Source organism: Mustela lutreola, chromosome 17 (genome assembly GCF_030435805.1).
Source record: "Mustela lutreola isolate mMusLut2 chromosome 17, mMusLut2.pri, whole genome shotgun sequence".
NCBI lineage: Eukaryota > Metazoa > Chordata > Mammalia > Carnivora > Mustelidae > Mustela > Mustela lutreola.
In genome coordinates this window covers 16,241,688-16,302,635 of record NC_081306.1, presented here as the reverse complement: position 1 = coordinate 16,302,635, position 60,948 = coordinate 16,241,688, and the positions used below count along the sequence as shown (strand labels likewise).

The 60,948-nt window shown below is 50.2% G+C and overlaps 2 long non-coding RNA genes across 8 annotated transcripts; one reads left to right on the top strand and one right to left on the bottom strand.

The window, feature by feature from the left end:
• Nucleotides 1–2,689: 2,689 nt before the first annotated feature.
• On the top strand, nucleotides 2,690–14,107 carry LOC131819327 (uncharacterized). Of its 7 annotated transcripts, XR_009349143.1 has the most exons (10): nucleotides 2,690–2,775; nucleotides 3,356–3,445; nucleotides 4,261–4,440; nucleotides 4,512–4,665; nucleotides 5,143–5,537; nucleotides 8,652–10,436; nucleotides 11,120–12,408; nucleotides 12,500–12,694; nucleotides 13,204–13,369; nucleotides 13,651–14,107. It is a non-coding gene; the product is annotated as an uncharacterized LOC131819327 (long non-coding RNA). The 7 variants fall into 7 exon arrangements; XR_009349147.1 differs by lacking the exons at nucleotides 2,690–2,775; nucleotides 3,356–3,445; nucleotides 4,261–4,440; nucleotides 4,512–4,665 and having other exon boundaries at nucleotides 4,987–5,537; nucleotides 8,652–9,500; nucleotides 9,605–9,658; nucleotides 10,281–10,436; XR_009349148.1 differs by lacking the exons at nucleotides 2,690–2,775; nucleotides 3,356–3,445; nucleotides 4,261–4,440; nucleotides 4,512–4,665 and having other exon boundaries at nucleotides 4,987–5,537; nucleotides 8,652–8,772; nucleotides 9,605–10,436.
• On the bottom strand, nucleotides 5,800–35,295 carry LOC131819329 (uncharacterized). Its single transcript, XR_009349149.1, has 7 exons — nucleotides 34,701–35,295; nucleotides 34,353–34,531; nucleotides 31,663–32,678; nucleotides 18,744–18,834; nucleotides 16,273–16,371; nucleotides 14,101–14,231; nucleotides 5,800–6,465 (listed from the first exon to the last, which is right to left on the bottom strand). It is a non-coding gene; the product is annotated as an uncharacterized LOC131819329 (long non-coding RNA).
• Nucleotides 35,296–60,948: the final 25,653 nt, after the last annotated feature.

Below are 60,948 nucleotides of genomic sequence, written 5' to 3'. Positions count from 1 at the left end.
AGATTCATCCTGTGCCCCTTAATTCTGGTGGCTCAGGCGGGGGCAGACCTGGGTTCCAGGTAAAGAGGTGCAGCCTGGGCCTGTCGAAGCGGCATATTTTGACCCCCAGCTCTGGTATTTTAATTAACACTCACTTGTATAGCCTGTGGACTGTGTGTTGGTAACTGTTCTAAGCATATTACAGATGTAAAGCAACCCGTTAATTATTAATCACCGCAAGTCTTTGAAGGAAGTATATTATTATTCCCATTTTAGAGGTGGAAAAATGGAGGAACAGAGGTTAAGACTGTTGTCCAAGGGACACAGTGAGCGGGTCAGTGACAGAGCAGGGATTTGAACCCAGGCAGTGTGGCTCCTGACCACTCCATTAGTTCAGGTGAGAGGGCAGAGAACTGGGGTCTCCCCCCGCCCCCAAGCCTTCGGACTACAGCAGAGGATTTCTCTTTTTCTCAGGAACTCCTGGCTTCACGTGGAAGCTGCAAGTGTCCGGGGTCATGGTGGAGAGCCTGAGGGGGTCGTGCTGGGTTGGGAGGAACGCGGGCACCCTCTAGGGGAGACGCTGTTGCCGCCCATTCTCAGCCCATGAGAGAAGATCTACCACTGGGCTTCCCACACGCGTGCACCAAGATGTTCCCTTTATTGCTGAAGGGAGTTCTGAGGTGGGTTTTCCATTTTGTGCCACTAAAAACGGTGCCTCTTGGTTTCTGACCTCAGTGACCTTCCATAGAAGGATTTGAGGGGTGTTCCCCGTGGAACCCTGGAAGGGAATGATGCCTCTTACCTTCTGGGTGCCATCTTCCTGCTGGCTGCATGGTGTTCGGAGGGTATGGGTGGTGGTGGCAGGTGGCATGGGTTTGATTTGCAGCTGTGTGACGCTGGGCAGGTCACTCAAGCTCTCTGAACCCCGAGTAAAGGGCAAAACCTGGCTCTGTGGGTTGTGGGTGAGGCTTTACCAAGGTAACACAGGCAGGAGCTCCTGGTGGTGGTTCATTCACATGATTCCTCTTGTCCTCTCCACCCTCTGTCTTGACTTGCTCCATTGATCTTCCAGAGAAATATATGTAATATCATATATATATATAGCATTCATAAATATAAATGAAATCCAGTATATTTAAAATCCTTTTTTTTTTTTTTTTTAATTTTAAGGACTTGGTTCCTATGATGGTGGAGGCTGGCAAATCCTAGATCTGAAGGACAGGCCAGCGGGCTGGAAGCTCAGGCCGAATTTTTATGTTGCAGACTCGGGGCAGAATTTCTTTGCTAGGAAACCTCAGCTTTTGCTTGGAGGATCTTCCGCTGATTAGATGAGGCCCACCCACAGGCTGGACAGTAATCTTTACCTAATGTCAACATTAATCACAACTACATGATACCTTCCCAGCAACATCTAGACTAGTGTTTGATCAAAAGAAACAGGCACCACAGCTTAGTCAAGTCGACACACAAAATTAACCATCACATTTGCCAGTACACTTCCTGTGGACCTCCGTTTCCCCATCTGTTAACTGGAGAACAGACCCTCCTGGATCTTCAAGCTTGTTCCCTGCAGTGTGGGACTGACGGACTGGGAGAGCCTTGGAGGGATGAGTTACGGAGAGCCTGGGAGCAGGACGGAGGTGATTTCTGGACAGCCTGTCTTCACTGTTACGGGGTGGGGGGGATCAAAAGTGCAGCCCTTTTGTTCCCCAAATCCCTGAGTTATTTCAGGGGAGGACAGTGTCACTTCAGAGCTTGAAGGTGGCTGTTGGCGTGTACCCGAGCTATTTATATGACTTTCCAGATCTTCCACGAAGACAGTTTCAGCTCCAGAAGGGAGAAAGCACAGCCCTCTTCATAGCGGCAGCTCTGAGCATGTAGACATGCACAGCTGATCTGTCATAATCCTATGAGAGGCCTCCTTTCTTGCCTGGATGCCCACGCTGGAGGGAGAGCAGGAGGAGGAGGAGGAGGAGGGAAACACAGATGATTACCTATTTTGTGGTAAAGGACACACACGGATGCAGTCACACACACTTGTAAAGTGGAGACAGCAGGGTTTGCACTGGCTTCTGACATCGCCTCACTCTTCTGCCTTGGGCAGGCAAGTCAGGGGAACTCTCTGACCCTCAGTCTCTTTATCTGTGAATGGGAAGTCACGGTAAAAACACCTAGTTTGCAGAATGGTGGTGAGGATGATGCCAGATAAAACACATGCAGGGTTTTTAGTTTCTGCTGTCTTTGCACGGCCTCATAGATAATCAGCGGATCAGAGGGTTAGGGCTGGGTTGGATCTGGTCGTGCCCACTGTCTGCCGACTCTCGTGTTCTACCCAGTGCTGCTGCTGGCCAGCTCAGGGTCAGCTTCGGCTCTCAGCCACCCTGGGTTTTGGTGTTTGTGTTTACGTTTAGCAGGGAATGTTCTGGTAAAGGAGCAGAGAGCCATTAATGAACGTATCATTTAATCATGGGAGACCATGAGCAGGTGCATGAATTGTATTATGATCCGGTCACTTGAAGTTCGTACTGTGATTCAAGCTCAATGTTTGAAGTATTTTTAAGTGGGAGACCAGATTTTCAAGTACAAGGGAGGGGAAAAAAAAAGAACAATTACCTAAAAGTGGTAAAATTAGCCTCCCTTCATTCCTGGCCTACAGAAGAGCGTTCTGCCTCTGTCACTTCTATACCTTCATGGTTCATCCAGGCCACGAGGCTCGGGGGTATGGGAGAGTTCGGGAATGGCCATGTGATCAGAAGCTGCCACAGAATAATTCTTGAGACCCGGAAAGGCCAAGTGGTGAGTGTGAACGCTTCCTGAACGGTTTGAAAGCCACAAGGCATGTTTATCTCTGTCCCATCTGGTCCTTGCCGGGTGATGAAAATCACAAGAGGTAGATGCTCATGTGCCCATTTTTCCAAGGGTGTTCACCGAGGTTCAGAAAGGTGACGTGACTTGTCTAAGGGGAAGGGGTGGTGCGGGGAGTGTCCCAACCATTCCCTTAGGCTGCCTGCGGGAGGCCCAAATACGGTGAGAACGGAGGCATTTCATCTCAGGCTGGGGAGAGTCGGGGGCAGGGGCAGGGGCAGAGGGAGAGGCAAAGACAGACTCTCAAGCAGACTCCTGGCTGCGCACAGGGACTGACATGGGGCTCGATATCATGACCCTGGGTCATGACCTGAGCTGAAATCAAGAGTCAGATTCTCAACCTTCAGAGCCATGCAGGCCTCTGTCCTATTGGCTCTTCCTTAGTGGCCCTATGTGGGGGCGGGCGGCGGGGGTGCTTGGTGTGCTTAGATCTGGCCTGGAGTTCACAGGCCAGCCATAAATCAGTTCTGAGCCCTGATTCTACCTCATCTTGTCCTTCACTGTCTCCTAGACCCTTTCCACCTGTCCAGAATGGCTGGATTTCCCTAGGGTGTCTGCATCCTGTAAGTGGGGCCTCAGCTTTCTCCAACTCAAAAAACAGGTATGCATTTATGCATTTATGTTTATAGATCCCTTCTATTTGTGGCTGTAAGCCCTGGCTCTGCAGTTAGGGTAGTGATATGCAATTTCATTTTGCAGTAAATGTGTTTATGCTTTTTAAGAATGTATAGATATAAAAATATTTAAACAGCCAGCAGGCATGGTGGCAGATACGCTAGTAACAATACGCAGAGGTTTACTGAGTGCTTGCTCTGGGCCAGGCACGACTCTCAGTGCTTTCAACGTACTGGCTCACTTAGTCTTCACGCCCATCGAGCTTGGTTTGATAATCTGTCCCACTCTGCCACGGAGCATTCTGGAGGCGCTGCGACTTGCCATCTTGCCAAGGCTGCATGACGAGGGAGGGATGGAGCGGGATTTGAACCCAGATCCTGGCTCCAGAGTTCCACTCCTGAGTGGTTATGTATGTGGGGTATGAAGTGACGTCTGGGGAACGCTCACCGGGGCTGTGGCTCGGGTGACTGGCTTCCCTGGTTTGCCTGAGACTCCCTGTATTTTAAACCTTGAAAGGCCATGTCCAGGAGATTCCTCAGCCTCTTCCTCCCGTCTCAAGTCTGCTGCAGATTCTAGGGAGGTGGCATCGCTGCAGTGCCGGCACCGTGAGCCGAGCACGTGCAACCGACCCGACACGCCAGGTCTGCACGGGTCTCGAGGCGTACACATACGTATCCAACCACATGCAGAACATCCTGAAGCCCTTGACTAAAAATAACAGAGTACAGTGCCCGATTGCTGTGACACTTGCCTTATTGGTATAAATAAGAGAGTGGAAACATCCCGTATCTCTATCTACAGCAGGGGAAGAAGTGCCACATCTGCATGTGCGGAAACACGAAGCCGGGGCCTGTGGGCATGTACCATGCAGGAGAGAGAGACCTCACGGGCAGGTCGGAAGTGAGAGCGATGTTGCTAACGACAGAGCTGGAGAGAGCTGTCCTCTATTTAGCTCTGTTCCCACCGCGAGTCGAGCAGTTTGTAAGTGTTCTCTTAATTCATCCATACAGTCCCTGTGGTGGGCCACTAGGACGACCGTGTCTGTTTTACAGATGAGGAAACTGAGGTGCAGGAATTTTCTGACGGTCACCACGCTCACACAGCCGGGAAGCTAAGAAGCAGAGACTCAGATTCAGGGAGCCTCTCTCCCGGGCTGGTGCTCCAAGCCCCGGGAGAAGGGCGGGGCCTGCTATGTAGAATCAGCAGGTAAAAATGGGCTCTTGGGCTCTGATTCCTTTTTTTCTCTTTTTAAAGATATTTTATTGATTTGACAGAGACATAGGGAGAGAGGGAACACAAGGGGGGGGGGTCAGAAAAGCAGAAGCAGGCATCCTGCTGGGCAGGGAGCCTCATGGGGGGCTTGATCCCAGGACCCTGGGATCATGACCTGAGCCGAAGGCAGACGCCTAATGACTGAGCCACCCAGGCACCCCTCCTTGTTTTCTTCCCACGCTTGTGGAATGTCCCGTTTACTGCTGACGGACAGGCAGTGGCGAGAGTGGGGGTGTCCTATGTTTTTCTAACTAGTTCTGCAGCCAGCACACTCGTCTCTGTCTCCTCGTGCCCATTGCGGGCTGTTTGCCTAGGATGGTGGAGGGGGCGGAGTCATAAAGATGTTCCTGGATTCCCTTTGTCCGGCTCTTCGGACACGGATCTAGGTATTGCTGGGACGGGGTATTACAGGTGCGCGTGAGTCCCAAGTCCGCTAACTTCAGACGTGCAGGTGACCCAGGCGGCCCGAGTGCACGCGCCCTTCAAGAGCCGAGCCTGTTCCCCGGCTGGGCGCAGAAGAGGAAGCGGGAAGGTGCGAATCAGGAAGCCTGAAGGGGTAGAGAATGCCACACTGGAATGAAGATGGAGGGTCCTCGTGCGGCTCTAGAAGCTGAGAGCGCCCTGCAGCGGACACCCAGCGAGGACATCAGGGACCGCTTTCTGCCAGTAACAGGAATGTGCCTGGAAGAAGGTCCTGCGCTCCGGAAAAGAGCACAGCGGCCCTGAGACCCCTCGCCTTCAGTCTGAGCGGGGACTCTGGCCGCACCAGGCTGAAAGCTCCGATCCAGGGAGCCGGGACCTGATAGGTGGGTGCTATTTTAAGTTGTTCATTTGTTAGGCAACCACAGAAAACAAGTGCAGAGCATTTCTTAAAAAGTGAAATCAAAGGTTCTTTGCATTTGAAATCTTGATTCTTTCAACAAAGAGGCATTGCCCATCCGGGGAAGAACTGCTCCAAACTTTGGGGGCCCAGCAGGGAACAAGTAAGCCACAAAGTCCCTGCCCTCTTGGTGCTGACATACTGTGGAGGTGTGTGTTGGGGGAGGCAGGTGAGAAACAAAGGGATAGGTAAAACGCATGTGTTTCTGGTGGTCTGTGGATGCTATGGAAGAAGGGCAGAGAAGAGAGCAGACAGAGGAGGAAAGTGTGTGTGTGTGTATGTTTGTGTGTGTGTATATATGTGTGTGTGTATGAAAATATGGCTCAGGATATATGTGACCTGGGACTAAACACTTAAAGGGAATGAGTCACGCGGGGAACTAGGAAAAGAGCATTCCAGGCAGAGGCACTAGCGAGTGCAAAGGCCCTGAGGCAGGGACATTCCTGGTGATTATGAGGAGATTTTAGGGCTGAGTGAACAAGTGGGAAAGCCATAGGAACTGAGGTCAGGAAGATAACTGCATCCAGATGGACAGTGCTCCATTCTGCCATGTTGGAGGGAAGTCCTCTCTCCACCCTCCCACGCTTGCCAAGACCTGTTGAGATCAGATGTAACATGTTTTATCAGCTGGCTGGACGATAACTGGGAATCCTTCCTGACCTCCATTGGTCATGTGCACCTCCTTTCCTCCTGGGGCAGGTCTAGCCCCAGTACATGCATCTGAGTCTAGTACAGACAAGAAAGCTTGACATTTCCGTCCGTATCTCCCAGGGCGTGGGGCACAGAGAGGCTGTCTCTAGGCTTCTCGTTCCAGTGCTTTGCTCTGGCCGTACGTGCTTGTTTTCCCGCTCCTGCTGGAGATACGTAATCAGAACGCAGTGAGTGAGGCTGATGTTCCACGGGAATAACCTTGAATCTACTTGTACATATATTTGCAACATTTGGGACTAAATTTATTCTTAGCAACAGATTACTTGATGACACACCTCACAACTGCTCGCAACACCATACCTTGGTTGAGACTTGCTGGCAGAGCGTGGGCACTGTGTGGTGTGTGTGTGTGTGTGTGTGTGTGTGTGTGTAGCGCGTGCATGCGCGCACGTGTGAATGGGTGAGAGAGAGAGCAGACCGGCATGATTTTTTCCCTCAGAACCACAAGGTTGCTTCTTAGATACTGGCTATTTCAAACTGCCTCAATAAACAGGACCGAAATGCTCTGTAACATTAGAAGTGGAATCTCTAAGAACCCACTTTAGGTGTCCTCGGGGGTGGGGGGGCTTCCCTTCGCAGCTGGCCGGGACCCTTTCTGTGAGGTCTTCCCGAAGAAGCCTCTTGGGTGGGGGCCCCAAGATGTCCCTTGCCAGCGGCGGAGTGAGTACCTTGGGACCCTGGTCCTAGCTGTGTGAGGACAGAGGCGGAGATCAGTGTGAAGCCCCTACCAGCCAAGGAACACCAGAAGCCAGGAGAGAAGTCTGGAAGGGTTCATCCCCCCAGCCCTCAGAAGGACCTGACTCTGCCTCTGGCTTGATCTTAGACTCTGGTCTCCAGATCTGTAAGACAATACAGTTGTTGAAATCACCCGGTTTGTGGCAGTCCTAGGAGATGAACACACAGAGAAATACAAGTAGTGGGGAAGAGGGAAAGGCAGAGTTGGGGGTTGGGTGGGGCGTGGGGTCAAGGACATAAAGAAGGAGACGGGTCTGGCATGGGATCTAGAACATCAGCTCCCCATTCACAGGAAGGGGAGTTACAGAATGGGAGCAACTTGCAGGACAAAGTCCAGGCTTGGGGATCAGACTTGGATTCACATCCCGAGTCCCCTGTGTGATCTAGGGCTGCTTACTTCACTTCGGTGCGCCTCGGAGCACCCATCATTCCTAAAAGCCTCATGTTACAAATCAAGAATTTATTCTGAAGGCCCATTGGATAACATGAAATGCTATCAACGAACCTAATAAAAAAGAGAACTCCATTATATGTTTTTACAGACATTTGGTGAGAATGAAACTGCAGGCCCTTATTATAAAGCTACAAGGTGATTGTTTCCTTTGGGGCATCTTTTCTTCTTCGATGGGCAGGGCTGCCTGCAGCATTCAAGACCGGAAATCTCCAGCCCTGTGGACTGACAATGTTGCCTTTTCTTGGTGACTCACCCTTCTGCCTTCCAGGAGTCCTTGGAACCGTGTTCAAAACTAGGGTCACCTATCTGGAACGGATCAATGTCATTCTGACATACGTGAATGTTTTTGAATGCCACAAAAGTTTTTGAATGGCAAGTGCCAGGTGGCACAGTTTCCATGGTGATGTGGGAAGCCCACGCCAGCACGGAAGGTGCTAGGAGGCGATTATTAAACACTTGTGTGTGTGTGTTTTTTTTTTTTTTAAACTTGGGAGACTTCTTTGTAGGGAGACTAGTCCAAAAAATGTGTAGGGTCATCATTCGAGGTAGTGTGAGTTTGGGGTTCTCTTGTCCTCAGCAGCTTAGGTAGCAAGCCTCGTGTGTGTCTGTGTGCCTGTTTCCTTGTATGTATCTGTGGGTGTATGTGTACATCCCTGTGTCTCTGAGTGTGTGGGGTTGTGTATTTGGACAAGTGTGTGCATATGCCCATTTCTGCGCGTGTTCATGTGTGTGTCTCCGTGTGTGTCTGTGTTCAGCTGCGTGTGTGCATGCTGTTACTCCTTTTTCCCAGAACCCAAGCAGACGTCACCGATCAATTTCATCAAGCCCCACACTCCTCTGTGGCGCGTCTCCCTATGCTAGCCAGGAACTGGGCTTGACCACTAGAGGAAACCGAGGTGCTTTTCCAGGTCTCCAGTGTCTAGGTCAAGGTGCTCAGACTGACATCTCATGCTTTCAGAGCCTGTCTTTATTCCCTGCCAGAAACTTTCTGCCTCAAGCAATTCCCTGAGCTCTAAAAATGCCCATTCCTCCCTGAGCTTTTGAAGTTTTCCTCTCAACTGACAGGGGACTTGTTAAGCATCTGCCTTCTGGAATCAGCCTCCATGGGTTTAATTCCTGCTCTGCTATCTCTTGAGTCAGGCAGCTCCAAGCCTGACTTGGACATTCAACGACAGAGCCTCACCTTCCTCTTCTGGAATTTGCAGAGGCTCATCCTAACACTACTTCACAGGGGTGACAAGAGCAAAACAAGATGACCCAGGTAAGGTCCCCAGCCCAGAGTCCGCCCCAAGTGAGCTCCGTGTGTGGAAGTGGCAATGACTGTTCGCTGTGTTCTGACACTGCATGTGGCTGAGGCGGTCAGTCTCAGTGTGTGTGGGGGTCACCTTTACCTGCTTTGCACAAGGTGGGAGGTGCCACTGGTGACACTGCCCGCATCTCCAGACATGAGGGGACCAAGGTTTGCCTGAGCTGGGAGCCTGGGTGCTCCTGAGGGCAGAGGCTCTCAGCCAGCGTGTGCAGGATGAATGGGGAGCGGGAAGGGGCTGAGACGCCACTGGATCTTTCTCTTGCAGGCCTGGGGTCAGCACTGAGGGTCGGGGACCAGGAAAAATACTGGTCTAGGAGGTCAGGGAACAGCTTAACACCTGCCTGGTGGCTACCTGTAGGGCCCTCAGTGGTCAGTTACGGAGGGCAGGTATTCCAGCATTGGCTGTACTGATGTTTTGGACCGAATGATTCTCTACTGTGGGGCTGTTCTGTGCTCTGCAGATGCTTAGCAGCCCCCTGAGCCTCTGCCCATCACATGACAGGAGCAGCCCCCATTGCCAGTCAGGGTAACCAGAAAGGTCTCCAGGCATTGCCAGATATTCTCCGGAAGACGCTACGCGGCCAGTTGAGAACCACTGGGTCATGACTCCAGTGATCAGCTGTGCTCCCAGATCTTGGCTGGGGGATAGCCCCCCGTCAATAAGGCAAAGGCTGGGAAAGGTGGGCCTGTCCTTCCACCTGCAGAATAAACCAATGATCTGGAATTTTCGAGGCTTGGCATGGGGGTTGCTGAGATGCATCCCACGCCCTATCCAAAATCTTAGGCACTCACTTGGACCTATGGGGACAAGGACAAAGCCTAGGAGCTCGCGACTAAGGTAATGTCCTCTTTGTGTTACCAGGTGAGTAGGGACTGGGTCGTGTTGGGAGGGGGAGGAGGAGACTTGGGATATTTCTGGGATTTGGGAGACTGTGCAGTCTGGTCTGGGGTCAGGCTGACACCTAGGGCACAGGCTTGTGTGGCCAACAAAACCTGGGTCTTCCCTTTTTCCCTTCCTTACCTGCGTAATTCAGCTCTGTGGGCCCAACTTGGTTCAGATCCTCCCGAAGGCCTCTCTGACACCTGTCCTTTCCAGCTGCCTTAGGGTCCTTCTCTGGTTTTCCCCCATCCCCGTCCCTAAGCATAGCAGGTTCTGCCTGACCAAAGAGCCACAGCCTCTGCTATCTGGTCCACTTTTGTGCACCCAGTACCTAGCAAGAGGACCTGACACAGAGGCCTCTTTATTCCCAGCAGTTGGCTGATGGCCCACTAGGGCCTAAGCCCCCCAGCCAAGCACAAATCATTTCCAGCCCCGGAAAGGGTTGCCAGGGGTGTCGGTGCATCACAAAATGGGGACATCTAGTCTGCTGGTCATGGTTGAGGTTTCGTGTCCCTCTCGTGTCCCCATAGAGGGACCAGTTGTCCCGGTTCACCCAGAACTAAGGGGTTTCTTGGGACAGGGAATGTCAACATTGAAACAGGCAAAGTGCTGGACAAATCAGGATGAGATGGATATTCTAGTTCGTGCACCTGCCTGGAAGATTGACTCTAGCACACAGTTTACATCCTGGAACAAGGTGCCAACGTAGTGTCAGAGTTAAAAGCCCGTTTGACAGGTGAGAACCAGGCCCCCAAAGGAGACGGGGACCAGGGGCAGGGTGGGAATTGGAATCCTAGAAACTGGGAGCTGGACCCAGGGACTAAACAAAGGCAGTGACCATTTAAGGGGTTCTTTCCCCTGTGGGGGTCCTGAGTTTATCTCCATTGAGCTCCTGGAATCTTTAGAAGAATCTGAGGGTCTGGGTGGCCCCCAAGCCGGGGAATGAACTGCTAGCTCAAAGGATGTAGCTCAAGGATTTCCTTTGGATCCCCACTCAGCCTTGAGAAGCAGAAGCCATGAATACCATACCTGTTTTATCATAGAGGAAACAGACCCAGAGAGAGTCCTCGATCTGCTCGGAATCACACAGTGAATTGGCAGCACTGTGTGGATGAACTCACGATTTTCCACTCTTAATCCATTGCTTTGTTTGAGTTCTGTGTTAACACAAAGGCTCTAGAGTTCAAATCATGGCTCTCTGCTGGTAACCAGTTTTGTGACCTTGGCTAAGTCATTGGACTTTCCCAAGCCTTGATTTTCTCACCTGTAAAATGGGTGTAACTTGTACACTACTTCTTAGGGTTGAAGCCCCAGTGAAATGGTCCACGTAAAGAGAGATCTTAATCATACAGGAGAAAGCTCCCAAGGACACAGTAGCTGCCACCTCTAAACGCTGCACAAATACATTTTCCTTTGCAGGGCCAGGTACGGGGGCTGGAACCCAAGGGATCCATCATCTCACACCCTCATGGCCAGAACCAACCGCCAGGTTCTAGGTTCTCAGAAGCTGCCCAACTTCCTGGGAACCACGCATCCCTCCTCCCTCCCGGGAGCCCAAATTCCAAGAAATGCAGCTAAAATTGGCCCTCGAACAGCTTTTGCAGAGCACGTCGCGGCTTTTTTTGGGTCTAGAGAGCCGGTTTCCATGATGAAAGTGGCACAGAAGGAGAGACCCAGCTAAAAACAGCCACCGCCCAGACTGGTTGTTCGCAGGATGCCGCCTCCCCAGCCTCTTGCGGGGTTTGGACGCCTCACTTCCGCAGCCGCCGCCGCCGCCTGTCGCCACTAGGTGGCAGCATCGCAGCGCGCGGCGGGGACGGCGCCCCGGGCCAGCGGCCGAGAGCCGCTCCTGAAAACACTGCCCATAAAATACGCACCAGCCACAAAATTCTCCACTAAATTATTTCCCTTTCATTTGGGGTCATTTGTGTGCTTTGCAGGAGCTCTGCGGAAGGGTCTCTTCGACGGGCCGACCTAGTGCCGCCCCAGCACCGCTCGAGTCTGCTCCCCGCGCCCCGGGGTGTCCCTGATGCGGGCCGATCCCCCCACCAGCCCCCCGGACTTAGCAGGGTTATCTTGCCTCGGGTCCCACGTCGCAGCAGAAGTTTGGAATTTTCCAGAAGAAGTGGCCTAGCCCTGGGGGAGGGGAACGCCCCCATTTGGGGCCTGTGGTCCTGCCCTGCAGAGCCCCTGGCTTCCCTGTGTGGGCCTCAGGGATGGAGTTTTGGCTCAGGAGTGTGGCTGCCTTGCTCTTAGGTCCCCAAATCGTGGGGAAACAGGGCCCTGGGGGCACCCACCTCTGAGGCCACGGTGAGGAGTAAATGAGTCCCCATGTGAACGGGACGGTGCCCGCCGCCTCTCAAGGGCTCCCAGTCCGAACTACTTGTCATGGTTCCTCAGTGTCCCCAGGGGCTGGTATGATGGTGCCCCACAAGGAGTAACTCAGTGGGTCTGCCCTTGTTTCAGAGGCAAGAGGGGGAGGTGGAGATCATCTCCAAGGTCTTGCTTCTCAAAGCCTAGTTCGAGGCTGGCAGCAGGCGACATAGGTACCCTCCTTCGAAACGGAGTCTTGGCCCCATCAAGCCCACGGAGCCAGACCCTCCCTTCACAGCACCCACAGGGGCTTCGTGACACCCTGAGGTTGGAGGGACACGGCTCCAAGGCACCTTCCGGCCTCGGTGGGCTGGGATTCCGCACCCACATCCCAGGTGAGTTCTGTCTCCCAGATTCACAGCCATCAGAACAGCGACCGTCAGGCAAGCCCTGCGTTTGAACACTTTCTCCTGCTTTTCTGGAAAGCTTTCTGCAGCTGCCTGGGTGCTCTGGTGTGACGGGAGGTGACAGGCTGCGGTGGGCCTGGCTGTGCTCCATGCACTCCCGCAAGCGCCCAGATCTGGCTCACCACGTGCCTGCAGATCCTGCTGGCTCCCTCCGGCCTGGCCACAGCAGTCTCCATCCTCCCAGTGACTCTGGGACCAGGAACTGACACTGTCTGTGAGTCCCCCGCTCCCCACCCCGCTCCTGACCCTCAGCCCTGCAGATCCCTTGGCCAGAGCGTTTCCTCACTCGCGCTCCCTGTCCTCCACAGCTCTCTGGGGAACCTGGCCCCCTGCCTGTCTCCCCTCCCCAGCTCCCCAGATCCCCTGACTCGCTTCTTCCCACTTCGCTCCCCGCAAGCTGGCCTCCGAGCCGAGCCGTTCACTGCACGCTCCGAAGTCCCGCACCCGCTTGCCACTCCTGTTTCAAGGTCTGCTCCCCCTCGGCCTGCTAGCGACCTCCGATTTACCCTGTGTGCCCCACCTCCGCCTGCCTGCCCCTCTTGCTCTAGACCAGCGGCCGGCTTGCCACATGGCCCACGGCAGGCCCGTTTACAGATCAACCACCACATGGCGGGAGAGAGCTGAGCGACCACACGGTCTGCAAAGCCTCAAATATCTATTCTCTGGCCTTCTGCACGCTCCAGCCTCTGACCTCCCCGAGTCCTCTCCCATTTCCGCCCGCAGTGACCCTGTCCACCCTGGAAGGTCCGGCTCCAAAGCAGCGGCACTGGGCATTGCTCGTCAGCACTGATAGAACCTGCCGTGCGCCGGGATGGTGTCCTTGTTCCCGGGCCATCACGAGTGACTAACCCAGCCTCCTGGGATCCGAAGCACCTCGAGAGCTTTTAAGGTGACAGCTCGAGGCCCCTTGTTTTATTATTGTAGCGTTTGGATGGGCTGAGGTCAGCTGCCTGCCCCGATTCCCTAGCACTCCGCCCAGCAGTTGTCTGTCCCACACGGAGGGTCACGGTCACGGTCACATCGTGAGGGTCACACACTGTGGGTCCTTACAGTCCACTTGGATGAACAAAGGAATCTCTCTCTTCCCTGGGCCTGTTTCTGAGTTCTCCCCCATGCTTCTGGCATCTGCCGGCCAGATGATACTTGACAGCACGCCTCAAACTTTCACAGGCGCCACAAGAATCACCCGAGAGCTTGTCGGGATGCAGATGCGGATTCTCCGGGTCTGGGATGGAGCCCAACCAAGACTCTGCATTACTAACGTGCTCCAGAGGCTGCCGAGCCGCAGGCCAACACTCGGAGCCACAGAGATTGGTTCTCACCTGAGGATCCCATGGGGGCTTTTGCATGCCCGTGTCTGGGTCCCACCCCAGACCATCTGAATCAGGCCATGTCTCCGGGTGATTTCGGTGGGTAGCCACAGCCACCAGCCCAGGAGCGAGTAGAAAGGTGCTTAGGCTCTTCTCCAGAGCCACAGAAGCAGAAACACTAGGAGTAAGGCACGAGAACCACAAGAACCACCAAAGCCATGAGAGCCATGAAAACCACAAGAAACCACAAGATCCACGAGAACCACGGTCCTAGGTGTGCCTGACCTTGGCTCCACCCATCAGCTCCTACCTGGTCTGCCTCTGGCCACGCCCATTCAGCTCATTCTTTATTTGGCCTGGATAGTATGGATCCGGAAATGACGATATGTCTAGAGGCCTCTTCTGCTTAAAACATTCCTAGGCTCGCTGTCGCCCTCAAACCTGCGGAAGAAGAAAGGCTCTCTGAGGTCTGAACCTTCCCAGCTCTCCTCCTACAGCATCCTGGGCCCTGTTCCTCCCTCCATGCACCCCCTGCCCAGCCCAGCCCAGCCCAGCCCAGCCCAGCGAGACGTAACCATGCATAGTCCCCAAAGTCCGAACACTTTTTCTCTTTCATATTGGTGTTAAAAGTGCCTGGTCTCAGGGGCACCTGGGTGGCCCATTTGGTTAAACAGCTGCCTTCAGCTCAGGTCATGATCTCGGGGTTCTGGGATTGAACCCCACATCAGGCTCCCTTCTCAGCAGAGAGCTTAGCTTCTCTCTCTCTGCTGCTCCTCCTTCTTGTGCTGTCTCTCTCCCTCTCTGTCAAATGAATAAATAAAATCTTAAAAAAAAAAAAAGTGCCTGCTCTTGAAGGACAAAAGTCAACAAAGGGGTTTCTTATGGGACGGGGGCTCGGATCTGCTGACCAAGGCAGAGACTGAAATCAGGCCTTTTTGGCGATCTGAAAAGAGCTGGTTGCCTGACCTTGCCTGTGCTAACTAGAAAGCCCACTTGGGCAGAACACCTATTGCCTTGCTTCCGGCAAGTGTTTTTTGGGGGGAAATCTCTGGTTCCTTTACTTCTTGTTCACATTAGCCTTCAAGCCGGTAGCAGACGTTTTGGGGGACACATGTAGGGAAAGGCCATCCACCCAATTCTGCAACCTCCAGCTTTGTTTCTCTACCACCCGTTAGCTCCAGATGTTCGAAACCTGGTCTGTCCATTGGAATCCCCAGGGAGCTTATAAAAAAATGTTGACATCTGGCACCCATGCCCAGAGAGTCTGTTTTAATTGGTTTTGGGGATAGCCCAGGCATTTTTTTTTTTTTTTAAAGAACCTCACCCCCTACTTCTGATGATCCCAATGAACTGCCCCAGTTGAGATCTGAATTTGGCTAGAGACCTGTTCTTTGAGTCCAGAAAGCCCATTTGATATGCGATAGAACAAGCCAATTTGATACGCTGTGCCTGAGAAATGAGGGGCCTGGGTCCCACTACCTGAACCCCAGTGCAGTTGCCAATTCAACACAAAGCTGGGGCTCCCGATCTTGGAGGCATTTGTGCAAGCCCACCCCCAGGGGCGGTGGCTGGATCTAGCAGTAACTGCATCCCACATATATTTACTCTTGATCTTTAAGGACACTTGGCCAGGTAGAGACTATCTTGGTATCTCAGGCTGGTGAACCAGGGTTTGGAGAGCTTTCTGAAAGCTCCCTTTCATCAGCAACTCCAACCTGTGCTAAGTGCTCTACGTTCAATTCCTTATTAAATTACCCCAGGAAATAGACATATTCTCACTGAATAGGAGCTCAGAGAAGCAAAGTTACATGACTAAGGTCACACGACTAGTTCACACAGCTCTTAGAGACCAATGAACCTAGACTTTGGATCCCTTTTAAAAATAACCCCCAACTCTACTTCTCTAGACCGCTCTAACCTTCATCTCCAATATGGAGCAAACATTAGGGAAAAAAAAAAAACCAACACTTAATGTGAACCCAAGAGATCTGCAACTTAGCGTCAGGCTATCTGCATACAAATTTCCCCTTTGCAGTTTCAGCTATCAGGAGAGAGTCTAATCCTCGCCGAAGCACGCCTTCGAGGTTGTGTTGGTAAAAATTACTTTATGTAATGAACTCTTAGATCAATTCTTATTGAAATGAGCTGGAATTAGATTTTTGCTCTTCCCATATGTAATGCTTTCAATTCGGTGATGAATTACCTGAGTCGGCAGCAAGCTGACATTTCAATGCGGAGCACACCGTGTGAAACCTGCTTGTTTGCTGGCCCTTTGCGCAGCGAAAGCAGACCTACTGGAGTGCATTTTTTAATTTAGCGGGGTTGTTTGATAGAGGTGTTCCCCCCCCCCCTTTCTTTATTCAGGGGATATTTGCCATTTTACCATTTGGATTCATTTCTTTTCAGAATCTCTCCTGGGTCACTATGTGAATATGACCGATCATATAGGTACACGGATACCTCATCTGTGTGTGTGACTTACCGCATCCCTGCAATCGCCTCCCTGCACGCTTTCTTCATCTTTGAAATCGAAGGACCGCATCAGGTCACCGTTTGCCCAAATCCTCCAGATCCTAAGGTGCTGAGAACAAAATGCAAGAAATGTTGGACTTAGCAAAGTCAGGACCTCTGCCTTCTGAAGGCGACCTGCCCCTTCTTTCTTCTCCGTGTTCCCGTCCCCAGCCTGTAAAGGGAGGACTCATCCCAACACGCCGGGCCTCTCCCCCCGAGTGTGGGAAGCAGCTCTGACTCCAGCTCCTGGTTCCTTAGGTGCCCAGAGAGCTGAGGAGAGCCTGCCCATCCACGGATCCTCTTCTCTGGCCGTGGACGCCGCAGCCAGAGGCTGAGCTGGGTGTCCACAGGCAGGACCCTCCGCGGGGAAAGTGGAGAAGCACCTGCAGCACTTGGTGCCAAGTTGTTTGCTTGGGCGCCCGCTGTCTTCCAACCGTCTCTTCCCGGTGAAGTGACCCTCTCTATCCCGAGTCATTTCTTTTTTTGACTTCGAGACTGTTTTATCAGGCACGAATATGGCTACTCTATCTTTATTCTGTGAGTGTTTGCCTGATGTGACTTTCTCCATCCCTCTTCTCACGTTCTAATGGATTAGCTTTTTGGCAGGGGGGGTTTTGTTTGGTTTTGTTATTTGTAAATAGCATGTAGCTGGGTTTCTCCTTCTGCAGTCTGACCATCTCTTTAATTGGGATGGTTATCCCATTTACATTCCTTGTGAACTCTTTCTTTCCTTCATCTATCATCTATTCATCCTATCTATTCATCCTATCTATCTACTCTGTCCATCTATCATCTATCTATCTATTCTGTCTACCTACCTGCCTTATCATTTATCCATCCATCCATCCACCCATCTACCTACCTACCTACCTACCTATATATCTGATCTATTCTATCTACATCCATCCATCCATCCATCCATCCATCCATCCATCCAACCATCCATCCATCCAACCAACCATCCAACCAACCATCCATCCAACCATGCATCCATCCAACCAACCATCCATCCATACACCCATCCACCCACCCACCCATCCATCCATCCATCCATCCATCCATCCAACCATCCATCCATCCATCCATCCAACCAATCTACCTATCAATTGGTTAATCTATATATAATTGTTTTTCCTGGTCTGTAAAAATTTGAAAAATTTTTTATTACTTCTCTCTCTCTCTCATAGCCCCTATGTTTACTCTTTACACGATTACCTTGGGAATTGTACTCTGCACCTGCAACTCGATGCTCTTGCATGACGACCTTAACCGTTACCACCTCCCTGAGCTGCCCGAATGTGCAGACACCATGGACTATTTTAACCCGGGTCACCTTCTTGCTAATTCACATGTTCTTCGGGTGTGGGTGTTAGTTCTGTTCCCATGGAGGCTGCGTATGAGGCGGATACGCACAGTGCCCAGCGACCATCCAGATTCAACGGCGCCTGCTTTTCTGCCCCACCTCGCAGGCCTTCCTGCATCTCGGACCTTCCTATGCGGGGGTCACTCTCATTCCTCCTGAACTGTTTCCTTTAGAAGGTCTTTCATTTGGGCTACTGGCAGCTAAAGGTTTCAGTTTTTTTTTTTTTTAAAGATCTTATTTATTTATTTGGCAGACAGACATCACAAGTAGGCAGAGAGGCAGGCGGGGCGGGGCGGGGGAAGCAGGCTCCCCACCGAGCAGAGAGCCCGATGTGGGGCTCGATCCCAGGACCCTGAGATTATGACCTGAGCTCAAGGCAGAGGCTTTAACCCACTGAGCCACCCAGGCGCCCCTAAAGCTTTCAGTTTTTGTTCTTCTGAAAATGCCCTTATTTAACCTTAGTTCTCGAGATAGAATTCTGTTAAATGTGCCGCCATACATTGAATGTCTGTGTCCCCCCAAAAGTTCTTATTTCCAAGCCTAATCCCTAATGCGCTGGTGTTAGAGGTGGTCCTTTGGGAGGTGATTAGGTTGCAAGGGTGGAACCCCCATGATGGGCTCCGTGCCCCTCTGCCCCACGGGGCTCCCTACCCACTCTGCCACATGAGGACACAAGGAGAAGGTGGCCGTCCATGAACAAGAGAGCGGTATTTATATTTCTAGGATATTCTTCTATTTACACTAGAGATTAGCCGAAAAACTCCCTGCTAGCTCTTGAGAGACAATGATTTGGACTTAAACACTGACTACAACAATGCACCAGGGAGGAAAATACAATATGGCTGAGGCCCTGGACCCTGCAGCTAGACGTGCGGAAGTTGCGGGTGGAGGGGTAAGGGGGGGAGGCTGTGGAGCCAGGGGCACCCTTTGCTCCTTTCACGGAACATTCTCAAGTGGGTGATGCTGAAGTGGGCTGGGGAATCCTGTTTCTAAGCAGCCTCAGAGCTCCATGCGGCATCCGGGGACACAGAGAGTTTAGTTTTTGTTTTGTTTTTTTTCTTTCTGAGCTTACCGCGTACCTGGCCATGGTTCTACGTGCGGTGCGGGAAGGATGAACAGCACAAAGTTCTTCCTCTCTTGGCACGGATGTTCTCGCAGAGGAGATGGACACTGTCAAGGAAGGAAATAAGCCACGGGGTGATTTTAGATGGCGGTCGTGTGGGGCGGGAGGGAAGGGCGTTTCTCGTGGCGCTGGGGGCTGGAGGCTGAAGGCGGGGAGGGAGAAGAAGACCACAGTGAAGGCAGGGGAAGAGGAAAAAAGTGGGGACCCCGAGATGGGAAGGCCTCCGGTGGTCCCCCCTCCTCTGTGATCTCTCTTCCTGTGGTTTCAGTGGCCTGCAGTCGACCGCGGTCTGGAAGCAGACGATTCTGGTCACGATCCCCATAAGAAGGTCCGTGGGAGCCTGATCCTGCGTCAGAGGCCTACGTCACCCCCCTCGCTTCCTCCTGTCCTCTGGGCATTGTGGCATGTCATGTGCTCACAAGAAGCAGGGTGAGTAGGGGACAGGCAGATATTTTGAGAGCAAGAGAGAGAGAGAGAGAGAGCACATTCACGACAGGGCACTACAGTGTTAATAATGGTCCCATGTTATTGTTATTGCTGGTCATCTCTTACTGGGCTTATTTATAAATTAAACTTTATTATACAAAGGTATGTCTAGGAAAAAACCTGGTATGTACAGGGTTTGGTGCTGGGCGTGGTTTCAGGCACCCACTGGGGGTCTCAGAACGCACCCCTGTGGATGGGGGAAGGGGTTCCTCTGTATTTGCAACCAAGTGACAGACGGAAGACCCATGTCAGAGGCTGCTGGGAAGATGGCGGAGTAGGAGGACCCTGTGCTCACCTCTTACTGCGGGGCCACCTCGAGAGCACCCGCACTGGCATAAATAACCCAGAAAGCAACCTGATAACTGGCAGAACAGACTGCGAAGCAGATCCGCCCCCTCTAGTCGCTCTCGGCTAGATCCCATCAAAGCAGGGCCCCAAGACTGGCCGTGTGCCAACAGCCCGGACAAGGGTCAGCATCGCTCCCAAGTGAGTCGTGCTCCGGGGAGAGGGGACGAGAACTACACGCACCAGTCTGACTGTGACCCCAGCAGCAGGTTGAGGGTAGGCAGCTGGTCAGACTGCAGGCCCCGCCCACGGACAGAAGCTTCTCGAGGGACGGTGCCTGCGGTTTGCTGCTACTTCATCTCTGGTAAACATCTGCTCTGACTCAACTTAAACCTGGGGCAGCTCTGGACTGGCCACTAGCACCACAGGTGCCAGACTCTGCCCACAACAGGCAAGGAGCCATTGCAGCCTGGACTGAGGGCACACACAGTCTGCCACGGTGGTAGGACACCCGTGTAAAATGCAGGAGACACCCTTGAAGCCCCATTTTCTGGTGGAAAGGGGACACTGAGCTGTAGGACTTCTTCATAAAGCTGCTGCTTTCAAGTACGGGAGACGCCGCTGACCTTTCGGACACAGAAACAGACGCCACAATAGACAAAATGGGGAGACAGAGGAATATATCCCGAATGAAAAGCAGAACAAAATCAGAGCAAGAGACCTGAGCAAGATGGAGATATGCAGTATGTCCGAAACTGAATTCAAAGTAATGCTCATAAAGATACTTGCTAGCATTCAGAAAACAGTTCAGGGCCTCTACAAGACCTGCCACCAAGAGACAGGCAATGTGAAAAGAACCAATGAGTGCATTTTTGGGAGGAGCAAGATAGGGGAGGAGCAGGCTGCCTAAATTTCGTCGGATCCCAGGAACTCAGCTAGAGAGTGATAAAATCATTTCGCGCACCTAAAAACTCAACAGGAGATTGGAGAAGAGCAGCAGCTCCATGAACAGAAAAGCCATCACTTTCTAGAAGTCATATTCTATCCCTTCATTGTATTTAACCTTATTTTTTGTATGTATGTGTTTTTCTTTCTTTAAAATTTCGGTATACAGTTCCTTCTAACAGACCAAAATACATCTAAAATCTAGTGTGTGGCTCTGTTCTATTCACCAGCCCAATCATACTTTTTCTTTTTCTTTCCTTTCTTTTCCCCAGTTTTGGGTCTCTTCTGATTTGTTTAGTGTATTTTTTTCTGGGGTCTTTGTTACCCTGTTAGCATTTTGTTCGCTCATTCATCTATTCTTCTCTGGACAAGATGACAAAACAGAAAAACTCACCTCAAAAATAAAAAGAACAAGGGGCACTTGGGTGGCTCAGTGGGTTAAGCCTCTGCCTTCGGCTCAGGTTATGATCCCAGGGTTCTGGGATCGAGCCCCGAATCGGGCTCTCTTCTCAGTAGGAAGCCTGCTCCCCACCCCCACCTGCCTCTCTGCCTACTTGTGATCTCTATCAAATAAATGAATAAAATCTTAAAAAAAAAAAAAAAAAGAACAAGAGGCAGGACTGACTGCCAGGGGCACAATCAGTATAGACGTTAGTAAGCTTAAGTTGTTGGACCTGGAGTCAGAAGGACGATTACAAAGATACTAGCTGGGCTTGAAGAAAGCAGAGAAGATACTAGAGAATCCCCTTCTGGAGAAATAAAAGAACTAAAATATAACCAAGTTGAAATCTGAAAGGCTATTCATGAGGTGCAATAAAAAATGGAGGCTCTTACTGCTAGGATAAATGAGGCAGAAGAGAGAGTTAGTGACATAGAAGACCAAATGACAGAGAATAAAGAAGCTGAGCAAAAGAGACACAAACAACTACTGGACCACGAGGGGAGAATTCGAGAGATAAGTGATACCACAAGATGAAACAGTGTTATAATACTTGGGATCCCAGAAGAAGAGGAGAGGGGCAGAAGGTATACTGGGGGAGAACTTTTCCAATCTGGGGAAGGAAACAAGCATCAAAATCCAGGAGGCACAGAGAACCCCCCCTCAGAATCAATAAAAATAGGTCCACACCCTGTCATCTAATAGTAAACCTTACAAGTCTCAAAGACAAAAAATATTGAAAGCAGCTCGGGACAAGAGGACTGTATCATTTAACAGTAGAAACATTAGATTGACAGGAGACCTATCCACAGAGACCTGGCAGGCCAGAAAGAACTGGCATGATATATTCAGAGCACTAATGAGAAAAATGTGCAGCCAAGAATATATACAGCTAGGCTGTCACTGGAAATAGGAGAGATAAAAAGCTTCCAGGACAAACAAAAACTAAAAGAATTTGCAAATACCAAACCAGCCCTATAAGAAATATTGAAAGGGGTTCTCTAAGCAAAGAGAGAGTCTAAAAGTAACAGACCAGAAACGAAGAGAGATAATATACAGTAATAGTCACCTTACAGGCAATACAATGTCACTAAATTCCTATTTCTCAATAGTTACCCTGGATGTAAATGGGTTAAGTGCCCCAATCAAAAGACACAGGGTATCAAAATGGATAAAAAGCCAAAACACATTGATATGCTATCTGCAACAGACTCATTTTAGACCCAAAGACACCTCCAGATTTAAGATAAGGGGGTCGAAAACAATCTACCATGCTAATGGACATCAAAAGAAAGCTGGCAATCCTTATATCAGAGAAATTAGGTTTTAAGCCAAAGACTATAATAAGAGATGAGGAAGGACACTGTATCATACTTAAAGGATCTATCCAACAGGAAGATCTAACAATTTTAAATATCTCTGCCCCTAACATGGGAGCAGCCAATCATATAAGCCAATTAATAACAAAATGAAAGAAACATTGAAAATAATACAATAATAGTAGGGGACTTTAACACTCCTCTCACTGAAATGGACAGATCATCTAAGCAAAAGATCAACAAGGAAATAAATATTTTAAATGACACACTGGACCAGATGGACTTCACAGATATCTTCAGAACATTCTATCCCAAAGTAACAGAATACACATTCTTTTAGAGTGCATGGAACATGTGCATGGAACATTCTCCAGAAGAGATCACATCCTGGGTCACAAATCAGGTCTCAACTGGTACTAAAAGATTAGGATCACTCCTTGCATATTTTTAGACCACAATGCTCTGAAGCTAGAACTCAAGCACAAGAGGAAAGTTGGAAAGAATCCAGATACATGGAGACTAAAGAGCATCCTACTAAAAAATTAATGGGTCAACCAGGAAATTAAGGGAGAATTTTAAAAATTCATGGAAACAAATTAAAAATGAAAATAGAACTGTTTAAAATCTTTGGGACGCAGCAAAGGCGGTCCTAAAACTAAAGTATAGAGTAATATATACAAGCCTTTCTCAAGAAACAAGAAAGGTCTCAAATATACAACCTAAAGGAGCTGTAGAAAGAACAGCAAATAAAGCCTAAACCCGGCAGAAGAAGAGAAATAATAAAGATCAGAGCAAAAATCAATGAAATAGAAGCCAAAAGAACAGTAGAACAGATCAACGAAACTACGAGCTGGTTCTTTGAAAGAATTAAAAAGATCGATACCCACCCCCACCCCTGGCCAGACTTATCAAAAAGAAAAGAGAAAGGACCCAAATTAATAAAATCATGAATGAAAGTGGAGAGATTACAATCAACACCAAAGAAATACAAACGATTATAAGAACATATTATGAGCAACTATATGCCAGCAAATTTGACAATCTGGAAGAAATAGATGCATTCCTAGAGACATAAAAACTACCAAAACTGAATCAGGAAGAAATAGAAAACCTGAAAAGACCCATAGCCAGTAAGGAGATTGAAACAGTCATCAAAAATGTCCCAACAAACAAGAGCCCAGGGCCAGATGGCTTCCCAGGGGAATTCTACCAAATATTTAGGGAAGAATTAATACCTATTCTTCTGAAACTGTTCTAAAAATAGAAATGGAAGGAAAACTTCCAAACTCATTTTATGAGGCCAGCATTACCTTGATCCCAAAATCAGACAAAGACCCCATCAAAAAGGAGATTTACAGATTAATATCCCTGATGAACATGGATGCAAAAATTCTTACCAAAATACTAGCCAATAGGATCCAATAGTACATTTCAAAAGGATTATTCACCACGACCAAGTGGGATTTATTCCAGGGCTGCCAGGTTGGTTCAACATCCGCAAATCAATCAATGTGATACAATACATTAATAAAAGAAAGAACAAGAACCATATGATACTCTCAATAGATGCAGAAAAAGCATTTGACAAAGTACAGCATCCTTTCTTGATCAAAACTCTTCACAGTGTAGGGATAGAGGGCACACACTTCAATATCATAAAAGCCATCTATGAAAAACCCACAGCGACTATCACTCTCAATGGGGAAAAATGGAGAGCTTTTCCCCTAAGGTCAGGAACACAGCAGGGCTGTCCACTATGATTGCTGCTATTCAATATATCACTAGAAGTCCTAGCCTTGGCAATCAGACAACAAAAATAAAGGGCATCTGAATCGGCAAAGAAGAAGTCAAACACTCACTCTTTGCAGATGATATGACACTTTATGTGGAAAACACAAAAGACTCCACTCCAAAACTGCTAGAACTCATCCAGGAATTCAGTTAAGTGTCAGGATATAAAATCAATGCACAGAAATCAGTTGCATTTCTACACAACAACAACAAAACAGAAGAAAGAGAAATTAAGGAGTCGATCCCATTTACAATTGCAACCAAAACTGTAAGTCACCTAGGAATAAATCTAACCAACGAGCAAAGAATATGTACTCAGAAAACTAGAGAATACTCATGAAAGAAATTGAGCAAGACACAAAGAAATGAAAAAACCTCCATGCTCATGGATTGGAAGAACAAATATTGTGAAAATGTCTACACTACTACCTAAAGCAATCTACACATGCAATGCAATCTCTATCAAAATATAATCAACTTTTTTCAAAGAAATGGAACAAATAATCCTAAAATTTGTATGGAACCAGAGAAGACCCCACATAGCCAGAGGAATGCTGAAAAAGAAAACCAATGCTGGTGGCATCAGAATTCTGGACTTCAAGCTCTATTACGAAGCTGTCATTATCAAGATGGTATGGTACTGGAACAAAAACAGACACATAGATCCATGGAACAGAACAAAGAGCCCAGAAATGGACCCTCAACTCTATGGTCAACTAATCTTCGACAAAGCAGGAAAGAATGCCCAATGGAAAAAAGACAGTCTCTTCAACAAATGGTGTTGGGAAAATTGGACAACCACATGCAGAAGAATGAAACTGGACCATACACACACAAAAATAGACTCCAAATGGATGAAAGACCTCAATGTGAGACAGGAATCCATCAAAATCCTTGAGAAGAACACAGGCAGCAACCTCTTCAACCTCAGCTGCCCCAACTTTTTCCTAGAAACATAGCCAAAGGCAAGGGAAGCAAGGGCAAAAATGAACTCTTGGGATTTCATTAAGATCAAAAGCTTTTGCACAGCATAGGAAGCAGTCAACAAAACCAAAAGACAACTGACGAAATGGAAGAAGGTATTTGCAAATGACATATCAGATAAAGGGCTAGCATCCAAAATCTATAAAGAACTTATCAAACTCAATTTCCAAAGAACAAATAATCTGATCAAGAAATGGGCAGAAGACATGAAGAGACATTTCTGCCAAGAAGACATCCAGATGGCCAACAGACACATGAAAAAGTGCTCAACATTATCTGCCATCATGGAAATCCAAATAAAAAAACCTCAATGAGATACCACCTCACACCAGTCAGAAGGGCTAAAATTAGTAAGTAAGGGAATGACAGACATTGGCGAGGTTGTGGAGAAAGGGGAACCCTCTTACACTGTTGGTGGGAATGCAAGCTGGTGCAGCTACTCAAGAAAACAGCATGGAGGTTCCTCAAGAAGTTGCAAATAGAGCTATCCTATGACCCAGCAATCACTACTGGGTATTTACCCCAAAAATACAAGTGTAGTGATCTGAAGGGGCACCTGCACCCCAATGTTTATATCAGTAATGTCCATAATAGCCAAACTATAGAAAGAGACTAGATGTCTATCAACAGATGAATGAATAAAGAAGACAGGTGTACACACACACACACACACACACACACACACACGAATATTACGCAACCATCAAAAATGAAATCTTGGGGTGCCCGGGTGGCTCAGTTGGTTAAGCGGCTGCCTTCGGCTCGGGTCATGATTCCAGGGTCCTGGGATCGAGCCCCGCATCGGGCTCTCAGCAGAGAGCCTGCTTCTCTCTCTGCCCCTCTCCCTGCCACTCTGCTTACTTGTGCTCTCTCTCTAGCTGTCAAATAAACAAATAAAATATTTAAAAAAAAAAAAAGAAATCTTGCCATTTGCAACCATGTGGTTGGAACTAGAGGGTATTATACAAAGCAGAAGAAGTCCATCAGAGAAAGACAATTATCATATTATCTCACTGATATGAGGAATTTGAGAAACAAGACAGGAGACTGTGGGGGAAGGGAGGGAAAAATGAAACAAGACGAAACCAGAGAGGGAGACAAACCATAAGAGACTCTTAATCTCAGGAAACAAACTGAGGGTTGCTGGGGGGTCAGCAGGGGAGGGATGGGGTGGCTGGGTGAGGGACGTTGGGTAGGGTATGTGCTATGGTGAGTGCTGTGAATTGTGTAAGACTGATGAATCACAGATCCGTACCCCTGAAACAATAATACATTATATGTTAATTAAAAAAAAAACCAATTAGAGTGATTGGCCTCACTAAATAGGAAGAAAAACAGACCACCTGGAATACATAGCAAACAATAGGAAGTAGAAGAATGGATCAGCCACCTGGAAGACAGCTTACTGGAAAGTAATCAAGCTAAGGTGATGGGGGAGGTGGGAAATACACAAAATGAGAAAAGACCCAGGGAACTCATTGACACAGTCAAGCATAACAGTCTCATGATAGGGATCTCAGAAAGAGAAAAGCAAGAAATTGGGGCAGAAGATTTTTCTGAAGAAATAATAGCTGAAAACTTATTCAATCTGGGGAAGGAAAGAGAGATCCAGATCCAGGATGCACAGAAAGCCCCCCAAAACCCAAAAGATCTGCACCAAGACACAAAGTAAATAAGATGGCCAAAAGTAGTAATAGAGAATTTTACAAGCAGTAAGAGAAAGGAAAGGAGTGACATACAGGGGAAACCCCATACAGCTATCAGTGGATTTTTCAGCAGAAACTTGGCGGGCCAGAAGAGAGCGGCATGATAAATTCGAAGAGCTAGAAGGAAAAAAATCTACACTCATGAATACTCTATCCAGCAAGGTATTCATTTAGAATAGAAGGAGAGATAGAGTTTCCACAAAAACCAAAAGTTAAAATCAAAACCAGCCATGTCCCTGTCACACATGAGGCCATGGACCTGTGGGTCCCAAATTCATAGTCCAGCCTCACTCAGCCTGAGTCAGCATACACAGCCTGCCACCTGCTCAACGCCAAGTCAACACACCTTCACCACAGATTGCCAAGGGCTCAAACGGACACTCTTTGCCCCAAATCCCAGCTCCTTTGCTCAAGTTTGTGCAAAAAAGTGGGCATAATTATAACAGCAACCCAAACCGTGATACTAATTGTGTGGAATATATAATGTTTAAAAGGAGCATGCTAGGCTGAGAACATCTCCAACGCGCACATCAAAGGACAACGCATACAGCAGGATTCTGGTTAGTAAAAGAAACAAACCTGGGAAAAATAAAATAAGATGAAGACAGAGAGGGTGACAAACCACGAGACTCCTAACTACAGGAAACAAACTGAGGGTTGCTGGAGGGGGGGTGGGTGAGGGGATGGGGTAACTAGGGGGATGGGCATGAATGGGGGCACTTGATGGAATGAACACTGGGTGTGATATGCAACCGATGAATCACTGAACTTTACCTCTGAAACTCTAATACACTGTATGTTAATTAATTAAATTTAAATGAAAAAAAGGAATTCCCCCCCCACCCACCAAACAAGAAAAGAAAAAAGACCTGTGTGTTTGGCACTGTATTCCTTATCTGTTTCTTCCTAACACATTACAGCAATCTTGGCAGCTCAAAGCCACACACACTTATTACATCGTTGAGGGCCAGCGGGTCAGAAATTTGATCAGGGCTCAGCTGGGTCCTCTCCTCGGGGTCTCACTGGGCTGCTGCTGGGGCGTCAGCCAGATGGCATTTTCATCACAAGGCTTAACTGGGAAGGATCCTCTTCCAACCTCATTTAGGTTGTTGGCAGAGTCGGTTTCCTTATGGATGCATGACCGAAGGCTCTGGCTTTTTGCTGGCCTGCTGGCTGGGGGCAGCTCTCAGGTTTTAGAGTCTGAAGTTCTACATCCACCCTGCAGCCACTTGCTCTATGGTCTTCCTCAATAAGACTATCCACCTCATCGAGCTGCCAAGGAGGGTCTCTGCTCACGAAGACCCCAGCCCTTCTTTTAAGGACTTTCACCTCATTAAGCTAGGCCCACCCAAGAAGATCTGGCTTTTGATGAACTCAGAATCAACTGGTTTGGGACCTTAATTACACCTGCAAAATCTCTTCATCGTGACCCTGTTCTACTGGCCACGGCAAGTCCTGCCCATCCTCAAAGGGAGGAGACTAGACAGGATGTGAGCATCAGGGGGCAGAGGTCACAGGTCCCGTCTTCCAATTCTGCCCCCAGGGGCACACTGTGAAGCAGAATGGCGGCCATGTGGCAGGGGCTTCTGGTGTGGTGGTCTGCCCAGTGTCTACATCCCCTTTCTTCTGTGTCAGTAAAGCGTGACTTTTTTCAAGGAGGCAAAATGCCCATCTTCCCAGGCTCCTTTGGGGCCACCACTGGTGATGTGATTGAGTTCTGGCCAATGACCTGTAACAATGTGAGGAAAAGTTATCCATTTCCTGATTTTATTTTATTTTATTTTTTTAAGATTTTATTTTTATTTATTTGACAGAGATCACAAGTAGGCAGAGAGGCAGTCAGAGAGAGAGAGGAAGGGAAGCAGGCTCCCCGCTGAGCAGAGAGCCCGATGCCGGGCTTGATCCCAGGACCCTGAGACCATGACCTGAGCCGAAGGCAGAGGCTTAACCCACTGAGCCACCCAGGCGCCCCATTTCCTGATTTTAAAAAAGACCCAATTGGCATGTTTTTTTTTGTTTTGTTTCTGTTTCTTTCTTTTTTCTTTTTCTTTTCTTTTCTTTTCTTTCTTTTTTTTTTTTTTTTTGCTTTGCTTCTTTCCTTTCTTCCTGCCTGGAATGTAGACACAAAACATAGAGGTTGAGCAGCCATCTTATGACCATGAGGCTTCTAATTTTCTGAAGGAAGATAGAAAATGCCTCGATCTCCAAGGGCATTTTGGAACTTTTCTGGGACCACTCTAGGACTTCTTGTCATGCAAGAAAAATATCTCCCTGTATTTGGTAATATATGCAAATATACTTAAATTTCTATTACACGGAACCAAACACAATACCTAACATGCAACCATATCAAGCAAAAGTCAGGTCATGGAGGTCCTTGTTGGATGCATTATGGAGTGTGCGTTTCGTTCTTTATCCATTAAATGGCAAGACGTTGAATCAGTCACGTGCCTGGATAGATTTGTATTTTGGAAAAATCTGGCTCCGTGGCAAAGAATGAAGCTCGAGATGAGACCTGTGTGCAAGACTGGAAGCGGAGGCTCAGGGAAGGTGAACAGGTGAGTAAGTGGTCCAAGGTAACACAGTGAGAGAAGGCAAAAATGGGATCCAAAGTGCACGTTTTTTTGTCTTGACAATCCTGGCTCTGGCTGTTGTCTCGGATTTTGATCAAGGCTCCTTTTCTGCCTGCTCTTGCTGGAGGAGCCCCAAAGCTACCACCTTGCTGGATTGATCTCTGGGTGTTTCATTCTCTGAAAAATCTCATGATTTTCACAATCATAAAAGAAACTCATTCTGGGCCTGGAAATGCTTCCAGATCAATCTGGGTCAACCTAATTAAAGCTAATGAAAGAAAGAAGTGTGTGTGTGTGTGTGTGTGTGTGTGTGTGTGTGTCTGCATGTGTGTGTGGGAGAGAACTTCTCTTTCCATTATGATTTGCTTATGATTTCTTTTAAGTCCCTATTAACTAATACCACTTGATACGAAATTACTTAAGCTTGGAAATAAAAATGATTCTGCATCCTAATCAGAACTCTAATCAGCCTTAACTGATGCTGAATGCCAAATGAGCCCGAAATGGGACACCTCCCTTGACATGGTGTTGAATTTCATCCAGGGGTCTCCAAGGGAATCATGCAGAATTTGACACCGTAAGGCGGGGTAGTGTCAAAGTATATTGGACTTCAGACCCCAGTCCCCACTGATTTACAGGGTGACCCTGGTTAGACACTTCCCCTCTCTGGTCTTCAGTTTTCCCATCTTCCAAGTGCCGCTCCCAAGCGAGAACAGAGTTTTCTAGTCTGTGTTCCCCAGAGCCCTGGGGTTTCAGGGATTGCTCCTGAGAAGGGGGCGGCCTCTTTGGATCAGCTGAGTCTGGAACTCAAGGTCGCTAGAGGACAAGGAAGGAGCTTCAGAAGTAGACACCTACAACCTTGTCCCCGAGAGAGCTCATTTGCTATCACAGCTCCAGTGTTTTGCTCCAGAGGAAGAGGTGGGGAAGGAGAACAAAGCTCTGTAAGTCACAGAAAAAAGCATCTGCTCTAATTAGACCCTTCATGGGCGAGCAGGTGGCCTCTCTCCAGTCCTCCTAGGGGGTTGGAAGCTAGCCATCTGCTCACTTCCCATGAGCAACGTCTCCTTTGCTCTCCTGGAACTGTGGGCAAAGCTGACCTGGTGAGTCGGGGGGGGGGGGGGAGCTGGGGCAGCTCCTGAAGAGGAACGAGGAAATAATGGAGAGATACAGTGAGAGGGCTTGGAAGACGTGCCCTAGACCTTGGAAACATTAAGCCCGGAGGAGAGAAGCCTGGGAAATGGGGGTGGGGTAGATATATGGGACGGTCCCCTGCAGGACACCAGCTCTGGAAGGTTCTGAGGGTATCATTCACTTCCTTCCTGAGTTTGATCTGGTCATGTCAAGCCAACCCAACCAACCTAACCCAACCCGCACTAACCCAACCAGCCCAACCCAATCTGTCCATGCATCCACCTACTTATCCATCCATCCATCCATCCATCCAACCTTCCTTCCAACCACCCATCTCTCATTTCTCCACTCATGTATTCACTTATCCACTGGTCCATCCATCCGTGCATTTGCTCATTTGGTTCCCCTCCCTGCCTTATGCATTTATTATTTCAACCATTGCAAAAATACCTGCTGAGCACCTACTAGTACACCTGGGAAGGCAGAGGAGAATGAGCTCTTTGGGCAGCACATAATTCAGTGTTATAAACACACAGGCAAGCAAGTCTGCGAAGTGACTGTAATATACGGAGGGGCAAAGTGCCATTAAGTTTGGAAGAGGGAGGAACGGTTCAGGGAAGTGAATCAGGGAGGGCTTCAAGGAGGCCACAACCTCTAACCTGGTTCCTGAAGGAGGGGCTTCAGTTTACTGGCCGCACAACCAAGAAGAGGGTAACGTTGGGGGGGCGTGGCCAGTTTGAGGAGAGGAGGTCATGCTCACTCTTTGCAGAGAGTATCAACGCTAGCTCCCTTCTTCCCTCCTTCCAAACTTCAACAAAAGTCTCGGTTATTCAACTCAAATTTCTAGGCTGTTGCAATTCAGGTTTAATTCAACAGCTGATGGTTCTTGTTCAAAACACTGGAGGGGGGAAAAAACCTATTCAATGAAAAATCATAGAATCCCATAGCAGGAAGTCACCTAAGCAAACCTCTCTCTCTGTGTGGCATCCCCAGCAAGTGAGAAGCCAACGTAACGGCCACCAGACATTCATCGCACTGAGAGGCCAGATCTGTGTGCACGTGTGTCTGTGTGTGCGTGCACGCGTGTTTCTGAACTGTTTCTGCTTCCATCAGACTGTTTTGTAGGGTCTGGTACTATCCCGTCAAAGGTGCCCCCTTTTATACTAGCATGTCACATTGTCATCAAACGTGACTCTTCAGCACACTCAACACTCACCTGTCCGCCCACTTGTCAATGTTCATTAAGTCTCTTCTGTTTTCCAGGCTTGGCACTGGATGCTGACGGCTATACGTCACTGGACAAGAAGCAGAGTTTGCCCTTAGAGAGCCCATGGTCTAGTGCAAGGATCAGCAACCTTTTTCTGCAACGGGCCACACATTACATACTTTAGGTCTCGCAGGCCACATGGTCTTGGTCACCACCATTTACCTCTGCTGCGGTCCAAGCTCTGCTGACTTCCCAGCCCTTGTACTTCCTCTTCCTGCACGGAGAGGCCAGTGGTTTCTGCCTTGGGATTTTGCGGCCAGAGCACAAATGCAGTGGAAGTTGAACCCGGACAGACCCACATGGCTCTGCTTTCTGCAGTGTTAAGTGAAGTTTCTGATTCAGCTCTTCAAGGCCTGATGGCCCCTCGTGAGAACGGGGCATGCAGGACAAGCGTTTCCAGAAGGGGCTTCTCAGAGCAACACTCCTTTGAGAAGCAGCTCCGGCCCTGGCTCGGATGTCCTTGTGCAGCAAGGTCGGCCTCTTCCAACACAAGCTCCGGTGGTAGAGCTGCTTTCCTTCAAGAGAACAGCAGCTCCTGCTATTAACCTGGCCCTGGGGCCCTGGAGCCCTTTTGGCCACATAGCCAGTCCTTACTCTGAGATGGGGCAGCGTCGCAGGCTTAGGGTCTGTCCTGAGATATTGGCTTCCTGATGCCTCTTGAGAGAAAGAGGTTTGGGGGCCAGGCTCTTCAGGTACAAAGTCCAGTCCCACTCCTTGTCGCTGGGTGACTCAGTCTCTGCATCTGCCCAATGGGGGGCACCCTTCCTGGGTTAGGATCAAAGGAATCCAAGGCAAGCTGTGCTCCCAGCAGTGTCCAGCCCATCGTAAATGCTCAGTACGCCCCATCCGTTGTTACGGACCACAGACGCCGGACCTCACCTCGATTCACATCTCAGCTCGGCTTCTCCTTCTTCTTGCCTGTGTGACCCTGGGAGAATGACTTGACCGCTCTGAGCTACAACACCCTATCAGACAAGCGAACAGAATGACGATACGTGGTTTTGGGTTTTTGCATCTCCTTGGGACAAACGGGGGCATTTACATGAAGCCCGCGCCGCTGCTTTTTCTGTGTGGGTTTGGGTTTTTTTGTTTGTTTGTTTTTTAACATCAGCTGAAGCAAGGCCACCCTTACATCTGTGTGAGGATGGCGCTTGGCAAACCGCTCCTCTCCGGGAGGGTCTCCGCTTTTGTCTACAGGCACTGATTGTGCCAAGGCCTTTAATATTTTATTGCATTTTTGCAATTACTGTACAAAACCAAGCAGAAAGAAGTGCTGATCCTACTGGTGAAGGGGCCCAAGTCTCATAAACTAAATGCAACGGAGCCAAAAAAAGAAAAAAAATAGAGAGAGAGAGAGAGAGAAATCACAGAAACCCCCAGCCCAGCAGATCTTCACCTTTAGCTGGAAGACCTTTGGGCTCAGCTGTCTGTCACTCAACTTGAAAAGACAAGGATAAAACGGAAGAACAAAGATGGAAATGCCAGAACTCTACGGTCGAAGGCAGCACCCGAAAAATGAGGTGGATTGAAGCGTGTGTGCAGAGCTGAGCTTTCCTTCCCTCCCCCGACAGGAACTGCCTGTTCATGTCTGTACACGTTTGCAGCTGGGCATTGCCTACGTAAGAGCGCTGAAGACTGCTCTGCAGGTCAAGGCCCCCCCAGCAGTGCACGGTATGGAGGGGTGTGCCCCCGAGCCTATGAGGTGGGATCCCCATCCCCATCCTGCTTTTCTGAAAAGATCCAGGGTGAGCGGAGTACAGCTTGGAAGCATCAGCACATCAGCCATCACTTCGGTAATTCAGACACTAATGCTGATTTCCCCGACGAATGTTCCCTCACCTTCTGCTTGGACTCCCGCAGTCTCGGGGAGCTCCTTACCTGCTCTGCGGAGTGTACTCACTTGGTGCTGGCATAGGGCTCTGGGACATTTACCAGCTCGTGAGTTTTAGGCTCCTTAGGGAGCCACGGAATTAGTGAGACCTCCTTCCACACAGGAGGACACCTAGACAGGCTACCCTTCCCTGAAAGGCACCTTCACTCACTCACAAAACCTTCCTGAGCGCCTGCCCCTGGGCTCAGTTTTGGAGAAGCTCCAGGGCCCTCCTCTGGAGGAGACAGACAGGCAAACTGGAACGGTAGCAACGGGGCAGTTTCAATCTGGAAAGGGAGGGCAGCCCCGTGGAAAATCCCAAAGAGGCTCTGAGGCCAGCTGGGGGTGGCGGTGGTTACAGAAGGCTTCCTGGAGGAAGGGGCATCTGAGCTGAGTTTCAAGCCACGGAGGGGGAGGCCAGGGGAGGGAAGAGGAAGGCATTTCAGATGGCCCAGAGAGTATGTGCAAACAGACGAGTGGCTCACAGACTAGTGACGATGGACACAAATGCAGGTTCAGAGTGTGTGTGTGTGTGTATATGCATGCGTGCATGCGTGTGTGTCTGCATGTGTGTGCGTGCGTGATTCTGGAGGGTGCAGAGTGCCTGAGGAACAAGCCACTGAGGTCGAAAGGTCCAGGAGAGGCCTCAGCCTGGCTCCCGGCTCCCCGGAAACTTTAGTCGCCTTGCTTATAAGGCGGGGGCCACAGCAAAAGCAGCAAACTTTACAGGCAGTTGCACTGTTCTAATCATTTTACAAGAGTTACTCACCGAGGGATGCCTGGGTGGCTGAGTGGGTTAAGCGTCTGCCTTTGGCTCAGGCCATGATCTCCGGGTCCTGGGATCAAGTCCGACGTCAGGCTCCTTGCTTGGCAGGGAGCCTGCTTCCTCTCTCCCTCTGGCCTGGCTCATACGGTTTCTTTCTCTCTCTCGAATAAACAAATAAAATCCTAAAAAAGAAAAAAAAAAGAGTTACTGCATCTTCACAACAACTTCGTGAGTTCGGTACTATTATTATTCCCCTTTTACAGATGAGAAGACAGAGGCTCAGAGACCCAAGCCTTCCCTCTGGTGAGCGGCAGGGCTGGAGACCACTAGAACCTGTCTGCTAGGGTTGACCTGAAGATCAGAGGAGCTAACACGAGCAGGGTCCTCGACGATGTGTGTCCTGGTACAGAAGTTACGAAGTGACGATGGTCATCATCGCGAGCGCGCTGAGAAACATACAGAATGACGTCATCAAGGACAGAGCAGTCCCCAGAGTGAAGCAAATTCTCTCCATCCAGGGGAACCCAGAGAAGGCCCACTTCAAGCTGACTCCTTAACTCCAGACAATAGAAAATGACAGGTCGGGGCTTTGATGAAAAGATTGGGGGGCCGCCTGGGTGGCTCAGTGGGTTAAGCCTCTGCCTTCAGCTCAGGTCATGATCTCAGGGTCCTCGGATTGAGCCCCGCATCAGGCTCTCTGCTTGGCAGGGAGCCTGCTTCCTCCTCTCTCTCTGCCTACTTGAGATCTCTGTCTAATAAACAAATAAAATATTAAAAAAAAAAAAAAAAGATTGGAAGAGCCACTGATTAGGAGCCAGACTTGTTTCTTTCCTCCCCAGCGGACTGAGCGGCTTCTGAGGGCTCTTCCCGTGGAAGTGGGGAGCTAACCGAGAGGTTAGGCATGTTCCCTCCGTCGCTCACCCTCGTGACGGTGGGAAGGACACGTGACGCAGCACGGAGTTCCTCTGGCCCGGTCCCGCGGCTGGAACCCAGCAAAGCCCTGCCAGGCAGGAAGAGATCTCCTGCCAGGCACCAGGAACTGAGTTTGTCTATACCTTGATCTTGCCCTTCCCAGCCTCCGGAACTGGGAGGCATAAACGTCTCTATTTAAGCTACGTGCTCTGTGGCGTTTAGTTAGAGCAGCTCAGCTCGGGCTGAGACAGACTGCTTCAAATAAGAATCCTGCAACAGCTCGCCCTTTCGGGGAGCTCGTGGAGCAGGCTTTTCTCCTTTCCCTTCACCCCTAATGTGCTCTCCCCTATGAGAGAAAGAGGGGCTTTTCCACTAGCTAGAGACTGACGTCCGTGGGTCACACTAGCAGTGGGAGCAGAAACGGTCCCCGATGGTCGGGGGATGAGAAGCAGAGCAAGGTGCTGTCTCCCTCGGTCTCCTCCTCCCCTAGGCATGGGCGGGTGGGGATCCCGGATAATGCGGGGGCCTCATCCAATCGGCTGGATGCCTTGAGAGCGAAAGGAGATTTTTTGGAAAAGAGAAGATTCTGTCTTAAGACCTGAGTTTCCAGTCTCTAGGCCTGCCCTGCAGAATAAAGATGAGTCTCTTCCAACGGCCATCGGTTTCCTGCCTTTGGATCACTTTGCCCGATCACTTTGTTCAATGTTCTTGGCTTGAGAGACTGACAGGCCAGAGTCAAGGACCCACCCCTAGGAGTGACCCTGGATGGACAGCCTCAGAAAGGCTGCGTAGCCTTGTGGAGGGAGAAGTCCCCAAAGGAAATGGAATTCTCTGATAAGTGACGTGGGGAAGCTGGCTGAGGTAGGTTAACCCGTCCTCCAGACATTTTTTTTTTTTTTAAAAATTTTATTTATTTATTTGAGAGAGAGAGAGAGAGAGAGTGCCCACAAGCAGGGGGAGCAGCAGGCAGAGGGAGAAGCAGGTTCCCTGCTGAGCAAGGAGCCCGATGCGGGACCTGATCCCAGGACCCTGGGATCGTAACCTGAGCCTAAGGCAGATGTTTAACAGACTGAGCCAGCCAGGTGCCCCCCTCCTAAACCTTTCTGACCTCTCTGCTGCGGAATTAATTTTTTCCTTCTTCTGGTCTTTACCTTGTACATATAAAAGGTTAATACTGTGCACACGATTTCACTGACCATATGGAATTACGTTTCTTTATGTACTTTGCTCTCACACGTGACTCTATCTTTGAGAGCCGGGTTCTGAATGCCGTACCTAGCATGCAGTAGGTACTCAGAATTGCTTGCGGCATCGAAAGAAAGAGTGGTAAAAAGAAACCTCAAAACCTGGCTGTGTTCAAGGTCCGCCTTTACATATGGGCTTCTCTGAAGAGCAAAGTCTGGTTTTGACTTTGAGAGAGCAGCTTTTAAATCTTTTTTTTTTTTTTTTTTTTTTTTTTAGGAGGTTTTGGGTCTTGAAACGTCTATAAGGAGTTGGTTTTAACAAAATCGATTTGCTGAATGGTTGTAACGATTATAACTAGATGTATCGTCCCCTGCAAAAGATAATGCCTGAGGACAGAAGAAATTAGGCCTTGTTCATATCAGAGACTTAAGGGAAATTTAAAGGGGATTTAAAGGAAAAAGGATCATTTTGGATACAATATGTAATAATGATGCAAAAAAAGTGATAGACTGTAAATGCAAAGAAGCCTGCGTTTATGTTGTGCTTGGAGGGAAAAGGAAAAGAGAGAAAAAAATGAAAACCCAAGATCAAGTCTGTAAGTGGTTAGAGCACTTGCCTTGAAAACATCCTCTCTAGGGGCGCCTGGGTGTCTCAGTGGGATGAAGCCTCTGCCTTCGGCTCAGGTCATGTTCCCAGAGTCCTGGGATGGAACCCTGCATGGGGCTCTCTGCTCAGCAGGGAGCCTGCTTCCTCCTCTCTCTCTGCCTGCCTCTCTGCCTCCTTGTGATCTCTGTCTGTCGAATAAATAAATAAAATCTTTAAAAAAAAAAAAATCCTCTCTCTCTCCCAACAGCCACTGACGTCTACTATGCAGTGGACATTAAGTCAAGCACTTACACACATGGTCGCCTTTAATCCTGACAAATCCCATTTTACAAGTGAGGACACTCAAAATTCAGCATAGTTAGGTGGTCGGCCCCAAGGTCACGGAGCTAGGAAGCAGCAGAGGCAGGATTCGAACTCGGGTCTTCATGATGTCAAAGGTGCCAGGTTAGGGATGGAGCACTTGCCCAAAGTGGGGACCAGCGTGCTGACTCCTCGAAGAGCCCCAGATGTTGGGTCTGCGCTCCTCCAATCCAGGGCCAGCACTGGCCTCGCCATCCTGGGAGGGGTGAGCTTTCCTGTTTAGGTCGAGGGAACCACTGGAAAATTCTTGGTGGGATTTGCAACTGAAATGGCTGAACTCCTGCCGGAGAAAATCCCCTCCTGGTAGGGGGAGGATTTCTCTCTGCCTGCCTGGCGTTGATGACGGTGAGTGAGCATGTGTATGCACACAAGCGTGTGTGTTTGCATGTGTGTGTAAGCCCACGTGGGCCTGCACAAGAGGGCACGCGTGTCTCTCTGGGAATATATGTGTCTCCATTTGTATACTTCCGTGTGTTTCTTGGTGGTGTACATTTCAGGATCATTTACGCCCGTGTGTGTGTGTGCGCGCGCGCATGTGTGTGTGCACGTGCAGAAAAACTTACAACGAGGAAAGGTGTACGCAGACACCTCTGACTTGCTGCCAACCTGTTTAACCGGTGCCGGAGAGCGTCCGTTCACCTCTTCCTAGAATTGCTATCCTCTGCTCTGCAATTTCATTTTCCATTTGACCAAATGGGTTTTGTTTATCTTCCATAAATCTCGCTTTGGCAACTCCAGCCCCGCGGACTCCCGTCTCTCTCGTGGTTCTCAACCCTGGAGTGTCTTTCACGAGGGTTACTGTTCTGCCCTAACCTTCCTGGGCTGCTCGCTGCCTTCTGGGCTGTGGTTCCGTTTTGTTGGCCTGGACATGGAGGAGCCTGGCTTCCCCAGCTGCTGTCCGGACCTGTCCGATTCCCTCTCTGGACGTACAGAGGTGTGGCCTTGGCCTTTGGCGCTTCCGGCATCATAGAAGGCAGCATGATACGAGGCACAAAGACGGGTTTTTGCATTAAACGAAGCTATTTCCAGTTCCGGCTCTGGAATTTACCACGAGTGACTTCGGGCAAGTTCTTTTTGTTTCCTTCCTGCAGTGAAACTTCTTATAAGGAAGGGGATTATAAATTCTTAGTCGCGGGGCTCCGAGTAATATATTGGAAACACCATTAATAGGAAGGGTACTGGACAGATACGGCTAGGCGACAAACCATCTCAAACCTTAGTGGCTCCCCAAACCACAAACATTTGCTTTTGCTCCGGATTCTGCGTGCTGGAAAGCTGCTGCTAGTTGGGGTGAGGGGGCTGTCTGCCGGGCAGTCATCTTCCTCCCAGTGGGGCTCCCTCCCATGTCTGTGATCCGCTGAGCATGTGCTTGCTGGCTTTTTCTGGGGGCCGGCCTGCTGGTGGCTGACATGGTCTCTGGTTTCCCTTCGGCAAAGTCTCAGCCTCCAGAGGGCTCGCTTGCGTGTGAGGCAAGGGCCCAAGCCAGGCAGTGGAAACCTGCAAATCCTCTGGACTTCCGCTCAGATCCCCTGGCCACTACTGGCAGATCAGGCATATGGCCAGGGAACTAAGGGGAAAGAGACTCTACCCCTTGATGGGAGAAGCCGCAAAATCACACTGGAAAGCTCTGGAAGGAGGGAGGCCATTGGGCAATCAGTGCAATCCATCCACAGCCACGGGCACTCAGTGTGGAACCGCCTGGAAGCAAGGAGGCACTTCATAAACATGAATTAATGGTACTTAGGGTAACCTGTGTAAATTTGAACATGCATGTGGTCTACTCTCAGCACAGATTTGTATTCGGACGAACTGAATTAAATGAATTTATGGAAGAAAATTTCATCAAGAAAAATAAAACTGGGGCGCCTGGGTGGCTCAGTGAACGGTTAAACCTCTGCCTTCGGCTCAGGTCATGATCTCAGGGTCCTGGGATCGAGCCCCGCATCAGGCTCTCTGCTTGGCCTGCTTCCTCCCCTCTCTCTCTACCTACTTGTGATCTCTCTCTGTGAAATAAGTAAATAAAATCTTAAAAAAAAAAAAGACAGAAATAAAACTATTTCCTTGGTCTTTAAAAAGCTTCGGAGTGCCTGGGTGGGGCTCAGCTGGTTAAGCGGCGGACCCCTAATTCTTTCTTTCTTTTTTTTTTTTTTTAAAGATTAAAAAAAAATTTATTTGACAGAGAGAGGGATCGCAAGTAGGCAGAGAGGCAGGCATCGAGAGAGGAGGAAGCAGGCTCCCTGCTGAGCAGAAAGCCCAATGCGGGACCCGATCCCATGACCCTGAGATCATGACCTGAGCTGAAGGCAGAGGTTTAACCCACTGAGCCACCCAGGTGCCCCATGCATTGGACTCCTGATTTCAGCTCAGGTCATGATCTCAGGGTCCTGGGGTCGAGCCCCAAGTTGGGCTCTGAGCTCCGTGGGGAACCTGCTTGAGATTCTCTCTCTCCCTTTCCCCTTCCCCTGCTCTCTCTAAAATAAACAAACAAATCTTTAAAAAGCTACATATATGAGAATGAAACTGGACCATTCCCTTATACCACACACAAAATTAAAGTCAAAATGGATGAAAGACCTCAACGGGAGGCAGGAATCCATCAAAATCCTGGAGGAGAAAACAGGCAGTAACCTCTTCAACCTCGGCCACAGCAACTTCTTTCAAGAACTGTTTCCAAAGGCAAGAGAAACAAAAGCAAAATAGCCTTTTGGGACTTCATCAAGACAAAAAGCTTCTGCACAGCAAAGGAAACAGCCAAAAAACTAAGAGGCAGCTCATGGAATGGGAGAAGATATTCGCAAATGACATTACAGATACAGGGCTGGTATCCAAGATCTGTAAAAAACTCCTCAAACTCAACACTCGAAAAACAAATAACCCAGTCAAAAAATGGGCAGGAGCGGTGCCTGGGTGGCTCAGTGGGTTAAGCCTCTGCTGTCAGCTCAGGTCAGTCTCAGAGTCCTGGGATCGAGCCCTGCATCGTGCTCTCTGCTTGGCGGGGAGCCTGCTTCCCCCCGTCTCTGCCTGCCTCTCTGCCTACTTGTGATCTCAGTCTGTCCAATAAATAAATCTTTAAAAAAAAAATGGGCAGGAGACATGAACAGACACTTCTCCATACAAGACATACAAATGGCTAACAGACACATGAAAAAAATACTCAACATGACTGGCCATCAGGGAAATTCAAATCAAAACCACAACGAGAGATCACCTTACACCTGTTCGAATGGCAAAAATGAACAAAACAGGAAACAACAGATGCTGGTGAGGATGTGGAGAAACGGGAACCGTCTTACACTGTTGGTGGGAATGCCAGTTGGTGCAGTCACTCTAGAAACCAGTATGGCGGTTCCTCAAGATGTTAAAAATAGAGTTTCTCTACGACCTAGCAATTGTACTACTGGGTATCGATCCCAAAGACACAGATGTCATGAAAAGAAGGGGCACAGGTACCCCAATGCTCATAGCAGCCAAGTCCACCACAGCCAAACTGTGGAAGGAGCCATGATGCCCTTCAACAGAGAAGGATAAAGATGTGGTCCATATACACAGTGGAATATTATCAGCCATCAGAAAGGATGATTACCCAACTTTTGCATCAACGTGGATAGAACTGGAGGGGATTAAGCTACATGAAGTCAGTCAAGCAGAGAAAGACAATTATCGTGTGGTTTCCCTCATCTGTGGAACAGAAGGAACAGCGCGGAGGACCACAGGGGAAGGGAGGGAAATCTGAAGGGGGAGAAATCCGAGAGGGAGAGGAACCCTGAGAGACTGCGGACCCCGGGAAGCAAACTGAGGGTTTCAGAGGGGAGGGGGTAGCCGGGTGGTGGGCATGAAGGAGGCACGTGTTGTGATGAGCCCTGGGTGTCCTACATAACCAAGGAATCACTGAACGTTGCATCCAAAACTAATGATGTATTATCCAGTGGCGAACTGAACACAATAAAAAAAAAAAGCAATCTTCATGAGAACGTTTCTCCAGTCTCTGTCTAAAACTCTGTACAAGCATCTGGGAACCACCACCTCCTCTCTCCTCCCCTGCTCTTAATTCCCCAAACCCTGACACACAGCCCCAGACAGCGTGGTCCTCCCCAGGCTTGTCTCTGTCTTTGTTTTTTCCCCTGTAGATCAGCTCTGCCTTTCTGACTTTTTAAGCTTTCCTTCCGTTCTGTCCTTTGGACACATAAAGAAAGCGGCATCCGGGAGCCGACCCCGGAGGGAAGAACTCACTCTCCGTACAAGGTCCACAGGGAGGGAGCAGGGAAGAGAAAAGCAGGTTGCAAATACTTTGAATAATTTCATTCTATGTTTTATTTCTGCCACCCAAGGATTGTTCTATTGCAAATATGCTCGTACTCCCCGCTCCGAGCTCTTTGTCCAGCTCCTTCTCTCCTTTTGGCTTGTCTTCGCCTACAGAAGAGTCTCTTGGCAGGTCAGTTTCCTGGGAGCTAAGGTCAGGTGCATCGGGCATGGGGGGCGGGGGCGGGGAAGCACCCCTTTCCCAGAATGCTCCAAGAGGAGGGTGGGAGAGGTGACACCTCAAGGTTGTAGGCCGCTCAAGGGGGTCCATTTCCTCCTTCCAGGAGGGGTCTTTCTTCCCCATCTAGTGGGAACCCCAGAGCTGTTGAACCGCTGAGACATTAAGGCATTGCATGGAGCGTGATTACCCTTGAATCGCTCCCCAGCACTGCCCCTCCTCACCCCCTCCCTGACCTGCACGGGGTTCTCTGACCTCTCCTGTCTGCTTCCGACGTCCGTGGCCTTTGGATTTCTGTTTCCCGCTGTCCCGCTGCACCCCCGCATTTGGCTGGCTTCTTGCCTTCCTGCTTGGTAGGCACTGAGATGTGCCCTGGTAATTCACTGTTTTGGAATGATTAGTATAAAAACCATACTTGGTGCCCACTCGCTCCAAGGCCCAAGCTACACACTTTGCATTACTGGTCTTTATCTTCTAGGTCTGTGAAGGAGGCGCCTTCACCGCTCCCCTGGCAGAGGCAGGTGAGTCAACTGCCCAAAGGTCACGGAGCCAGCCCAGCTGAGATTCAAACCCCAGTCTGCCCGACTTTAAAGTCCACACTGGAGGACCTATGAGAAACCGTGTCCCCTACCGAAGGTGACCAATTCATTCCAGTTTTATGTGGGGCTTCCTGGTTCTTCAGCAGAAAGTCCTGAATTCTAGGAAATCCCTCTGTCTTGGGCAAAGCGGGATTTTTTTTTTAAAATTCTACCCCAGCCTGAGCCTTCTTGCCTTGGGAAGGCCTGGCCCCGCACTGAAGACCCTGCCTGCTTCCCCAGTCCCGATCAGAAGAGGAGGTTCCCATGTCCAGCTGCGTCTCCTGCTTCCCCTCTAATTCTGGGTGCCTGTCTCACTTTGCTGCTGGCTTCCTGCCTAGGCAGGCTTCTGGGCGGTCAACATCAGGCCTGTTCCACTGTGGAAATGCGCACGGCAATGCAGGCGGCCCCCCCTGGGATTCCCTGTCCCACCTCCTTGGGCTCCTTAGTGATGAAACAAAGTTGGAATCCCATCTGGTTTACAGATTCTTTAGAAACTTGCTGTATTCTCCATGTCCTCCTAGTAGCACTGGGGTGTGTATGTGTGTGTGTGTGTGTGTATGTGTATGTGTGACGTCTGTGACATCTTTTGTAAATCCCTCCCAGCATCCTCCAACCCAACCATCCTGATAAACCATGGCTATTAACAGGAAGGAGTGGGAAAAAAAATATCCAAAGGAGCCCCTTTCCCCCAATCATACCTGTTTGCTCTTAAGGATCTCACCTTCTTTTTATGCATTCCTAGATTTTTTTTCTTTTTTAAAGACTGTATTTACTTACTTGACAGACAGAGATCACAAGTAGGCAGAGAGGCAGGCAGAGAAAGAGGAGGAAGCAAGCTCCCCACTGAGCAGAGAGCCCGATGCGGGGCTTGATCCCAAGATCCTGGGATCATGACCTGAGCCAAAGGCAGAGGCTTTAACCCACTGAACCACTCAGGCACTCCTACATTCCTAGATTCTTAAAATAAAACGCTTCTGACAATCATCACTCACAAACGTCCAGGTGAATCGAGGACTACAAAGCTTGAGGCCCCCGGCTCTCTCCCACAGACCGCGGGCAGACTGGCCTGGTGAACACGGAGCATGCCAAGAAAGAGAAAAAGGGATGTCGGCTGTCCCCGAACGCTGACTTAGCGAGTGCAGAAGCACAAGAAGATAGACCGCTCAGAAACGCAAATCCAGACGGCATTGCTGCAAAGAGCCCACGGAATGTGCCCTGTTCCAAATCAGAGGCCTCCCTCTGTCCAGCGTCTGCAAGCTCGGCCTCCTTGGGATTTCGAAGGTACCCAGCGGAGCGTGGGGGGAAGAAGCCCTCCCCTGTGTGTCAGCCACGGCCATGACTTTTCCGTACTCGACGTCTGTAACAAAGACATCGGAGGGAACAAGTGGAGGGACCAAAACCAAACGACGCAGGCACTCCGATGGCTTGGAGGCGGACAGTGAACCAGAGCCTCCATGCCTCTCGCTGCTGGAGGCTGGTGGGCACCTGCGATATGTAGCAGAGTCAAATCAATATTCCCCCGGAGAAACAAATCAGGAAGGAGCAGTTCCATACTTAGCCATGCATGCCAAGCTCTCCGAGGAGGTAAAAAAAGGAATGATTGCCTTAGTCCTGTGTGCACGCATGCCCCAAAGAACCCCGAACGGCTCCCCAGGGTTAACCCGGGAATAACGAAGACCTTTGGCTGTCGTGATGTGGTGAGAATTTCCATGAGATAAACTTAATGGGATCCGCAAAGTACTTTTTGGTCCTGATGAGGTCCGTGCTGGGAAAATAATGGGGGAAAAAAAACAACAAAAAATGCTTTCCAGGGGCGCCTGGGTGGCTCAGTGGGTTAAGCCGCTGCCTTCTGCTCAGGTCATGATCTCAGGGTCCTGGGATCGAGTCCCGCATCGGGCTCTCTGCTCAGCAGGGAGCCTGCTTCCTCCTCTCTCTCTCTCTGCCTGCCTCTCTGCCTACTTGTGATTTCTCTCTGTCAAATAAATAAATAAAATCTTAAAAAAAAATGCTTTCCAAAAATTAATGAGAAAAAAATACTAGGAAGAAAAAAAAAAATTCCCTGCCGAGGAGAGCATGTTTCTGGAGCTGGCCGTCGTGCTGGTGGCTTCTCCGTCAGCCCTGTTATGAGTATGGGTGGTTTCAAGAGGGATTGGGAATAGCAACCAATGGGAATGAAAAGAGCCGTCTGGTCGCCAGAGCCCAGGGAACAGGGGATTCTTGGCAAACATCCTCTCCCTTTGGCCGCAAGTCAGCTTACGTGTTTGGTGTGTGCCTCCTGTCCCACACTGAGAACCAGAGTCACGGTTTCCAGATGGGTGGGAAGTTGGACGTTGGCAGTCTTGCTTGTTCTCCAACATGGCTGCCCATCACAAGTCCTTTGGATGATTTAAAAAACGCATTCTCAGAAATCGCCGCCAATGCCCCGAGTCAAGATCTTTGGGGTTGAGGCCCAGCAATCAATACTTTAAAAAAAATTACTATGGGGGCGCCTGGGTGGCTCGGTGGGTTCAGGCCTCTGCTGTCGGCTTGGGTTGTGATCCCAGGGTCCTGGGATCGAGCCCTGCATCAGGTTCTCTGCTCAGTGGGGAGTCTGCTTCTCCCCCTCTCTCTGTCTGCCTCTCTCCCTACTTGTGATCTCTCTCTGTCAAGTAAATAAATAAAATCTTAAAAAAATTATTATGTCAAAAGAGTCACTCCCTGGGGAGTTGTGTGTGTATGTGTGGGTTGTGTGTACCGCATGGTATATTTCAGTTTAAGTAAACAATCCGGGTGATTCCACAGCATGAGCAGGTCTTTGGAAAAACAGAGCTGGTCTCTTTTACCAATAAGGAAACTAAGTCGTCAAGAGAAAGGGACTTGCTTAATAACCCCCTCACAAAGCCATAACTACAGGCTTGTACTTCAGCTCAAAGTGAAGGCCTTCTCCTGTAGGCCAGGCCACAGCTCATGTAGTAGTTCCAAAAATTTCTGGAAAATTATGCCACTCCCCACAGAAGCCCCAAAACAAACATCCATGCAGAAGCTGGCTTATCTGGCAGAATATAACGGTGTTATCAACTCTGAGAGCCGTTCTACCAGATCACTCCCCAGAAGCCCCCAAATACAGAGATATGACCTCCTCCTGCCTCTGAGTGCTCTCCATGGGCAACTGGACAAAACATACTTCTGCAGCAGCGGATGGATTAGCCTATAACATTTATCGAGCATTTACTGCCTAACACAGTTTTCCATCCCCTTGAGTACCCTTAGGATTAGGAATTGTGAACACTATTTCACAAAGAGGCTCATTGTATAAAACTTACAGAACAGAGGATCAGAGAGGTAGAGAACCTCACCCAAGATCACACAGCTCAAAGATTTCTCAGATCATTATGTTGTACATCTGACGTTAATATGATGTTATATATTAATGATATCTCTTGGAAACAAAAGAACCTGTTTTAAAAAGCCCCACCCAACACTACCAAGGATTCAAGCCCATGTCCTACAGCTTCCTTGCCCGTCCTATATGGTCCCCTTCCTAAATCTGTCATCACACTCAAAGGATTCTAGTGACTCTCACCTAGTTTAGAATTCAATCCATTCTCTGGGTTAAGAAAAAAAACCCAAAAACTCTGAGTCTCTTTTTCAGGTGAAAATAAGCTCCAAAGATGTTATTTAATACTTTATAAAACGTGCACATGTATTGAAGAAAGAAAGGAATTATGACCAAACGGTGACCTCTTCCTAGTGGATCTCAAAGAACTTTGAAATAAGAGAACTCTCGATGGTGAGCAGGGCCTGGTGAGCTCAGCACCCGCGTTAATGAAGTTTTTCATGCTCACGACATTTTTTGAGTATCAGGGGTCAAGTTCAGGCATGTGTAATCAGTTGATAAAAGACATGTGTGTGCAGCCACGTGGGAAATCTGTGCATATTATCAAATAATGATGTAGAGTATAATTAAGGTTGAGCTATTAAGCCCTAATTAATTAAGCTGTCAGATTTTAATCAAGGAATTGATTGTTTCTGTAGAGAGCAGGGATGGTTCTGCATCCTTGCTGAGGTCTGGAGCCCTGATTTGCAAAAATGAACCCATTAAAGGGCCACTCCAAGAAGCAGGGAGCGTCTCTGCTCCCCAGCGTGCAACCCTACGATTCTTCCAGAAAGTCAAAGAGGCGAGTGGGCTCTCTTGGTTTAAATCTGGTTTTCCTACTTACTGGCTGTGAGAACTTGAACACATTCTCTTCCCTGAGAACTCAGCCTTCTCATCGGTTCAGTGGGAACCACACCACCATCTTGCAGAAAAGGAAATGCTGGAATAGCCACACGCTACGGAGGCGTCCCCCGTCTGCTGGGCACGGGGCTACGTGTGGACCTTCATCCGTGCATTTGATCTTCACAGAATCCTCCGAGATGCTGTTGCCCCACAGAACGGCCCGCCCTGACAGAAGCATCCTGCACGGCTGCCCTGTCCAATATGGTAGCCGTTAGCCACGTGGGGCCCACGAGCACTTAAAATGCGTCTCCTGCAACCGAGCGATGGAACTTTAAATTTCTTTCGATTTTAGTGGATTGATGTTCAGGAGTATCCACACATGGCTGGTGGAGGCTGTGTTAACATGGTTCTGACGACGGGCGCTCCTGTCCTCATTTGCCAGATGGAGGCTAAGAGAAGCCATGGAACGTGCCTACAGTCCTATGGCCTATAAGTGGCAGAGCTGGGATTTGAACACCGGCGAGGTGGCTTCTTACCACTGCACAGTACCCAGTGGGAGCTCTTCAGGAGGTCAGGGCTTATGGAAGCAGGGGTCAAAACATGCCTTTGTGGCCCTGGGTTGATGCACTGGGCCTCCGCCTGCTGTCGCCAGTGCTCTGGCCCTTCAACAGGGCTGAGGGACCCAGCAGAAGCCAGGCCACCATCCTTGTCCGCCCTGGGTGGGCCCTCTGTGCAGCAGAGCGGATGGACGTGGGCGGCGGGTTGGCCGCCAGGGTGGAGATGAACTGCGTGGCTGAGCGTGCTTCTTGGCGGGGATACCCCATGCTTCGACTTTCAGTCCACTGGGGAAGGGGCCTGGTGTCGAGTGCATGTTGGGTGTGTGCCAGGTGCCACGTGGGTCTTGTCCACGGACGATCTCACGGAATGCTGTACGGCAGGTGCCCCAGAGATGAGACAACCAATGCTCTAAGAGGCTCCACGACTTGCCCAAGGTCACACCGCGTGGCAGGGTCAACGTATGGGTCTGAAGGCAGGCATCTGGCTCTGTAATAGTTCACGTCTTCACCTGCTTTATTCTTTTTTTTGCTGAACTTTTCATCTCGGCTGCCTGTCGCTATCAGCCTAGGTCTAGCTTAGGGTGGGGTCGGTCTTTGGGGTCCATCTCCGTAGGCAGGGGAGCAACAGAGGAAATGGGGTTTTGTTGAACTTGGCCGTGGGAGCTGTGAGCAGGGCAGGAGGAAGGAGGTGGGAGCTGAGAAGGAGCGTGAGATAGGGAAGAACACCAAAGGCAGTCATTATTACAGTAATAATGATAATTACGCTGATTCCCCAGCCCTCTCCCTGGAAACCTGTGACTCCCCCGTGGTCCCACGCAGTGGCCCCCTCTGGAGCTGTCTGCAGGGACGGGTAGCTGTCATCCTCCAAGGGATTATTATATAAGATCGGCTGTCATATCCGGAGCCCAGAAAAACGAAACCGCCAAGATATCTAAGAAAACGCGGCTGCGTGGAATCCTTCGTTGCTTTTCTGAAGAAATAGGAATGCCAAGATTTACACATTTCGGGATTCCTAATTGAATTGTTTAAGTGTGGAAAATGGGAGCTCTGGGAATCTTTGGAAACGCAGGCGGGTGGTTTGTCAATGTCAGATTGCCACCGCTGCCACCGCTGCCTCCTTCTTGGATGGCTCGGGGGCCGCGCTGGTGCCTGGTGGAGAGTCTTGTGCACTGAGGCGTGTCTGTTCTGGCCCGTCGCCTCCCGGGCTGCGCTGTCCCCCTGCGGGGACACTCTTAGGAAACAAGGAGAGCAAGACAGGCTTTCTGGCCCTTGGTAGGTGGTGTCTCCCCTTCTAATCTGACTTCCAGAGCTACGGTTTTCCAAGATGTTGAGGTGGTGGGTGAGGCATCAAAGCCTTGGGGGCTGGGACACTGCCTCTGCTTTGTCCTGCTGTGTGACCTTGCCCAAGTTCCTAAACCTCTCTGAGACTCGCTATCCAATTCTGTACAGCGAGGAGCATTAGGGGTTGTGGTAAGTGAGAGGGCATCCCTCCAAATGGTCTGCAGAAGTCCTAACCCCTGGGACTGGTGAATGTGACCTTATTTAGAAAAAAGATCTTTGCAGATGGAATTTCGTGCAGATGAGGTCATGCTGGGGTAACGTGGTCCCTTAGTCCCTTAGGTGACTGGTGTCCTTTTAAGGGAAGAAGGTGCACAGAGGACATGAGGGGAGATGGCCGTGTGAAGACGAGATAGATACGGAGGGCCTGGAGGCTGCAGCCACAGGCCAAAGAAAGCCTGGGGCCACCGGAAGCTGGGAGAGGCAGGGAAGGATCCCTTCCTAGAGGTTTCAGAGACAGTCTCGTCCTGAGAACACTTTGATCCGCAGCCTTTCTGAAGGGCCAGAGCATTGATGACAGCAGGCGGAGGCCCAGTGCAGCAACCCAGGGCCATGAAGGTGTGCTTCGACTCCTGCTTCCATAAGCCCTGACCTCCTGAAGAGTTCTCATTGGGTACTGTGCGGTGGTAAGAAGCCACCTTGCCGGTGTTCAAATCCCAACTCGACTACTTACAAGCCGTAGGACTGTAGGCACATCCCATGGCTTCTCTTAGCTTCTATCTGGCTTGGCCCTTCTTGTCTCAGGTTCTGAGAAAGAGCAGAGCAGCCCCTGACACCCGGGAGCTGGCCAGTGCGAGCTGCTCGGAGCTGGCTCCATGCTCACAGCCGGAGCCTGGAATGTTCTGAGCATGAACTCCATGAAGCATCAATATCAGGAAAGGGCCCCCTGTTTTTGTGCCAGTACCGTGCTGTCTTGGTGATCACAGCTCTGTAATATAGCATGAAGTCAGGCAACCTGATGCCCCGGCTTTGTTTTTCTTTTTCAACATTCCCTTGGCCATTCGGGGTCTTTTCTGGTTCCATACAAATGTTAGGATTGTTTGTCCCAGCTCTGTGAAAATTGCCAACGGTATTATCGTAGGCCTGGCGTTCAAAGTGTAGATTTCTCTGGGCAGCACAGACATTTTAACAATATTCATTCTTCCAGTCCGTGAGCATGGAATGTCTTCCTGTCTTTTTGTGTCTTCCTCAATTTCTTTCATAAGTGTTCCGTGGTTCCTAGAGGAAACATACTTTACCTCTTTGGTTAGCTTTATTCCTAGGTATCTTAGGGTTTTTGGTGCTATTGTGCATGGAATCAATTTCTTTAATTTCTATTTCTACAGTAACATGGTTAGTGTATAGAAAAGCAGCTGATTTTGTATCCTGCCACATCGCTGAACTACTTGCTGAATGAGTTCTAGTAATTTGGGGGTGGAGTCTTTTGGGTTTTCCACATAAAGTATCATGTCATCTGCGAAGAGAGAGAGTTAGATTTCTTCTCTGCCAATGTGGATGCCTTTTCTTTCTGTTGTCCCAATGTGGAGGCCAGGACTGCTTGTACTAGGATGAACAATTATGTTGTGAGGACAGCCCTGCTGTGTTCCTGACCTTAAGGGAAAGGCTCTCAGCTTTTCCCCAGTGAGAATGATATTTGCTGTGGGCTTTTCCTAGATGGGTTTTAGGATACTGAGGAATGTTCCCTCTATCCCTATACTCTGAAGAGTTTTAATCAGGAACGGATGTTGTATTTTGTCAAATGCTTTTTCTGCATCAATTGAGAGATCATATGGTTCTTGTCTTTTCTTTTATTAATGTGTTCTGTCACACTGCTTGATTTGCGAATGTCTCCAAAGGCAAGGGAAACAAAAGCAAAAATGAACTTTTGGAACTTCATCAAGATAAAAAGCTTCTGCACCGCCAAGGAAACAGCCAGCAAAACTAAGGCAGCTCATGGGATGGGAGAAAATATTTGCAAATGTCATTACAGATAAAGGGCTGAGATCCAGAATTGGTAGAGAACGTCTCAAACTCAACACTCAAAAAAACAAATAACAGTCAAAAAATGGGCAGGAGACACGAACAGACACTTCTATACAAGACATACACGTGGCTAATAGACACATAAAAATGCTCAACATGACTAGCCATCAGGGAAATTCAAATCAAAACCACAATGAGAGACCACCTTACACCTGTCAGAATGGCAAAAATGAACAAAACAGGAAACAACAGATGCTGGCGAGGATGTGGAGAAATGGGAACCGTCTTACACTGTTGGTGGGAATGCAGACTGGTGTAGACACTCTGGAAAACAGAATGGAGGTTCCTTGAGATGTTAAAAATAGAGCTACCCTATGGCCCAGCAATTGCTCTATTAGGTACTGATCCCAAAGACACAGATGTTGTGAGAAGAAGGGGGGCATGCACCCCAATGTTCTAGCAGCCATGGGCACAACAGCCAGACTGTGGAAGGAGCTGAGATGCCCTTCAACAAATGAACAGATAAAGATGTGGTCCATATACACAATGGAGTGTTACTCAGCCATCAGAAAGGATGAATACCCAGTTTTTGCACCAACACGGATGGAACCGGAGGGGATTATGCCAAGTGAAATAAGTCAAGCAGAGAAAGACAATTATCGTGTGGAACAGAAGGAACAGCGCGGAGGACCACAGGGGAAGGGAGAGAAATCTGAAGGGGGAGAAATCCGAGAGGGAGAGGAACCCTGAGAGACTGCGGACCCCGGGAAGCAAACTGAGGGTTTCAGAGGGGAGGGGGTAGCCGGGTGGTGGGCATGAAGGAGGCACGTGTTGCGATGAGCCCTGGGTGTCCTACGTAACCGAGGAATCACTGAACGCTGCATCCAAAACTAATGATGTACTATCCAGTGGCGAACTGAACATAATTAAAAAAAAAAAAAAAAGAAAAGAAAAGAAAAGAAAGAAAAGGGCCCCTGTAGCTTGTAATAACAACCTTGAATGGCGGTTACCAGGGGCTGGAGGGTGGGGGCACCTAGGGTGATGCCGTTTCAAGGTACAAACGTTCAACTAGTATGTAAACGAGTTCTGGAGACATAACACACAGCCTGCTGATTACGGCCACCACCACCGCACTGTCCACTTCAGAGTTGCTAAGAGACTAGGGCTTAATTGTTCTCTCTGCAAGAAAGAAATGGTAATGACATGATCCCACGGTAGGTGTGAGCTACGCCACCACGCTCATCCCAAAGCAGGACAGAAAGGTATGGAACCAGCATGGATGCCTCCCCTTGCGCTTCCCTATTATTACAGGTCCAGCATATCTCCGGAAGAGAAATAAATTAAAAAAGGAAAGGGCGCTCTGTAAGTCTGAGAGCTCAAGGCAAAAGAAGCCAGACTTTGTGGTCCCGTCTAAATATGGACAAAACATAAGCATTGTCCAAACCACAGAAATGACCAAACGATTCCTTCTCCTGGCTGATAGGAGGGACTGCCTTTTTACCCATCCCAGCCGTGGGCTTGGTTTGTCCTTCTCAGCTTCTAGATGAGACTAATGAAAATAATCATAGAATATGTCCACTTCCCGACAGCACCCAGCTCAGCACAAAGCCTGGCTTCCTCATACTCTTCCCCAAATCACCCAACAGGAGCCCAGATCCTACCACACCCGCTCCCAACAGCCCGTTCCTGAGCTCCGCCCCGATGCCCTCGTCGCCAGGACTCAACAAGCCTGCCCGTCTCGGCGGCAGGTGCTGGGTGGTCTTTGGTCCTTGTGGGGACCGGTGGGTTGGCACGCTCGTCACTCAGAGTGGTGCTTGGCACATGTCCAGTGCTACGCCAGTGTCCCCTGGAAAGGTGACTTTTGCAGTCTGGGCGCTCCGGTGTGCTTCCTTCTCTCTCGGTGATGGTGCCTGTCTCTTTCGTGTCCCATGCTTTGGGGGGCTGTGGAGCCTCTTGCTGACTCCTCCACCTTGTGGCAATGGCCTAAGCTCGATTTCATCCTCTGCGTGACGGGGACGAAGGAAGGGTCGCTGTGAGGCTTGTCTGTGGCAGCAGCTTGGGAGACGCATGCTACATTGTGCAGACTCGCTCCCCGAGGAACAGCTCTGACTCCAGCTGCTAGGGGGTCCATTTCCTTCTGGAAATGCCAGCGATCATGCTCATGTTGGTCAGACGCTGTGGGTCATCTCTGGAGGGTTCTGGATGTGCTCTTGCCTCCAGCACAATTCCTCTGGTTAGCCGGGAGCAGGTGTGAGGGCCGGTGCTCCCCTGATGTCCTCTGCCTGCCCAGTGGCTCTGTGACCTGCCTCGTGACTCTTGGATCCAACCTACCAAAGGGCGTGGGAGGAGCTGGAGCCGGCTGCGTCCCCAGAACTCCAGAAAAGCCCAGGCACGTAGAGGGGCCGGGCCGGCTCGGGGCCCTCGGACGGCCCACCTGATCCCACCTCTGCCTTCCTCCCCATGATTCGTGGCCATAAGCCCCCCAGCCCTCTTATGCCGCCTGTAGAATATTCCAGACATGCTCTTGACCCTCTGTCTTTCGGTGTGTATTCTCTCTGCCCGGAACATTCTCCCTTTGGCTTTTCCCAGGACCCCCTCCTCATGCTTCAGCTCTGGGCTCCAACGTCGCCTCTGTAGGCAAGATTTCCGCAAGCTGCCGCAAGTTCCTTGCTGCCTCCTGCCAGGCGGGGTGCTTAGGGCAAGTGCTAATCAGAGATGTGTTTGCTGACCGTCTGCCTCCCTGAACAGGCAGGAACCGTGCCTGCTTCTGCTGTCCACTGCGGTCCCAGCACTAAGCACACAGCCTGGGGCGTGTGCCCGTGTACCCATGTCCGTGAGCGTGTGTCTGTCTGTCCATGCATCTGTCTTTCTATGCGTCTGTCGTAAGGTGTGCAACCTGGTGATTTGATGTATGCATACACTGGAGAATCGTCACTCCAGCCAAGCTAATTAACACATCCATCAACTTACAAAGTTACGTGTGTGTGTGTGTGTGTGTGTGTGTGTGTGTGTGTGTTGAGGACATGTAAGATCTTCCCTCAGCAAATTTCAAGGGCACATAGAGGATTATTAACCGTAGCATCCGCTATGCACTGGATCTCTACAACTTATTCACGTTATACCTGGAAGTTTGCACCTTTTGACCGACCTCACCCCGGTTTGCCTGGCCCTGACATTTGACAACCACATTCTGGTCTCTGCTTCTGTGAGTTCGGCTTTTTAAGACTGTTCAGGTGAGTAAGACCACGCCGTATTTGTCCCGCTGTGGCTGGTTCACCTCGCTTTGCACAGTATCCTCCAGGTTCCTCCTTGGTGTTGCAAAAGGCAGATTTCCTGCTTTTTTATGGCTGAATAATATTCTCCTGTATGTATGTATATATACGTATATTTATATGTATATGTTCATACACATACACACTACATCATCTTTATTGAACTCGGCACTGGGAAACTATGGCCCGTGGGCTGGCTGGTCCTTTTTGTAAATAAAGTCTTATTGGCACCTGCCCACACCCATTCGTTTACAAACGGTCCATGGCGGCTTGTATGTTTCCGTGGCAGCGCCCAGAGGTCGTACCAGAAGGCCAAAGGCAGGAAAAGCCTAAAATGTTTGGCCTTTAACCAAAAAAGTTTGGTGACCCTGGGCAGGGAACACGGGTCTCTTTCCATCTAGGCTGAGCAGAAGATTTTGTGGAGCAGGAGGGATGAGACCGTGCTGTTGGCTGCGCTGATGCTGGAGAAGGCCAGGTTCAGGTTCCCGGAAACAGGCTGGGATGTGTGGCCTGAGAAGGTTCTCCGGTGTCCACAATGGGGGTCAGAACGAGGACTGTCCTACCCTGGGGAGAGCTGAGAGCGGCTCTTTGGTTCAGTGGATGGGGTGAGGGTGTGACGGGTTATAAACCCGCTCATGGTGAAACTCCCTTTGAACAAGGGCGATCACAGTATCGAAATTCCAGTGTGATCACCAAAAGTCGTGTCTAGTTTCTGCCTCCGAGACTCCCCTCTCCAGATTAGAATCCTTCTGGGGGACACAATGTGCTTCTCAGACCGGGGTCCGTAAAGCAGGACACAGCAGTGCCTGGTCCAGATGAGAGGTTCTCAGACGGGTGACTTTGCCACCCAGGACATCTGGTAATGTCTGGAGACATCTCGGGTTGTCACGACTCAGGGAGGAGAGGCGTTACCAGCATGTATTGGCCAGAGGCCAGGGACTCTGCTAACCACTCCCCTGCCCGCCAGTGCCCGAGACAGCCCCTACAACAATCACATGGCCCCAAATGTCGACAGTGTAGGGGCGGATACCGCGGACAATGGGACAAGGGACACATCTTGTGTTGTCACCTTTGCTCGATGGTAAAAGGTTTCAAACATCATATTTATGACAGATGCAAACATATTACAGAGGAGGAAGCACCATTTGCATGGCTTTTTAAACAGAAAACCTGATATTTCAAAAAATTACACTCTGGGAGTGGGCTGCTTTGGGCTCTGCTCCCTGATTCCCCCACCTCCTGCGACTGGGAATGCTGTGAAAGATGCTGTCGTACGGATGAGTTCTAAATCCGTAACACGGCCTAGGTGTCTTCCACACCCAGTCCTTTGTTCCTCTTCCCAGCCTCATCTGCCCTCAGGAATATTCTGTGGCCCCTCTATGTCATACAATGATAGGAACTAACATGTTTTCTATGGGACAGGCACAAGCTAAGCATTTTATGCACGCTTTGTCCTTTTTCCAAATACAAGGAGTGTCCCCAAACAGAAATCACTTTTCTGCCTTTCAGTTGCAAAGTCCTCCATGCTCCCTTTCTTGAGCAAGTAAACTCCTATTCATCCCTCAAAACCCAGTTCAGCCAAACCCTCCTCTGCCAGGTGGTTTCGAGCATGGGCCCGAAGCCAGCTGTCTAGATTTACATCCTCCTTGGCCTCTTACTGGCTGTGTGTTCTTGGGCAGACTGCTTTATATCTCTTTGCATCGGTTTTCCTTCTAACGAATGAGATGATGATACTACTATTTCCCTTACAGCACCGTTGTGAGAATTAAAAGATAACATGTGTACATGTGCTTAGAACCATAGGTGGCATGTAACAGCTGCCTAATAAATGGGAGGCTTTCTTTGACCTCTTTCCCCATCACCCACACCATCACAACTCATAGACCCTGGTCTCAAAGGGCATTTCTGGATTTGTCAGCAAGTGCCTGTAAGTGGTTGTGGGAAGAAACAGTGGGATAGGGAGGCAATATCACGGAGCCACGTATTGTAGGAGTGAGAACAAACCCCAACCTTAAACAAACTTCTGAGCCCCAAAGAGACACACTGGGCACCGCTGAGGACACCTTATGACAGAATTGGCGAGAATGGTGCATAATCTGCCCTCGCGGGCCAGCCCCAGCACCGGTGGTTAAACCTCTTCGAAGAACGCTACGTGGCTAGTTGGTGCCATCCCTGTCGCGTGGTGTTGAGAAAGCTTCTGAGGCTGTGTCTGGGCCCGGAGGAAAAGAGTGACGGAATCACTCACGGCTGTCTTCCAGGGGCAGTGTGGGAGGGATGGCACGTACACGCGGGCGCCTACTATCTCTGGAACGATGAGACTTTCTGGCAAATTCCTCCTAGGGTCTGGCGCTGGGTAGACGGGACACACTGTAACTGGGGAGAGCCATCTCTTGTTGTTCTTACGCGGACACCTGCTGACTCCAGGCGGCCCCATCAGTTGTCCCCACAGTGGACAGACACCACAAAGGCACACGGCAGCGTGGCATAAAGCAGACAAATTCGGGGTTTGGCATCCAGCTCGTTAGACGCGCCGCCGTGGGACCCTTTCCTCCCGTGGCTCTGTTCGTCGCTACGAACGCCCTCCTCGCGCGGTGGCCGAGTCAGCATCATAAACTCTGAAAATCCCGGGACTGATTTCCAAGCCACGACAGAACTCAAAATCGCTCCCGAGGCTTCTCGCTCTACTTAAAACATCCCCGAGGGATTCGTTTCCTTTTGCAAATAGAAAAAATAAAATAGAGGTGGGGGGAGAAAAAAATGCTCCCTACCCACACTCTGCGGGTAAAGATCCGTAAGTCGTTCAATTGCGGGCACAGTCTTCAGTAAAGGATGGCGCGGGCTGGCCAGAGTCCCACGCTGCGTTCAAGATAATCCCCAGACAAAGCAGGTTCCCTGAGAAATGCTGACACAGGCTGTTTCTGTGTGGCTGTGTGTGATACATACAAATGCGGGGTACACGCAGGGACTGGACCCTGAAACATGGAAGCTGAGCTTGGGGTGACCAAGCCTGTCTGTTCGGCGAGCGCACATAGGTCCCTGTGCCCCGCTGAGGACCACCGTCTGCTTCCTGGATGGCTAACCAGCCTCCCCGATGGTCCCCACAATTTAGCTTCCTTCCACTTGGAAGATGTGAGCAGGAGCTTGGAGGCGAGCTGAGGAGGCAGTGCCTCGGTCGAAGCGGTGCTCAGAGGCACAGCCCTAGGCAGCGAGGGGCCCGGCGTGCACACCTGGCCCATACTTGCCGTTTCGCTGTGTGTCTCTAGACAGGTCGCTTGGCGGTTCTGGTTACGATGAACCAGAGCCTTTCACCTCGGCAAATCGGATTCTGGGTCCTAAGGTCATGTCTCTTGAGTTCTGATGTGCATATAAATCACACGGGGGATCTTGTTAGAATGCAGATTCTGAGCGAGTGGGACCCGACACTCTGTACATTTTCACCTACAAATGATGATACTGTTGGTCCCTTGTCGCGACTCTGACGAGCTGCATTCGCAGACGCAGGGAGGTGCTCAGCACACAGAGCGTCTGGGCTCTTGTCTGGTGCTTTACGTGGGAAAGAGAGATGCGGAACTTTTGTCAGCTGTTCCGTGAGGCAATGCTTATCCGGCACCTTGGAGCTACCTAATGGTGCCCCAAATTCAGAAGAAATGGCTTGAGAGTAAGACACTGCCTCCCCCAGCACGGTGATGGGGGAGAGCCAGCACAAAGCTGTCAGTCCCAGCAGACCTCACTCGGTCTGCATCCCAGCTCTGCTCTTTCACGGTTGTGTGGTGGGCAGCAAGTCAGCTCACCTGTCATGGCCTCAGTGGCCCCATCTGCTAAATGGGAATGACATCACCATCCCAGGGAGAGCAGAGAGGCTGAGGCAAGACGACGCAAGCAGGCGTGGGGCCCGGCCCAGCACCAGGCACGAGGCAGATACGCCTTCTGCATGGGTCACGGGCACACACCAGGGTGACAGTGCCGACCCTCTGGGATCCCGCTTCCTCAGGCCAGCGGTAAAAGGGGAAAAGGCGGTAATATCCCCAAGGCATTTTTCAGCTCTCATGGCCTTGGCCCCAGCCTGGGCGCTCCCATGGAGACCAGCAACGCTCACACCTAAGGCAACAGCCTTTGGGAGGGGACAACACGGCTTTCCGAGCCACACACACCCGGGCTCAATCCTCATCTGAGCCGCCTCAGTCTTCTCATCTGTAAAATGGGTTCCCCCTGCCTCCCTTGCAGAATTAGGTGAGGATCAGAGAGAACAATGATGACAATCAGGGCCGCTCCCTCCTTACGTGCCAGCCTGGGCTCCCGGCACTGGAAGAAGCAGAGTCCTCCCAAACCCCACGGCCCCGGGCTCATGAAGCCACTCAGCTACCAGTCAGGAAACTGAGGCCCAGAGAGATTCAGGAACACGCGTGCGGGCATACAGCCGGCAAGGGGCAGAGTCACCACGTGAACGCCAGGAGCCCCGGAGTTTGAAATCTCAGCCACATTCCACTGCCTCTGCATGAGTTTTCTCCAGAATTTACCCTGGGGCGGGGCTGGGCCGGGGAGGAGCTGTGACCACTGCTTGATGGGGTCCTGGGGTCACAGGCAAGTCGCCTCCCCCACCTCCTGCGGCTTTGGCTTCCCATCCACCCGTGGGCACGACGTCACCCTCGAAACACGGCCGACAGGGCTGAGCAGTACAGTGGACGCCAAGTGCCTGGCCAGTGACACAAAGGTATCACCAGTGCTTCCTTACTCTCTCCTGCCCTGGACCCCAGTCCCCCCAGATGACACTTCTGTTCCCTCCGTGTGTCTAAGAGGCTGTCTGGGGCACGGCGAGGAGCAATTCCAAGTTAAGTGACCTGGGCAGCAAGACCGGCACCCTGGGTGTCTCTAGTCCTGACCGGATCCTGTACTGTCAGGGGTTGGAGGGAGAGGGCCGGTTTCCGGGGGCCCTATCGATCTTTCTGGAAAGGAAGAGAAAAAGCCTTGAGATGGCTAGGTGGTGGGCAAGGCTGCCGCAGAAACCAGCTCTCTGTGCAGCCACGAGGCAGTGGCTACGGCTTCCCAATGCTAAGGAGGTTGTGCTTCCCAGAGCCTGTGCATTGCAGCAAATCGTGACTAATAAAGCTGTCCGGGATGGGCTTCCTCCTGCTCTCTCGGAAGCCTCGCCTGCCCCAGGCTGACCACTGTGTGTGTGCCTCTGCACCCCCATCTCGCCTCTGACTCCCCTTCAGGAACCCGCAGCAAACAGGAAATATCACCACGCGCTGGGATTTGGGTGGTGTGGGGGTTGCACTAGGCCAGTATGTAGAGCAGCCGGGGTGCAGGGCGACAGCGGACTTGGAGACCGACTCCAAGGGGCTTAACTCTATGTGGCCTCAGCTCTCTCCTCTGCAAAATGGGATCACAGACCTTGATTCCGAAAGGCAGGGCGGTAGAGGGCAGGAGCTCGGTGCGTCTGGGCTTGGACCTTGGCTGGGCCACTTGTAAGCTGTGCCTTCCTGGGAAAGCTCCCTCATCTCTCCCGTCCTCGGATCTGCTGTTCTGCGAGAAGGGAGGGGACAATGGTATGAGATCTCGTAGAGTCACCGCACAGATTCAAACACAATCACGCGTGCGAAGCGCGTGGTCTGTCACGCGGCAGACTGCGAATGCTTGGAAGTGTTCATTTAGTCCTTCTGGGTGGCTTGTCGGAGCTGGAGATGCAAAAGCAAAAAGGCCCCTAAGTGAACGAATGCCTTTAGCATCATCAGAGCGATTCACTGAGAGGATGCACGGGGAGGACCCAGCTCCTGTGCTCAGGAAGTGCGTCTCCCCCTCACCCACTGTCCCCTGCTGACAACCCAACAATTACCCTTCTGGGGCTTGCTCTATGTGCCAGGCATTGTTTCCTGCACTTTATAAATGCTAATTCACCGAATTCCACAGCATAAGAGGTGCGGATCACTATTATCCCCATTTGAGAGATGAGGAGACTGAGTCTCAGCGTAGTGGGGTTGCTGGCGAGGGGTACACAGCTGCTGAAAGGTGTAGCCAGGATTACAAACCTGCTGGTCCAGTTGCCGGGTCGTGCACTGAGCCGCTGCACCAGAGGCAGAGTCCATTATTTCCGCATCGCCCCTTCTGCCTCCTGCCCTCAAGACCATGCTGTCCACACCATTACAGCCCGAGGAGCTGCTTGCCCCAACTCAGCTCAGTACCTGACCCAGGTCCACGTGACTCAGCTAGACCCAACTCAGTTCAACCCAAGCAGGACCATGTGGCCAGGGGACCTTAGACCAGAAGTGAGGGACTCCAAGGAATGATGCAGAATTTGGGGACTGTCTTCCATGCTTGTTCCATTCCCAAGGGTCTGATGGGAACCCTACATCCCCCATTCATACAGAAGAATACCCAGACATTATGTGCACCAAGTTTTTGCAATCCTTTTATGTGTGAAGCTTTACAACACGTGTGCTACACCAAACCCGCTCACAGGTAGAGAAAACCAGGAGGCTAGCCAGAGACTGGTTGATAAAAATACCTACTCTTCGCTGGGCAGCCCCTATGTTCCAGGCAGAGCGCTAGGTGTTTAGCAAACATTATCTCATTTAACCTGGCAGCTCAGGGAATGAGAGGACTCTGGGTATTTTTCCGAATGAGGCATCTGAGCTCTGGAGAGGCTGAGCAACATTTCCAAGTCACAAAGCTGGCTGGAGGCTGAGTCGTCTCCTGAAGGCTGTGTCCTTCCAGAGCCCCCCTGCCTCCACGGGCTGGCCACATTCAGGGAAACCAGTCTTTAGGTCTCCTCAAGAAACTGAGGCAAAGGAATGACAAGTGGTGTGTCCTTCCATCACCGGCCATGAGCCAAGACCGAAAGGAGCTGGGAGCTCTGGGACAGCTGGAAGCAGGTTTCCCGGCCCTAATGCAAAGGTGCTTTATGGACCTACTAGTCTGTCTTCACTCCTCACTTGAGGGTATGATTCTTGCTGAGTAGATACGATGCCTCTGTTTGTGCTGCGGACGTCTTTCATGTTTGGGTTGGAAGGAGGCCACAGACCAGCGCCCTTGACCTCTTGCCTTGGGCTTTGCAGAGGACGGTCACGAGAGGGGAGCCCTCAGAGCCAGGGGGCCGAGACACCAGAGCCCAGACCTCCCCGCAGCGTTCGCTGGGGTTAATGCGATCAAAAGCTTTA